This window comes from Myxocyprinus asiaticus, chromosome 25 (assembly GCF_019703515.2).
Source record: "Myxocyprinus asiaticus isolate MX2 ecotype Aquarium Trade chromosome 25, UBuf_Myxa_2, whole genome shotgun sequence".
Lineage (NCBI taxonomy): Eukaryota > Metazoa > Chordata > Actinopteri > Cypriniformes > Catostomidae > Myxocyprinus > Myxocyprinus asiaticus.
In genome coordinates, this window is record NC_059368.1 from 9,817,160 (window position 1) to 9,889,248 (window position 72,089).

The following is a 72,089-nucleotide window of genomic DNA, read 5'->3' on the forward strand; positions in this document are numbered from 1 at the left end:
AAGAATGTTCATTAACCAGTCAGTATGATATTACCTTATCTGAAGTAGTCCTACGATCTTCAAACGATGACTGGAGTGAATTCTTGTGGAGAGATTTATTTGGTAGTGTTTACAAAGGGTCATTCCAAGCTTTGGATTTATCATCGCACTGGGTTTTCTTACAGTATCTAATCGCAACCCAGTTAGTTTCTCTTCTTTCTCCTGGATGTACTTGTCCTGAAAGTGCCAAGAACAGTTACAAAAGCCGAATATTGATATCAGTAGCTGCTAAGAGACTCATATCTTTAGAGTTAAACAACATTAAAAAATACCTATGATTTTATCCATTAATAACTCCATCATGGGATCAGCCGTATTTGTTTGCATGAGGTGTCAAAATCAGTTGCGTATTTAATATCTTTTAGCTAGAACTAGGCCAGCCTTGAAAGGGGTAACAGTTGGCCTAAAGGCGACTGTCCTTGCTCCAAAAGGTTATTTGTGAATATTGTGTTTTTCTAAAGATGGTGTTGAGTCTTGTTATAAAGATAATGAATAGAAAATTTTAAATTCTTTCTATTTTGAGCCTTTTTTTAACATGTGTGCCAGTGTTAACTCTTTTCTAGTAGATTAATAATTTATTATGCTATATAAGTGGGCCTTTCTTTTCAATATAAATGTACATATTGATGGGGGAATCTTTGGAGAGGGGTAGGGATAGAGATGCATTATTATTTGTAGTGTGTGGCACTATAGTCTACTATGAGTCTACTCAATTTAGAACTTTTTGTTTTCTGTAGGCGACAGGAACCCAATCGTTAAAAGCTTTTTAAAATGGATAGTTCACCCAAAAATATAAATATCGTCATTATTTACAGTACTCACCCTATTGTTGTTCCTAACCCATATTACTTTTTTTTTCTTCCATGGAACAATGTGAGGGTGAGTAAATAATGACAGATTTTCAATTTTGGGTGAATTACCCCACAATTGTTCCCCAACAGTAAAGTTGGCAACACTCACTATTAACAGCCAAAGCTATTCAGGTTTGTTAAAGGGATAGTTTACCCAAAAAAACAAAACAAAAATGTATCATCATTTACTCACCCTCATGCCATCCCAGATGTGTATGACTTTCTTTTTTCCAGCAGAACACAAAAAAAAAAAAAAAAAAAAAGATTTTTAGAAGAATATCTCATCTCTATAGGTCCATGCAATGCAAGTGAATGGTGATCAGACATTTGTAGCTCCAAAAATCACATAAAGGAAACATAGAAGTAATCCATAAGACTCCATTGGTTAAATCCAAATCTTTTAAAGCGACATGACAGGTGTGGGTGAGAAACAGGTCAATGTTTAAGTCCTTTCTTAACTGTAAATCTTTACTTTCACATTCAGCCAACCTACTGGTTGGGGCTTGGCAACGGTGGAATTTGATAGTAAAAAAGTTCTTAAATATTGAACTGTTTCTCACCCACACCTAACATGATGTTTCAGAAGACATGGATGTAATCACTGGAGTCTTATGGATTACTTTTATGCCTCCTTTATGTAATTTTTGGACCTGAGTTCTGGTCACCATTCACTTGCATTGTGAGGACCAACAGAGCTGAAATATTCTTCTAAAAATCTTAATTTGTGTTCTGCAGAAGAAAGAAAGTCATACACATCTGGGATAGCATGAGGGTGAGTAAATGAGAGAATCTTCCTTTTTGGGTGAACTATCCCTTTAAGTCTCTGATTCAGCTGTACTGTATGACTTCTTTTGTAACCTGGGAAAAAAAAATTATAATTATCAGTTTCTCTGGATTTATTATTTATAGGTATGTGTTTGAGTAAAATGAAAAATGTTGTTTTATTCATTAAAGTACTGACAACATTTCTCCCAAATAAAAATATTGTCAGAGCATTTATTTGCAGAACTTGACAACTGGTCAAAAAAAAAGAAAAAAAAAAAAAGATGATGCTGAAGCACCCCCAGATCATCTCCGATCCTCCACCAAATTTCACAGTGGGTACAAGACACTGTGGCTTGAAGGTCTCTCCAGGTCACCGTCTAACCATTAGATGACTAGGTGTAGACCAGGGCAGATTCATCTTCATGAAGGACGTATGAATCAAGCCACGTACAAGGTTATTCTAAAGAAAAGCATTTTTACTTCCCGCTGCTCTGAAAATGTTCCCCAACTCGGAGGATTGGTTTTTCCAGCAGGACAATGCTCCATGCAACACAGCCACGTCAATCAAGTTGTGGATGGGGGATTACCGGATCAAGACCCTGTCATGGCCAGCCCAATCTCCAGACCTGAACCACATTGAAAACCTCTGGAATGTGATCAAGAGGAAGATGGATGGCCACAAGTATCAAACAAAGCCAAGCTGCTTGAATTTTTGCACCAGGAGTGGCATAAAGTCACCCAACAGCAATATGAAAGACTGGTGGAGAACATGCCAAGACGCATGAAAGCTGTGAACGAAAATCAGGGTTATTCCACCAAATATTGATTTCTGAACTCTTTCTTAGTGTAACGTCTGAAAGGAGGTCACGAGAGCTGGATCTAAGTGTAGCAAGTTTTTAATGATAAAAGAAAAAAATCAAAATACAAAACATGGTAAAACTAAGCAGTAAGATCAAAACGTAAACAAACAAGAACTAAACCGGACCATGAACTAGAGAATTACATACATAAACATAACTCAGAAGGACTGAACAGAAATCAGGGCATTATATACACAAGGGATAATGAGTTAATGAAACACAGGTGAGAACAATCAAGGACAGCTGGCAGTGATGAGGGCAGGGAATTATGGGAAGTGCAGTCCGGGAGGAACAGATGACGGGGAGAAACACAAAGCATGTGAATCGTGACACAAAGTTAAAACATTAGTATTGTGTTGTTTAAAAATGAATATGAACTTGTTTTCTTTTCATTATTCGAGGTCTGAAAACATGGCATCTTTTTTGTTATTTTGACCAGTTGTCATTTTCTGCAAATAAATGCTCTAAATGACAATATGTTTATTTGGAATTTGGGAGAAATGTTGTCAGTACTTTATAGAATAAAAATAAATATTTTACTCAAAACCATACCTATGAATAGTAAATAGAAACTGATAATTTTGCAGTGGTCTCTTAATTTTTTCCCAGAGCCATATATATATATATATATATATATATATATATATATATATATATATATATATATATATATATATATATATATACACACACACACGATTGTGTAATATTTTAGTCAATTAAGAGTACAGTATAAAAAAAATGCTTTATAGCATTTATATGTAGTATATAAAGCATTTTTTTTATATACTGCACTCTTAATTGACTAAAATATTTCACAATCGTATATATATGTTGGTTGGATGGTACATAAGCATGAAATGTCTTCATTTGGGTCAAACTACCATACCATGTACCTAAATAACACATTTTCCCTTCCTCTGCAGATAATGGATGATGAAATATGTATTTCTCCACTGTATATTACCTTCTCCTTTAAACTGATTCATAGTAAATGTGTGCAGAACCTGTCGGGTCGAGATATATCTGCGGTTTGATGTAGAATTTCCTGAGAGAAAGTGCCTGAAATGACATCCTGTTAACATTCCAATAAATGGCAATCTGCTCTCACCCTGAATGGCTGTACATAAACCGAGGGTCTAACTGAGCTGTGTTTAATGAAACCCCTTGTGAACTGAACTGGCAAAGCTAAGTGGCTTTGACAATTAATAAAGATATTTGAGCTGCACCACTCACCAGAACTCACTGGCAAATAATTCCCTCCAGTCCTTCATAATAATCTTTGTTTGTCTGAATCAGTATGGACTGATGGTTATTTGTGTGGTTAGTAATTAAACAAAAGTAATGAAATTATGAAAGGAAACTTGTTTGGGTGAATCTAACAAAACTGGCCCAGAATGGGCATATTTCATCTCAAAATCAATATAAAGAATAAGAAATTAGTCTATTTTTAGAACTATTATTTTCATGACAATTAGGCACAACCCATCCCCATTCTCATTACTGTAATGCACATAAATCTCATTTTAATTACTGTAATGCAAAGAAAAAAAATGGGAGTTATTAAAATTGTAAAGTATTTATGCATAGTGGTAGTATATATTTGTTTATGTACTTAATATTTGTTTTACTGATTTTAATTAATGCTGATTTAAATGCAAAAAATCATTGTAATAGAGTATTACAGTAATGAGAATCTAATCACCGTTGAGCATAATGTGAATTACAATATATATGTATATATGTAATAATAATAAAATAATAATGAAAACATCCGTTTCCGAGCACATTAAAGTAATGAGAAACGTATTTCTTGCATTACCGTAATTTTGGAGGAAAACATGCTTAATTATCATAGAAATAATGCAATGTTAACAACTGAATCCTTCATTTATTTTCATAACAAGTATATGTCCACATTCAATCAACACAAACAGTTTAAATTGCAGCAGAGGAGAGTTCATTCATTGAGTTAATTCTATGAAGGATTTGTCAGACTGATTAAAACCGATAACAGGTGTGTTGGTGAGTCGTTATGAGCGATTCATTAAAAGAACCAGTTCTTAAGAGTCCTTTGTTCATGAATCAGACTGCACTAGTCACACTTTATGTTTGGTTTGGAATGCAGACTGTGATCACAACACAATTAAGTTTATTCATTAAAGATTTTTTATTCTGATTCAGTTCGATAACTAGTGTGTTGGCGAGTCATTTTGAGTGATACATTAAAAGAACTAGCTTATAAGAGTCAATTATTTCTTAATTATTACTTATAACAATGCAATTGATTTTCCTTTTGACATCACAGAGGAAACATCTTCTAGACGTATTGCAGCTGAGCAAACAATGTAAATTCATTGATGTGGAGCCGATGCAAAAATGTCTGATAGGAGATGGCGCTTCTCAGAAAGTCGGCATAATATGGCCGATCATAGGGTACCGGATCTATCGGAAACATCATGCCGACTTTCCGTGTGATTATTTTGATCTCCTATCAGACATTTTTGCATCGGCTCCAGCATGTTTACCTTTCCCTGTCATGTGACCAGTGTCAGCAGGCTGGGTAACCCGGGTTTAGATCCTGCAATTAAACCAGGAAGTAATGAAGTTTGCATAATCACTGACGAGTGTGATTTAGAGGGTGTATTTTTCCCTTTAACATTACATTTTTACTCCATTGACGTTTAGGTTTGGGGTTTGAGTTGGGGGTTCAGTTTATAAAATATGCATTCATCTGCACTGTATTACAGCCTGTACAGCTGAAAACAACTCGCTTTACAACACACTTATGGCACCCCTCCGTGGACATTTCACCCGGAAAATGGAACTCACACCTGCCCATATGCCCACCAATAGTTACTGCTTTAGCCACTGGGGGCAGTGTTTCAGTAAGCACAAACCGATTTCAGCTAAAGAAAAGTCAACCTACTGTTTCTGATTTCACTGTGAGATCGGCCTGCGCAGACAGTGAACACAACACAATAGGAAGACTTGGTTTTGGCGTTTTGCAGTTTTTGACATATCACTTTTTGCTGTGGTGCTGGATATTCAGAAGCTGCTGAACAGAGGTGCAGGTAACATTAAATTGTCACAATGCAAAAAGTCTTTAAAGAAAATGTTTATGCAAAACACAGTTTTGTTTAGTTTTTTCTTGTGATTTTGGGGTTAAATGTGACATGGATATGTTTTCATGAGATTCACCCTTATAATTAAAAGATGAATTGTTTAAAAATACACAACTGCACAAACTCCTCAAAGATTATCCGATTTCAGCACATTGAGTCTTTTCATCTGTCTGACTGCTGAATAAGTGACTTTTAAGACATATGTAAATACATCTTTTATTCAAACATGGTGCTTGATTCAAACATGTTGAATTAACAGGGCAACGTTAAAGCAAAAATTTACTGACTCTTAATAAACATACAAGGTGCAGTCTAAAGCTTACGTGAGATTTACTCTGCATTAATTCATGTAAAACAAGATGTGATAGACACACACTCTGCGTTAATGTCAGATTTGACTATTATAAATAAGGAGCTGAAAGAGGCCTGAATGAAAATGAATATACTCAAAGTTCAGGAAATCGTGCATGATGCTTCTACCCGGGAATGTAAGTGATGTCACCATGATAATGCTCTAACCAAAACTGTAAATAAAAAATATGTATTCAGAAACTAGCTTAAATTCTTGTGAAGTATACCATATGGTCTGAATGGAATTACAAATCAATTTCATTTGATGATATTGTGATGTAATGTGTGGTGTGTGGTTAAATCGGTGTGGGGGATTTCCATTTCCCAGGATGTTCAGCGTAGGGCTGGAATGTGTTAAAGTAAGCAGTTAAGGTTAAATAATGTGTGTTTAGGAAGAAATTCAGTAAATAGGGATATGTTTTATGTTCTGTTATGCTGGGGTTGAAAAGGTGTGTTTTTACACTGGCGGCCAAACGTTTGGAATAATGTACAAGATGTACAAATGTTTAAGATTCATAACACTCTTTTCCAATTATCTCTTGTCCAATGTCTGTGTTTCTTTGCCCACTCTAACCTTTTCTTTTCATTTTTCTGTTTCAAAAGTGGCTTTTTCTTTGCAATTCTTCCCATAAGGCCAGCACCCCTGCGTCTTCTCTTTTCTGTTGTACATGAAACTGGTGTTGAGCGGGTAGAATTCAATGAAGCTGTCAGCTGAGGACATGTGAGGGTCTATTTCTCAAACTAGAGACTCTGATGTACTTATCCTCTTGTTTAGTTGAACATCTGGCCTTCCACATCTCTTTCTGTCCTTGTTAGAGCCAGTTGTCCTTTGTCTTTGAAGACTGTAGTGTACACCTTTGTATGAAATCTTCAGTTTTATGGCAATTTCAAGCATTGTATAGCCTTCATTCCTCAAAACAATGATTGACTGACGAGTTTCTAGAGAAAGCTGTTTCTTTTTTGCCATTTTTGACCTAATATTGACCTTAAGACATGTCTATTGCATACTGTGGCAACTCAAAAACAAACACAAAGACAATGTTAAACTTAATTTAACAAACTAAATAGCTTTCAGGAGTGTTTGATATAATGCCAAGTGATTTTCTAGTACCAAATTAGCAATTTAGCATGATTACTCAAGGAGGCCTGTCTAGATTTGATCAAAAATTAATTTTTCAAATAGTGATGGTGCTGTTTTTTTACATCAGTAATGTCCTGACTATACTTTGTGATCAGTTGAATGCCACTTTGGTGAATTAAAATATCAACTTCCTTCCAAAACAGCAAAATCTGTACATTATTCCAAACTTTTGGTTGCCAGTGCATTTTCGGGGCGTTACCATTATTTTCTGTGTAAAAATACTTTCTCCTATCCCGGCATAATATGCAGAGACAACTATGAGTAATCCATTGGTAGGCTGATTCTCCCAAAAAGTGTAAACACTAGCTCAGTAGAAAGGACACCTTTTCAGAAAACCTCTTTTAAAAAAAATGATGTGACTGTGGTGAAATTTTTGCAAAATAATACTACATGGCTACTCTCACATATCGCAGGTCAAAGGTGAAATGTCCACTGAGTGGCACTAAAAGTGAGTAAAATTTTCTAAGGTTTATAATTAATTTTGTAAGTTTAATGCTTTATAAAGTTTTACATCAACATTTACGTCTCTACTCTAAACCTAACTGATACTATCATAAAAAACAGCAACAATGTCATTTTGTGGTTATGACACTTTCGGCTCGCGTGTCAACTCACACATTGCATGCTCTTCAGGACTTGTATCTTGGTATTTTGCATTGCAACTGCAATGATCTATCAGTTGAGTTACTGTGCAATTTAATTGCGTTCGAAAAATGTATAAATGTTGTAGTAGGTTATGCAATGCCATGCACTACGGTTAAAGTTTTTTAATTTCATAGGATAGTATTTTGTGAGGAACAGGGCAAAAAGTAAGTGTTTATTAACTGATAATCTGTCATTTTCTTTGTGATTTGTGTGAAAGAGATAAAAAGTCATTGTTGTTGTATTGCCTCTAGTGTTAGTTTCACCAGGAAACTGCCGGAATTTGTACAAGGAGCCACACTAAAGTCATTTTGCAAAATATTTGGTATAGTAACCTATTTGACACCAGGTTGTTGAAAACAGTCATAGTTCTTGCAATTGCGTTTGCTGGTTCAGAAATTACACACTTCACATTTAAGCAGCTGCCCAGGTTGTTTCGAATGGTTCAGTGCTACATTTTCAAAAGCTAAGTTTAAAAAAAAAAAAAAAAAAAATTCTGATACTTTTAAAGAATGACTGTAAATATAATAAAACCAGTCATTGTAAATGACTATTTTTCTTCTTTGGTCTGTTAGAACACATCACCTTGTTTTGGTAATTTTCTGTTTCCTGTAATTTCTTATGTCATAGTAACACAGTAAATTGTGACTGTCTAGCAACAGACTGTAGCCTTGATTGTCAATGATGACTGTTTTCCGATTACTGTAAAAAGGAGCTGCTGTCAAATGTATACCGCAAGCCCGTAGTTTTTTCTTACTGCACCAGCAATGTGCTCCCAAATCACATGTTCCTGCTGCGTAATGCTTTTGTTTCTTTATAAACATTGATGGCATAACAGGCTATGTGCATTTGTTGTACAGCCATGCTGTAGGATTTAATATGTGAATAATTAGTTTAAGAATCTTGGCCATATTCGACCACCAAATAATGTAGGTAAATATATACAAGATAAATGACACCTGAGCAGATCAGAAATCTGATAAAAATTCTCCACCATTCAATATGTAATACAACAGGCTCATCGTATCTGCTAATAATTTCAAGGAATTTAGCTCAATAAGGGAATTAGCGATTGATTTGGAGAATATTAAAGAAGCAATGTCCATGTCTGATCAAAGTCTTCGGCCAGCGATAAGTTGATCAGAAGAGAGAGAGAGAGGGGTTGTCCAGGCTGGTCTTTTAACCCCTTCGGTTTGTTCACATCCCAAAGAGGCTCTAAGCCAATCAGAGGTGGCTTTCAGAGGGACTGTGGTCAAAGTGTCTTCCCTCAAGATGATTAATTCATGGCTTTTGTTCTGAGGTTTGTCAGTTTCCCACTCAAAATGTGAACATTTTAATCATGAATTTCAAAAGAAAATTATAACTGTAAATGACCCGAATATACTTCACACCATCATTCTAGAATTCAAGAGACAATCAATTACATACCAAACACTTTGTTATTAAATTACAGTTATAATTCCATTATTATGCATGATAAAACTTCCTACTAATTAGTTTGTTAGTTTTAAACATGGATAAAACATTACACATTATGAGAAACTTACTTGTCAGGGTTATCATCTGCATAAGATGCATTTGTACATTTTTTGTAAAATCCTACACACGACTGTATATTTAGATAGTAGTGAAATAAGAAAAGTCCAATGTCCATGTCAAATGTTCATGAATTAAGCTTCATGTGAGATGGTAAGCCAGAAACTTGCCTCATGATTAATATAATAATTTTAAGTGTAGATTTGGTTACATTGAAGAACAACGGAATGTCTTTGTTCTGAAATTCCCATGGCAACCATGGGGAAGTTTCTTCAGCAAATGGTCATATCAGTCTGATCAAAGAGGAGTGGGGTTTTGTTGTGCTTTGCTGGAGCCAGTCTGAATCTCTTTATAGCTCAGAAGAAAGTCAGAGTAGATTCTGAATTTAAGTCATTCTGTGTAGAATTTCTCTCAGCTCTCTTCTGCCTCCAAGGCACTACACATGTGGTGTGCTCTATGTGCTGACTACAATTCCCAAGTGGGAAGCTAATGATTACAGATCACATGTACGCACCCTAAGCAGTTATGTGGTTTCCTGAGCTACAGTAAATTTACAGTAAATTGCCGTTTGAACATATTGAACATATTTAACCACTGGAGTCGTGTGGATTACGTCTATGTTTCCTTTATGTGATTTTTGGAGCTACAAAGGTCTGATCACCATTCAATTGCATTGTATGGACCTACAGAGCTGAGATATTCTTCTACACATCTGGGATGGCAAGAGGATGAGTAAATGATGAGAGAATTTTCATTTTTGGGTGAACTATCCCTTTAATTAGTGTAAAAAAAAATTCAGTGTTAAAATGTATTCTTCTGTCCCATATTAAAGGAATAGTTCACCCAAAAACATAGAGCTTTTTATGATGTGCAGAAAATATTATGAGAGTGTTTTACCAGCACTCTCCAACCACCGTGCAAAAGAGGGATCAATTCTGCTTAAATATTTTAGAAGGATAAAACTAGCTTCCTATCACTAAGTTCTGTTCAAAGAATTCTTGGTGTTTTAAGGCACACAGGGTTGTGCTGTGTAGGGAGGTGACATATAGAGATGAAAGACTGGACTTTGCTAAAGAATGCTGCTGACACAGAAAGCATTTTCTGCACTATCTGAAAGCATAAGAGCTCACTTCTATGACCTTTTCTTTTTATTCCTGTCTGTCAAACAGCCTGTCTGGGCTCATTTGTTATTATGATTTTATTATGATGTGTAATACACTGCCTGTTCAAAACAAAAGTCGCCGTTTAGATTTTAATAAGCAATACTTAAGAGCCTATGATTGGATCATTATTGCAGTGATTAATATGTTTCAGCTGGCAAAAAGTATTTTAACCCTAACTGATGCAGCGTGTAGCTCCTCATTTCTTAAACAACCATGTCGGAAGACATATCCCGTGGTCGTGGAAAAGATGTTACTGTGTTCCAGAAGGGGCAAACTGGAATTGGGTTAAGAACTGTCCAACACATTATTAAAACCTGGAAGGATAGTAGTGAACCATCAGCTTCGCAGAAGAAATGAGGTCGGAATAAAATCTTGAATGATCGTGACTGGAGATCGCTAAAACGCTTGGTGAAGTCACATCGTAAAAAATCGACAGTAGAACTCATGGCTATGAGAACTTAGGATTGGGACTAAACAGCTGTGTGGCCACAAGAAAGCCACTTGTTAGTGAGGCTAATTGGAAAAAAGACTACTTCAATTTCTAGGGAGCATAAAGATTGGACTGTGGAGCAATGGGAAAAGGTCATGTGGTCTGATGAGTCCAGATTTACTCTATTCCAAAGCCATGGGCGTGTCAGGGTAAGAAGGGAATCGCATGAAGCTGGGGCTACTTCAATTGGTCAGGTCTACGCTCAGCAACATTACGCGGCAATAAAATGAAGTCAGCTGACTACCTGAATGTACTGAATGACCAGGTTATCCCATCAATGGATTTTTCTTCCCTGACGGCACTGGCATATTCCAGGAGGACAATGCCAATATTCATCAGGCTTAAACTGTAAAAGAGTGGTTTAAGAATAATTTTCACACATGAATTGGCCACCACAGAGTCCTGACCTTAACCCCATTCAAAGTCTTTGGGATGTGGTGGAGAAGACTTTATGGAGTGGTTCGACTCTCCCGTAATCAATACAAGATCTTGGCCAAAAATGTATGCAAATCTGGACAGAAATAAATGTTGTGACAATGCATAAGCTTGTCGAAACAATGCTACGACAAATGTGCACCATAATAAAAGCTAAAGGCAGTCCAACTAATACAGTCCATGCAACTTTTTTTGAGGGCCAGACATTGTATTTTATCTGGAATATTGTTGGGAGGTCTGTACAAAATATAATTTAGGGACTGGGTCTTCTAATTGTTATGGTTTCTCAGCACAAAGTTTCTCAAGTTTTCAGGAATACAGCCTTATAATTTGATAATTGATTATTATAATAACTTATTATGAGTAGTGCTTGCTTATACAGTACTTTTGGTTACGGTTATTAAACCTTTTTAAACATTGTAATTGTCTTGCACTGTTTGTGCTGCTGATATGAATGACACCTCAAATAAGGAGAGGTGTGCTATTACTATTCTTTTCAGACTAATAATTTTCATCTGAAAGGTGATAAAGTGGGCAAATAAATCCCATACTGAAGTGACCCAAGCCATATTCAGTGAACAGAATATAATATACACACTGGGCTCTTTTGACTTGAGCTAGTAAGCAACCCTCTAGCAACTACCAAGAACACCTTAACAGTTGCACAGCAACACCCTGGCAACCAAGTACCAAGAATACAGAATTGCGGTTGTGAGTTTTGAAACAAGAATTTCATTGACTTAGGGTAGGCTCTTTTGACTACCCCAGAACACCCTAGTAACCACCTTGAAATGCCCTAGCAACCATCCAGAACACCCAAGCAATTGCAAAGCGATGCGCTAAAAACATCCAAACACTAGCAACCTCGTAGCAACACCCTAGCAACCACCCATAATTCCCTAGCAATTGCATAGCAGTGCATTAAGACACTCAGTACACTAGCAACTGCATAGCAACACCCTAGCAACCACACATAATACCCACAGGAATCACATAGCAATGCATTAAAACCACTCTGAAGACTAGCAACACCCTAGCAACCACAAGAACACCCTAGCAATCACATATCAATGCAAATTGTCCATTGTTGCCAAAGGTTTGCTGGAGGTTCACCACTACTAGTGAAGAGCAAACTTCTGGCAAACATTTGCATCAAATCATATGGCAAGTTTGCAGCAAGTTTAGGTTTTTTGTAAGGGTAGCCATGCACTAAAAACACTCTGCGCACTAGTAACAACTGCATAGCAACACCCTAGCAACCACCTAGAACAACCTAGCAATTGCATAGCAATGCACTAAAAAACTTACAGAACACAAGCAATTCAATAGCAACACCCTAGCAATCGAATAGCAATGCACTAAAAACACTCCGAACACAGGCAACTGCATAGCAACACCCTAGCAATTGCATAGCAGTGTGCTTAAAAAATACTCTGAGCAATAGCAACTGCATAGAGACCCTAGCATTGTAGTGGGGAGTTTTGCATGGGCAAGTACCAGAGCATGTGAGCGGAGCGGAGCGAGTGCGGAGCGTTGAGCGGAGCGGTGATAATTCCACCTGAGTGGAGAGCGCCTTTTTGAAGATTCCGCTCCGCTCTCTAAGGCCGCTCAGTGCCGCTCAGTGCCGCTCGCTCAACCCAGAATGCGCTTCGTGATATTCTGGTTTGGGAATCTGCAAAATAAGCAATAGGCCTGAGGTTATGGAGCTCTAACATTGTTTTAGCGAAGTTGCAAACCTTATAACCTAAATAAATGCAAAGTATAAATCAAAGTAAAGAACGAGGAAATCAAAAGGGAGTGTGGAGAGACTGTGAGAATTAGCAAATATTCCTTTTGGAATCGTACGTGTCACAGTGCCAGAGAGACAAAGGATGTGCTACGCGATGGTAGTGAAGCAAAAGGTGAGCTAGACTACACTACTATTCGATAATAAATTAATAGATAAGTAATGTATCTTGTTGTTTTGCCATCATGTCAGTGCAGCTTCCAGCTAGATGCGAGCCCGGTTCTGGGGGGTTGCGAAAGTTAGAGTGCCCTCAGTTAAATATGTAAGATTAATAATACTGTATATTGGCAAAGCATTTTTCCTTGAATCGTGGCGAACACATACAAAAAATCCCTGCATCAAAACCAATAAACATGTGTGATCTTGCAGATCAGTGTGTCCTAATTTTAAGGCGCAGCATTCTGCTTTCATGCCTTTATTGTACAATTGAGCATATGATTGGTAAATATTTCCACTCTCGCAAAGAGAATTTCATTGTGGAATAATCTTACTTAATCGACCGCATGTTGCTTTCGATTTCTGCTTCAGGATAAAGTGGCTCATAACTGCTGGTCAGTTTCCCAAAGCCAAATCAACACCTTAACGAGAAGTGAAACATAAAAAAAATGATTCTAGATTAGTGGTTGCAGATAACATCTTCGACATCGCTTGTTGCATTTATGCGCAGAAAACAAATCAATAAATGATTGTACATTCAACGAAGGCAGTGTAATTTGTGAATTAAATTATTTTTATTTGTTTTAGGATCAATAAACATGATTTCATCGAATATATAGATTGGACAAAATCTCGCTTTATGCAGGACATATATTTTGTATTTGTTAAATCCATGGTTAAACCCTGCTGTACATATAAAGAGCGCATGCACAACACATGATCGTTTGATGCATATAAAGTCCAGATTCACATGCCGCCCCCCCCCCCCCCCGCCCCCCGCAAGATGCCGCACTGGGCAACTGCCCATGTCGCCCATGCCTAAATCCGCCACTGGTGCTAACAGAAAAATATTTGACTGATTACAAATGATAACGAAGGTCTGGTAGACCCAATTATCTAACAGCCAGTCCAAAATAAACAGCGAGATTTTATATACACAAGCACAACAATACAATCACATAATTTCAGATGTGTACATTACTAATCATTTGGTAATTTAACAAATGTCAGCCTATAGTCTATATTTCACCCAGAGGGGCACCTCAGCCCATGTGGGCAAAGGGGCAGTTGCTTGGGCCACTATGGCTACCCCCTTTGTACGTGTTTGGAACCGAGTATACTACAGAGAAATTTCATGTCGGAGCGGGATTTGAGCGAATGTTTTTTTACCGGTGAGCGGTACTTGAGCGGAGCGTCCGCTTGGGCCATGAGCGGCTAAGCGGAGCACACACGCATGGAGTGGGTTATTGAGCGGAGTGTCACACCGCACCACTTCGCTCCATGCTCTGGCAAGCACCACTAATATTTTCTTCAGAAAATGTAAAAGTCTAGTTTAAGTTTAACAAGTAACATTTAACCTTTTTTATCCAAGGCTGGTATAAACTTATCAGCCGTGCACTACTATATTGGTAAATATCAGAGATGCTGCCACAAAGAGGCAGGAAGCGGCTCTCTGCCCCAGTAACTCAAATGAGCCCCCATGCAGAACAGGGTTTTGTTGCTTACAACACATTCAAAGCACACTTCACAGTTATGTTGGGTGACCTTGTGACCTCTCTTTGATTATCATGGATATTAACAGATGGACATTTCTCAGAATTTTTTTAATTAGCCCCCTTAACAGATGGACCTTTTAGCGTGACTAATACCCATAAGTTATTACGCTATAATGTCACACTTTTATAAACTGCCTACACAACAATGCTTTTTTGTAAACCATGTTCTGTTAAAAAAAAGGTGTCTTTAAAAGCATTGCATGTTATTATTTAATTGACTGGATCTTATGCCATACATTCTTCCATAATGTGCCAGTTAATTCCATAATAAACAGAAAGAATGCACCTTACTAATATTACTAATGCATATCAGTAAAGACAGCAAAAGCCTGCAAAGCAAAATTAACTACAGGCTGTATGATCTACAGTGTTGGGTAAGTTACTCTAAAAAAGTAATTAATTACTAACTACTAATTACATCTTCTACAGTGTAATTAGATTACTGTACTAATTACTCTGTCTGAAAAGTAATTGCATTACTTATTACTAATTACTTTCTAAAACCCTTATCATCCTCGACCAGATAAAAAATACAAGGATAGACGTGAAACTGTTCGTTTAATTCTTTCAAATAAATCATATAAAATCAAATAAATTATTCATGAACTGGCCAAAGAATTTAAGGAGGCTGCATTAAAGTAGAAAACATACATTTTAACATTAGACGTTAAATTTTGATTTGAAATTCACTATTGTTTTATACAGAATTGTTCTGTAGTCTATGCAGTATTTAACACAATTACATCAGAAGTAACTGTAATTAAATTACTGAAAAATTAAGAGTAATCCCATACTTTACTTTTTCCAATGAAAAATTAATTTAATTACAGTAATTAATTACTTGATAATGCATTACACCCAACACTGATGCTCTATGAAGTATATTGTATAATTTGCATTATTAGTGGCAACAGCCATTTTCCATTTTCTTTTTGCATATAGATAAAGTGTAGAGCTTTCATTTTTGACCTTGCAAAGCTTAACAAAGCTGCTGTGAATGTGCAAATATCATCGGGACCCAGGGGCCTCTTTATCCTAGAGGAGATCAACAACGTGGGGTACAATGTTGATTTAGCATATACAACATGCCCTCTGTGACCTATTACTGGGTTAATTTACCTTTTACTCTTCCAAATTTCACACTCAGCATTTGATAATGTCGTTCTTTTCCTAAAATTACATAATAATTCATCACATACTAAACCAGTAATTTTACAGCCAGGGAAGCATGGGAGCAGAACAAATCATAGCTTGAAATTTCAAATTTGATCATAGCTTTAGCTCTACCTCCCTCTAGTGACTGGACATTGTTATTAGCCAGAGCCATCTGACAAGATGTGAGCATGCTATATTGTCACCATATTTATTTATTTTTCTGCAGACATGAATATTGTTCGGGTGTTGTTTGCCTGTCTTGTTTTACAAATTATTATTATTATTTTTTTTTTTAAACAGACTCTCAGCCAACCCAGGGACCCCCAAGATAATATAAAATAAGATGAAAACTATATTTTCTTAGTAAAACTTTATAACTTTAATTTAAAAAAAAACAAAAAAGAAAAGAAAAAAAACACACACATTATATGAATGTTACATTATATACAGGTGCATCGCAATAAAATAGAATGTCGTGGAAAAGTTCATTTATTTCAGTAATTCAACTCAAATTGTGAAACTCGTGTATTAAATAAATTCAATGCACACAGACTGAAGTAGTTTAAGTCTTTGGTTCTTTTAATTGTGATGATTTTGGCTCACATTTAACAAAAACCCACCAATTCACTATCTCAAAAAATTAGAATACATCATAAGACCAATAAAAAAAAACATTTTTAGTGAATTGTTGGCCTTCTGGAAGGTATGTTCATTTACTGTATATGTACTCAATACTTGGTAGGGGCTCCTTTTGCTTTAATTACTGCCTCAATTCGGCGTGGCATGGAGGTGATCAGTTTGTGGCACTGCTGAGGTGGTATGGAAGCCCAGGTTTCTTTGACAGTGGCCTTCAGCTCATCTGCATTTTTTGGTCTCTTGTTTCTCATTTTCCTCTTGATAATACCCCATAGATTCTCTATGGGGTTCAGGTCTGGTGAGTTTGCTGGCCAGTCAAGCACACCAACACCATGGTCATTTAACCAACTTTTGGTGCTTTTGGCAGTGTGGGCAGGTGCCAAATCCTGCTGGGAAATGAAATCAGCATCTTTAAAAAGCTGGTCAGCAGAAGGAAGCATGAAGTGCTCCAAAATTTCTTGGTAAACGGGTGCAGTGACTTTGGTTTTCAAAAAAACACAATGGACCAACACCAGCAGATGACATTGCACCCCAAATCATCACAGGCTGTGGAAACTTAACACTGGACTTCAAGCAACTTGGGCTATGAGCTTCTCCACCCTTCCTCCAGACTCTAGGACCTTGGTTTCTAAATGAAATACAAAACTTGCTCTCATCTGAAAAGAGGACTTTGGACCACTGGGCAACAGTCCAGTTCTTCTTCTCCTTAGCCCAGGTAAGACGCCTCTGACGTTGTCTTTGGTTCAGGAGTGGCTTATCAAGAGGAATATGACAACTGTAGCCAAATTCCTTGACATGTCTGTGTGTGGTGGCTCTTGATGCCTTGACCCCAGCCTCAGTCCATTCCTTATGAAGTTCACCCAAATTCTTGAATCGATTTTGCTTGACAATCATAAGGCTGCGGTTCTCTCGGTTGGTTGTGCATCTTTTTCTTCCACACTTTTTCCTTCCACTCAACTTTCTGTTAACATGCTTGGATACAGCACTCTGTGAACAGCCAGCTTCTTTGGCAATGAATGTTTGTGGCTTACCCTCCTTGTGAAGGGTGTCAGTGATTGTCTTCTGGACAACTGTCAGATCAGCAGTCTTCCCCATGATTGTGTAGCCTAGTGAACCAAACTGAGAGACCATTTTGAAGGCTCAGGAAACCTTTGCAGGTGTTTTGAGCTGATTAGCTGATTGGCATGTCACCATATTCTAATTTTTTGAGATAGTGAATTGGTGGGTTTTTGTTAAATGTGAGCCAAAATCATCACAATTAAAAGAACCAAAGACTTAAACTACTTCAGTCTGTGTGCACTGAATTTATTTAATACACGAGTTTCACAATTTGAGTTGAATTACTGAAATAAATGAACTTTTCCACGACATTCTAATTTATTGAGATGCAACTGTACATTATCATATCATTAGTTATTCATGTTCAGTCAAATAGTTAGAAATGTCGTTAACTTTTTTTAAGTAAATTCTAGATTAGATTTCTTCTCTGTCCACCCCTGCATTACCTTCATAGACTACCTTTTTTACTATTGAGTCTTGAGGTATTTTTATTTTATTTTATTTTATTTATTTATTTATTTATTTTGGATGATTTTAATGACATTTAGTTTTGACTTGTAATGACTTTTAGTAAAGACTTTTGGATCTCATGAATGGGTAAGTTCAAGTTAACCCAAGCAAACATCAAACTTTTATTCTTAAAGTTCTTGAGGCAAATCCCAGGTTTGCAGAAGACAACCAAAAATGATGATATATACTGTATATAGATAGTAGGGGTGTAAAAAGTACTCAGAAATTATACTTAAGTGACAGTATGGATTCTGAGTGAACATTTTACTCAAAAAAAGTATCTAGCCAAAAATATACTTGAGTGAAAGTAAAAAAGTATTCACATTAAATTGTACTTTAGTGTTTAAAAAGTAAAAAGTAACTTTTGTCCTAGATAGAATGAAATCAAGAAAGGAGATTGTGTGAGAGAGGATGTTGTTAAATTTTATTGGTTTGTTAAGTCACCTTTTTCTCTCTCTCTCTCTGATTTTCCCCCAGTGGCATTTGCAACCTGGTTAAAGAATCATGTTACAATAACTAAATTTTTGCAATATGATTTTTATGTGGCCTGTTGTACGTTAAATAGCAATTTCCCGGTGGAATGAACAATAGAGGCGCTGAAATAACAATGACTTTTATCCCCTTTCACTCAAATCACAAGTAAAATGGCAGATTATCAGTTTATGAACACTTACTTTAGCTCTGTTCCTCACACAATGCTGTCTTATGACATCTAAACACTTTTACCATAGCACATAACTTGTTTTAACGTTTGCATTACATAATCAGCTACATTTACAAACTTGTTCAAGTGTAATCAAATTGTGCAGTAGCTCAAATGATAGAATGTTGCACTTGTGATGTAAAGGATTGGGGTACAAGTCCTGAAGAGTACGTGAGTCGACACGTGAGCCGAAAGTGTCATAGAAGCACCACAAAATGATGTGGTTGTGTTTTTCATCTCACATTTGCATTTTATGACACTATCGGTTAGATTTATATTTCAGGTTTATGGAAGGGAGGCAGGTTTCGTTGATTTAAATCTCATTAGAACATTAACCTTAAAAACCTCATCTCTTTGGGAGAACATTTCAGAATCAGAAGGAGTTTTATTGCCAAGTATGCTTACACATACAAGGAATTTGTCTTGGTGACAGAAGCTTTTAGTGCACAAAAAAAAAAAAACAGCAACAAGACAGAGATAATAAAAAATAGAATAGAATAAAAAGCAAATAGAAAATATAAGTATATATAGAAATACACAAAAAGACAATCTATATATATATATATATATATATATATATATATATATATATATATATATATATATATATGTACACTTGACCACAGCCATATTTGTATTTGTACATGATACAGTATATATATATATATATATATATATATATATATATATATATATATATATATATATATATATATATATCATGTACAAATACAAATCTGTTATATACAGTGCAAGGGAATGTAATGGCAGACGAGTATGTGTTGGATAAATATAAATAGACTAAGATGTGTATTGCACATAATTATTGCTCAATGGGGCAGTTTTAACTGTTCATGAGATTGATAGCCTGAGGGAAAAAACTGTTCCTGTGCCTGACGGTTCTGGTGCTCAGAGCTCTGAAGCGTCGGCCAGAAGGCAACAGTTCAGAAAGGTAGTGGGCTGGGCTGGGTGAGTGGGGTCCAGAGTGATTTTTCCACTTTTCCTCAATCTGGAAGTGTGAAGGGAGGATAGGGGGCAAACAATTATTCGCTCAGCAGTCCGAACTGTTCTTTGTATTCTTCTGATGTCCGATTTGATAGCTGAACCAAACCAGACAGTTACTGAAGTGCAGAGGGCAGACTCAATGACCTCAACTGGTGAAGGAAGTATAACCTCTGCAGGGCCTTTTTCACAATGGAGTCAATGCGGTTCTCCCACTTCAGGTCCTGTGGAATGGTATCTGCCTATCTGTCAGAAAGCTGGTGACCCACTGATTTCACTCACTTTTAGCGCCACACAGTGGACATTTCACTGCTGAGACGTGTAATGAACCACATAATTTTATTTTGCAAAAATGTTGCCACAGTCACGCAGTGTTCGTTGCACGGGAGAAGGCACTCACGAATTGAGATGTCAGAGCATACAACACCTTGAGACATAGAGAAAGATAAAAATAAAAAAAATAAAATGAAGCTTTGAAGAAAGTCAGTAATGTTGCTGGTTTTGTGAATTGTTTTCTGAGGTTTGCTACCAAACCTTGCTGTTGAGCAGATGGAGGAATTCAATAAAATTCATAATTAATATTTACTCAGATTCCATTTAGTTATCATTATTATCATCGTTACCATTGCTGGTTTTATAGTTGTTATTATTATAATATTTTTGCCTTACAACAACAACAATAATAATTAAGCAAATAAGGAGCAGAAATCCATAGATATAATTTAATGGGTGGCTGTGGCTCAGGTGGTAGAGTGGGTTGTCCACTAATTGCAGGGTTAGTGGTTTGATTCCTGGCCCACATGACTCCACATGCTGAAGTGTCCTTGGGGGTTGACCCTAAGTTGCTCCTAATGGCAGGCTAGGCCTTGCATAGCAGCTCTGCTGTCATTGGTGTGTGAGTGTGTGTGTGTGTGAATGGGTGAATGAGACACAGTGTAAAGTGCTTTGTAGAACTGCTAAGGTTAAAAAAGGTGCTGCATAAGTGCAAACCATTTAAATATGAAGGCAAGTGTAGAAATTAATGACACGTACACATTTAATTACAAAAGCCTTTTGTTCTTATACTGTATATATTTGCAACGTGAATGATCATTTTTGACTTTATAACTGTCTAATCAAAGTAGCAGGCGTTAAGAATAAAGTTTAGGACAAAAAATGTCAGTGTTTCTCACTTCGTGCTCATAGTTTTGAATGAATACATCACATTCAGTCAGGCAGTCAAATATGATCTAGTCGCACAAATATTTCAGAGTATCCGAAGCTCAAATCAGGTAATAAATTCCACAACTGCAGATGGTCGGAAATCCACACAGCCGCCATGTGACACTCCATTTTTGAAATGACTGACCTCTGGTCTGTCATCTGTCGTTTGTCAGATGCAGTGATAAGGCAGCTTCAGTCCAGTAAGACGAAAGACAATGATCTGCAAAAATGAGTACTTTTCAGGTTTAAATAAAATTGTAAGGAGTAAAAGGTACTTTTTTCCCCTGTGGAAATGTAATTAAGTAAAAGTACAAGTATTCCATTTAAACTGCACTCGAGTAAAGTACAAATCCCAAAAAATAATACTTAAGTATAATACTTAAGTATTTTTACCCAATTACTTTACACCCCAGATAGATAGATAGATAGACAGATTCACAAATTCGCAGCTGAGTGTCATGCTACGTAGCTTTTAATTGGGAATACACAGTAAGAGTAAAAACTAAATGTAGTTCAGGATCTACTACGTAAAATCAAACTCTTTACGTAAAATCAACCTCTTACTGTGTATTCCCAATTAAAAGCTACGTAGCATGACGCTCAGCTGCGAATTTACTAGTCCTACTACGGCGAAGGGTTAATGCTTAATATTCATAAGCAAAGTTTTCACCATTGGAAGGTAACAAAAAACGTCAGTCCCATATCATTTATATTCATGACCCAGGCCTACAAGATTGGAAGGTTACAAGCAACGTCAGCACAATGTAATTAATATTCATAAGCCAAGCCTTGATAGTAGTAGGATTCGAAATTTCGCAGCCCGGCAAGCGCTTACAAAACTCACTTGCGTTTGTATACATGGTCAAAGTTTTGAAGTAACGTGACATCAGTGCCCATGTATATTTATTTTCGCTATTCGCCATTTTATTTGCGATACTGTGGATTACATTTTAAGATTTGTGGATGGTGACTCTGAGTCAAACAAGAAAAGCTCCAGCAATAACGGACTTATTTACCTCATATGTGCACCCGGAAGTGGTGTAATAGTTAATGTCTCTGTGTTTAGTTTGGGAGTTTGAAGCAGGACTGTGTTTGTTTTAGCACTAATGGGAAGTTGACCGATCGGGAATGGAAGATGACTCTTCCGTGACTGTGAATGTCACCGCGCAAAAAATGCCCGGTTATATCGGACGCGACGGGGAATCTGTCCATGTGTCCAGCGGGACGCGGAGCACAGATTTCGACCGGGATGTCCGTAGCAGCAGCAGGGCAATTGTGCCATCATCATCATTATCCTCGAGGGATGTTTTGGAATTTCATAAATACAAGCACGAGCCCGGGAATTATAAAGAAAATAGGGAAACCATTCGAGCAGTGGATATTTTGAGAAGGAATTTTGGATCCCCTGTCAGTGATCCAGAAGATCCTCTGGAGAAATTAGAAAAAGGAATTGAGATCAAACTGGATGACTTGGATCATGATGAAAGAAAAGAAAGTCCCAAACAAGACATGGAAAGCAACTCAGGGTTGGGAGAAACTGAACTTTGTGATCCAGATGGGAACCTTAATATTGATTATAATATTGATTTCAAGAGAGCTGAAGATATCAGCCAATCAAAAGAGCATGTTTACTGCACTGTGTACTGTATTGCCAATGATAATTATAGGATACCTGTCGAGAAAACATCTGATAACGAGACGACATCACCCTCATCATCATCGTCATCTTCAGATGCGCCAAATCAATCAGAATCGGACCATGATCCCTACCCAGAGCCATATACAGTCACCGACCTTGGGGTGTCTGAGACGAACAGCTCTTATAATACTGACAGCAGTTCATCTGTTGTGTTAACATGTCGAATTTGCCTCGATTGCAAACATATCATGCCGCTACACTGTTGCATGATGCCAGTTTGTGAGGAGTGCCTGAAAAGATACATCAGCTCACAGGTATCCACACCTGTCCTGTCTCGACTCACACTTTCCTTGTTTTCAGGGATTTTCGTTTATTTGTGTATTCAACCACCACATCTAAAGTGGATTGATGCAAACCTAATATGCCTCTATATGCTGGCAAATATTGTATTGGGTTTGACAAAGTTGACCTTGTGCTGCTTTTGTGTTACGAGAACAACAACCTCTTCTTGAAGCTGGGAAACACCTCAAGTGTACCTGGAGATCTTCTCCATGGGGTTTCCTATCTCAGATTTCCCTTAAAAACAGTGCTGTGGTGGTACCATGGTACAGTGATTGTATCAGATGGAAATACTGTGGTGCTTTGACATATACCGTGGTACTGAATGATTGCAATATTCATGTACTGTGGTATTTACATGATATTCCAGAAAAACATGGTAGCACCATGTTGCATGGTGGTTTGAAGTAGGCCTACCCATGTATAGTATGCTCCTATTATATTTGTTTTTCTTAATGGCATACTTCAGTTTCAATATAAGTTCAGTCTCAATCGACAGCATTTGTGGATTGATGTTGATTACCACAAAAATAATTTCGACATCAGAAATTTAGGTTATAGTGAGGAACTTGCAATGGAAGTGAATAGGGCCCATTTTTATAGGGTTTAAAGGCAGAAATGTGAAGCTTGCAATTTTATAAAAGCACTATAGTTAAAACTTGTGTATTATTTGAGCTGTAAAGTTGTTTACATCTGCATATTTTACAGTCGTTTAAGAATTTACAGCATTACATCGTCATGGCAACAGAGTTGTAAAATTGGATATAACTTATGCAGAAAAGGTTAGTAAGCAATATTATCATGCTAAAATCATGTTGTAAACATGCATATTGTGGCTATACTTTTATAACAGTGAGTATTTTAACGTTTCAGGATTGGCACCATTCTCTTCCATTGTAAGTGCCTTAGTGTAACCTAGATTTTATGCTTTTTTTTCCTTTTCTTTTCTTTTAAGAAAAATGAAAAAAGGAGGTACAAGTCTTTGTAGTAATCAACATTATGCCACAAATACTGTCGATTGAGCTTAACTTGTTTTGAACCCAGAATATCACTTTAAATGTTTATCTTCTAATTATAGCACCCTCTCTCTGTTTGTTAATGGAGAGGTTCTCCATTGTGTCGTGAAAATGTTCTCGACCTAACCCCTTGTTTAGAGAAGTGATGAATTTCCTGTGGTCTGCTATGGCTGGCCCATGTGACCATCATAGACTGAGGTGGAAATGTTAGTGTTAGTAATTTTAGCACTCCTTTTGCCACAAAGCAAAGACTCTTGTTGTGTAAGACTGTACAGTCATGTTGGTGTGATATAAAAATCTATGGCCGCTTCTAAGTTGGTTCCTCAAAGGTGTTTGACAAACCAACATGTCTGGTGTTTAAATCAACTATACGAGCACTTTGTCGAAACAGTGTGTAATCTTTTCATTCCTTATTTAAATACTTTCTCCTATCCCAGTTTAACAATAAGTAACCCATTTTTAGGTTGATTCATTGGCATATTGGCCTAACCAATGGCGTGTGTCTGATCTCACTGTGAATTCGGTGACTGAAATCAGTCTGTTCTTACTGAAATTTGAACCACTGCCCCCAGTGGATGAAGCTGGAAGTGTCGATGAAGGTTAGGCATGTGTAAGCTCCAGTTTCCAGGTGAAATGTCCACACTGACATCTATCACACTGCCAAAAGCGAGTTGAAAAGGGAGATGTTTTTAGTAGAGATGTCCCGATACTCGTTCTCAAAAAAATGGGTACCGGTACAGTTTAATAATCACACTAGGATGTAATGTGATTTTAATTTGTGTGCTGAATGTTTACGGAGTGACATTTGTACATCAGATGGTATCGGTTTTTGGTAATGGAGCATTTTATAAGCACGAGTACAAGCACATGACCATGGTATTGGACCTGATTCCGATACCAGTATCTGTATTGGGATATCCCTAGTTTTTAGTTGTAAATGATGTAATTCAGTCAACAGGAATGCATGTTTTATTAACCACATGCCCTAAACCTAACCATCATTGGAGTAAAAATGTAATCTTAGAGGGGAAATTAAACCTCAGAATATTGCTCATCATTGATTTTGTGAACACAATTACTTCCTGGTTTCCATGTGAACATTCGGTTAGCATCATGTTGAGTTTTTCAGTTTGTCTGGTGCAGAATTTACACACTTCAAGTCTACAAGGGTGTAATAATCTGTATTTTTACACCAAATTGAACACTTTTATCTCAGGTAATAGGGAAAGGATGCATAAAAGGCCTTTCTGCCCAATGGCAGTGTGTCGTTTCCATGCACAGGTAGGAAAAAGTTGTGCTGTAATTGATTGTTTAATCACTGAGCTCAGCCTCTCTGTTCCCTAATTACATTACATGGCTGTTCACTGGAAGGTCTGTGTGCAGTCTGCGGGCAACATACAAACAATTTGCCCTTCTAGAGGGATTTTGTGGGTGTAATCGAGTAACTCTGGCTTGCCTGTTGCAGCTTTCCTCCCAAATCAGATTTATGCCTCTATGAATGATCTTGGGGGCGGGCAGGGGGGTCAGACAGAGGTTGATGTGATAATGATATCCTCCTTTTGAGTTGTTTGCCTTAAGTTATTACTCTAGTTTTGTTGTTTGATGCCATGTGTGCCTTTTTTATTCCCAAGAAGTTCTTGTTAAGTATAGTAGCCTGTAAAACCATCTTTTCCTCCTCTGTGTTCTGGACTTGCATAATTATGATTATGATAGTGATAGCTGAGCTACAATTGCTACTATCTAGGTCTGTTAGTTTGACTTGGCAAAAAAACATACTGGCAAAATTTCAGTCAGACTGAAGCGTCTACATGACATGTTAAAAAGACTGAAATCGAACTTGTAAAGCGCATGTGCTAAAAAACAAAAACACGTAAAGCGCATGTGCTAAAAAAAAGACTCTTTGGTAGGGCTGAAACGATTAGTCAGTGTTATCAACAACGTCGACAATAAAAAATTGTTGACAAAAATTTTCATTGTCGAATAGTTGTTTGATGTCATTTAACGTAACATGAGATCATACAAAACTCTAATGAAGACGCATGAGAGTAGCACTGCAGCTCGCGTCTGACTGAGGAGAGGAAGAAAACACAGCTCACAGTCCAGATGCACTCTAAATTTTCACAGCTTCAGGTGATGTAGATCGCAAAGTATGAGGGAATTATAAAAAAATACCAAATAAGTAAGTATAGAAGCACTCTCGTTGTGGAATAAGCGGAGCCGGAGCTACCGCTCCGCTGAAGCAAAACTTGCATGTCAAGCGTCTTTAAAGGAAACACCCCGGCGTTACATCTTTAATTCAGTTATATTTAATGCATTATAGCTTTATTAAAGTTCAAATAATAAGGAAGCAGGTCATGTTAATAACTACAACTCCAAAACTGGTATTTCTCTGTGTGGTCAGCACAGAGAAATGCACTCTTCAATGAACTCTTCAATGAGTTGCGCAAAATGTCCCGATCTAAGGGGGAGAGATTGAAACTGCACCCAGCTGAAGCACACTCTGGCGCGGGGACACTCCTCCCTCGAGCGCGCGCGCTTGCTGCAGCTAGATTATAACATGATGGCTCGCGACTTATTGTATCATAATACAGTACATGTGTCCCTGTGCATTTCTTATCATGAAGAAAATTGGCAATATGCAGCTTTATTAATACAAGAGAATTTTTTTTTTATTTTTTTTTGTGAGTTAAAGATGGATTGAAGTGAACAAAAAGTTGAGAGAGGGCAGTCTTCCCCCATTATACACTGCAACAAACAGGGTTGGAAGGGTTACTTTTTAAATGTATTTCACAGAATACATGCTGTAAAATGTAATTTGTAACGTATTCCATTAGATTACTCAAGGTCAGTAACGTATTCTAAATACTTTGGATTAATTCTTCAGCACTGGTAGATTTTTTTCACTTGTTTTGACTATAAAAACTCTGCCAGTACAGTAAGACAAAATACACGTGTTAAAAATGCATTCTCATGCAGTGTTATTTCTAAAACAAGATTAATCAAATTGATCTTGTTTTAAGGATATTTAGATATTTTTACAGGAAAACAATATAAAAATTATCAAGAATACGATTTTTGCCCTAATATCAAAGGTCTTACTAGAAAAAAAGAAATTATGATCCAACATGAATTTTTTTTATTTTTTTTTATCCCCTTTTCTCCCAATTTGGAATTCCCACTACTTAGTAGGTCCTTGTGGTGGCATGGTTACTCACCTCAATCCGGGTGGCGGAGGACAAGTCTCAGTTGCCTCCGCTTCTGAGACAGTTAATCCGCGCATCTTATCACGTGGCTCGCTGTGCATGACACCGCGGAGACTCCGCATGTGGAGGCTCATGCTACTCTCCGTGATCCACGCACAACTTACCACGCGCCCCATTGAGAGCGTGAACCACTAATTGTGACCACAAGGAGGTTACCCTATGTGACTCTACCCTCCCTAGCAACCGGGTCAATTTAGTTGCTTAGGAGACCTGGCTTAGAGGGGAAGCTCGCGACTCCAGGGGTGGTAGTCAGCATCAATACTCGCTGAGCTACCCAGGCCCCCAACATGAATTTTCTTGATAAAAAAATATGATTGTGCCTGGTAACTTGCATGTAAAATGGCTAGAAATAGCATTTTAGCTTAGCATAAAGCTGACAATTTACACAAGGTTTATTTCTGTTTCTTCTGCTCCAAACTTACTTCAAACTTACTTCTCTGTCTGCTCGTATGAATGTAACACATCATAAGAAAGTGTTTCACCGCTGTTCAAATGCACTTTGGATCGCATCATTTATATGTATAAATGTTTCCCATCTGAAAGGACTAAATATTAAATGAAACAAATGACAATAAAATGCAAAGTTAAATACGTAATCCTGTTACATGTATTCCGTTACTCCCCAACCCTGGCAACAAAATATTGTTTTTGTTTTGGCTTGTTTTCCAATATAAATATCTAAAACTCCTTTAAAACAACATACATTTTCTTTAGCAGCTATACTGCAGAAGAAAAAAATGTTATCTGAGAATGTTGAATATAATATTAAAAATACAAATATTTAAAAATATCTAAAAATCCTTTAAAAAAATTCACCTGAGAAGCAGCATATAAGATATTTAGACTTGCTTTTAGAGAATAGATCTTGAATATAAGTATATTTTGTCTTTACTGCACTCACAGAAGTATAACCAAGTGAAAAAACACACTTATATACAAAATACACTTATATTTGTCTCTTCAAGTCTAAATATCTTAAATGTTGCTTCTCAAGTACATTTTAAATGGAACACAAGACAAAAACACTTGATAACAATAGGATTTTTGCAGTGAAGTTTTTACTGAATTAAACTTAATAAAAAGTATTTTTTCCTTTTAATTCAGTGAATGTCATTTAGAGGTATTTTGAAAAGATGATTTTGTCCTCTTTATTGTTAGCAAGCACGTTTAATACAACCTTTTAAGTCGGGGCACAAGCTGAATAGTCTGTTAAGAGCTAATGATTAATCATTGCAATAATCGCTGAATAGTCAAATAATCGTTCCAATAACAGTTAGATTAGTCGATTATCAAAATAATCAACAAAAAAAAAAAAATAATGTAGCCCATTTTTAGAATTTATGCATTCTAATTTCATAATAAAATTTCATCAAATTGAATTGTGTAATGTTTTACAAAATTAAACTAATAAATCTTAGTCTAAAAATATTTATATATTATAATATTTTTTATTTATTTTTTTTTTGTTAATGATTACTCAATTCAATTTAATAGAATTTTGCTATGAATTTGAAATGTGTAAATCTTAAAATATCTTTTTTTTTTTTTTTTTTTTGGAGTGTTAAAGCAAGGGTTCCCAAACATTTCTTTTTTGTCACTCAAACCCCTTTGACCTAAGCGATTTACTTGAGGTACCCCCTGATATTTTAAGTAATGTTAACCTTTCAAAATATAATTAATTTTACATCTTTGCACTTTATTTTTGTCTTGATTGTTATATTTTAATGAGCCTTTATTACATTTATTTTACTTTTCTTATAATATGTATCCATTTTAGTCCCAACCAGAGATTGCACTTATTAGTCACAGTAGTAAAATTTACAGGAAAAAAAAAAACGTGTAAATGGTCTATATTTATCTGTCATTTCTGTTTCCCTAAAAAAAAAATTATAAACACGTCATTCCATTTGTGAATGTAAATTTGATACTTTGATATGATATAGCCAATAGTTACATTTTCAATCATTAAAAATGACTTTTCGCTGAAGTAAAAAAGCCAGGGCTGAAACCATTAAAACATGCACTCAGGGGACATGTCCCTCTTCCTTCTAGAAATATTTTTAAGAAATTTAGTATTATATACACCGATCAGCCACAACATTAAAACCACCTGCCTAATATTGTGTAGGTCCTCCTCATGCCACCAAAACAGCTCCAACCCGCATCTCAGAATAGCATTCTGAGATGTTATTCTTCTCACCACAATTGTACAGAGCGGTTATCTGAGTTACCGTAGGCTTTGTCAGTTCGAACCAGTCTGGCCATTCTCTGTTGACCTCTCTCATCAACAAAGCATTTCCATCCACATAAATGCCCCCCACTGGATGTTTTTTTTTTTTGTTGTTTTTGGCACCATTCAGAGTAAATTCTAGAGACTGTTGTGTGTAGGGCTGAAACGATTAGTCGACGTTATCGATAACGTCGACAATAAATAATTGTCAAGAAGAAATTTAGTTGTCGAATAGTCGTTTGATATCATTTAATGCAACATGAGATAATTTGAAACATTGCACCTCAGCTCACGCTTGATTGAGGAGAAGAAGAAAACACAGCTCACAGTCCAGATGCATTCCATACTTTCCAAACAGCTTAAGGTGATGTAGATCGCAAAGGATAAGGGAATTATAATACAAAAATACAAAATAAGTAAATACAGAAGCATGACGTGACCTTGCATTCCACTTGAGCAAAACTTGCCTGTCAGAGTGTCTAAAAAGGAAACACCTTGGCATTGTATCTTTAATGCTTCCTTTATTAAAGTTCAAATAATAAGGAAGTGGGTTGTATAAATAAGCACAAACTCCGAAACTGGCATTTCTCTGTGCAGTCAGAGCCGCGTAAAAAACAGGGCGAGGTGAGTTTCAAACTTCCCCCGGCTGATACACTGTCTCGCGCGGAGACGCTCATCACTGGCGCACGCTTGCTGCAGCTAGATTATAACATGATGGCTCGTGACGTAGTGAATCATAATATATGTGTCACGGTGTGTACCTTATCATGAAGAAATCGGTGATACGCAGTTCTATTAAGAAGAGAGAGTTTGTTATTTTGTGATTTAAAGATGGATCGAAATCAAGTGAACAAAAAGGTGAGAGGGTTTAGTCTTAGCCTATTATACAATGCAAAAAAAATATTTTTGATTGGTCTTTTTTGGTTTATATATAAATATCTAAAACTCCTTACGTACATTTATTTTATAAATATAAATATACTGAAGAAGAAAAAAATTTAATCGGAGAATGTTGAATATAATATTTAAATATTTTAAAATATCTAAAAATACTTAAACGATACATTTACCTGAGAAGCAATATAAAAAATATTTAGACTTGCTTTCAGAGTATGTATCTTGAATATGTATAAGTATATTTTGTCTTTACTGCACTGGCAGAAGTATGAAAAAATACACTTATATACAAAATACACTTATATTCAAGATACTTATATGTATCTTGTTTTAAAGATTTTTAGATCATTTTAAATGGAAAAAAAGATAAAACACTTGATAACAATATGATTGTTTTGCAGTAATTATTTTAACGAATTAAACAATATAAATCCAAGTATTTTGTTTTACTTATAAATTCAGTGAATGTCATTTAGAGGTATTTTTAAAAGATGATTTTGTCCTCTTTTATTGTTAGTAAGCACGTTAAATACAACCTTTTAAGCCGAGGTACAAGCTGAATAGTCGGTTAAGAGCTAATGATTAATCATTGCAATAATCGCCCTAATAGCCGAATAATCGTTGTAATAATCGTAAGATTAGTCGATTATCAAAATAATAGTTAGTTGCAGCCCTAGTTGTGTGTGAAAATCCCAGGTAATCAGCAGTTACAGAAATACTCAAATCAGCCGTCTGGCACCAACAAACATCCTTGTGATTATCTAATCAGCCAATCATGTGTCAGCAGTGCAGTGCATAAAATCATGCAGATATAGGTCAGGAGCTTTCTGTCCTGGCAGAGACTGCGCTCTACACTTTGGAGAAGCATGCCCACACACACAAGGCGAAATCTTTCTTTCAAACATCTAGATGGAGCACAGCTGAATGTAACAGAACACAGGGTCTTCAAAACTATTTTCAGCTTAACACAGCGTTTTAAAAACACGATGATTATGGCGTCACGGAAACCACGGTTTGCAGATATTCAGTTCAGAACAGTGCTGCGCACTTACTAAGCTTATTATGGTAACCTGAAGGAAGAACAGAGACACAGGTTCTGAGCTTTGTTCCATTGAATTGACCAGCGAGTCTTCACATAATGACAAAATATTATGCATTTTATTTTGATTTTGCCCTCTTTTGTACTTATTGTAACTACATTATAACAGGCTATGCTAATGAATAGACGTTGGAACAACGAGACACAATGCAGCAGCCAAAGACGTATGACATATATGTACATACTGTATTTGTACATGTCTATGTGCCCCCACCCCCACCGAGTACTCGATGAGTAATTAATTCAAGTACTCGAGTAGACAAAATTACCAAAATGCCAATCCCTAATTTAAATAGCTAATATTTAACTTCACAGAGCCAGTGTTTCTCACTTCAAGCCTTTTGTATTGTGCTTGGCAAATGGGGCTGCTAATCTAATTGTCAGGTGCCTATGGCAAGGGCGTTTTGATGCATTCTTTGGAGTAACATTTCAGAATACAGGCATGTCTTGGATCCATTAGTGGCTTACTTGTCATGTTCAAAGAGACAGTGATGGTCATAATATAGTGTCACTGCACTGCCATCAAGTTTTTAAGAAAGATAATTATTATAGATGTGTTATGGTGACATTTGGCATAATCATATTCAGTGTTTTATTAGATGTTCGCCTTGCTTTTGGAATGAGTACTGTGCAGAGGGTTGTGCCCTGCCATTCATTAGTGAATTGAGAATTGTTTTTTAAAATTCCAACTCGAATAAGGTAGGAAACAGGGTGGATTGACTTTTTTTCTTTCTTTTCTTTCGTGCTGTTTACAGAGCCTAAGGCTGTCACAGAGAAGGGTGGGATTTCGCACAACACTTACTTCAGTTTCAAGCATTGTATTAAAAAATCTGCTTACAGCACCTTTAATCTCTGCCCTCGCATTATAAAAAGCGCTGATGCGCAATACTTGTTGAAATGTCAAGATGTTTGCTTTTAACTTTTACCTTTGATTTACATGTTGCAATAGATCTGCTGTAGACTTGGTCTTACATAGGGAATCAGCTCATGAGGTGCTTTGTTAAGAGTTTCATTCACTGGCCTTTAACAAGCTTGCAGAACTATGGATACTTTACATGGTGGTACTATGTTTATTACGATTATACGTTTACAGCTAGTTTTGCATGTTAACTGGATCCTAATGTAAAAGAGATGGATGAGCTTTAGATTAATGTGGTACAGTGCTGAGATAAGGTGATGCTAGAAATCTGTTGAGAAAATCAGAAACGTTTGATTATATTTTTTATGAGTGCACAATTTATCTCCTCAGGTGGTTTATGCTTGATCGGATAACTGGTTTCACTGGTTCACTCTGCTCACGTGTTGTCATGTAAGGAAAGGTTGTGCATGGAATGTAGTTTCCTCACAAGTCGTCTAAGGATAGGAAGTTAAACTGTACCTGTGGTGAGTGCAGTTGTGTTAATAATAGACACACTGAGAGATTTGAGTGATGTCACTTTAGTTACAGGACTAGTTCACCCCCCAAAAAATGGAAATTCTGTCATTATCTGATGTGATTCTTCTGGATTAATCCGGAAGTCCGTATTTGTTTTTTTTTTTTTCGACCAAAAAATGTTACCCAATCAAGTGTGTAAATCCGTAAAAATAAAATAAAAGGAAGGGGCAGGGGGTGTTCACATTTCATCGGGGTAGGGCATTCTTGATAAGCACTTTTAACCCAAATAAGTGTAATTCAGCCTTCCCTCGGATGACACCACTGCTGCTTCTGCGTCATGCACATACTAAAAATACAGATTCCATCAGTACTTCATGTTGTATTTGAATTATGAAGAGGGGTTTGCACTCCTAACATGAAATATCAATTGTTATTTTCACATTAATGTGGAAAAACCACCATGACAATTGTAAAAGTGGCACTTACAGTACATGCTGAGGGAAAACCATCCAAAACGCTTTAAGATCTGCAGATTTTAACCTCTGGAATTGTTTGCTGCAGTCTTTGCTAGGTAGATTTTCTTGCTTTTTTGTACTTTGACAATCACATGTTGCCAAGCTCCAAAAATCTCCTCATGTTGTCATGGCTGTCAAGCACCAAATAGGATAAAAACCTTGCTTATTATTAGTGATGCCCCGATACCACTTTTTCTCTTCCGATTCCGATACCTGGAATCTCAGTATCGGCCGATCCCGATCCGTTACCAGTGCTGTTTTTTTCATAACCAGTTTAGAACATCAACATGTGATACAAACTGGGGGTACTCTTTTATATCCAAAGAAACACAAACCTTTAACAAAACATTATTTTAATATAAATGTACTGTATAGCCTATTAAGATAAGCTTTATTGTTAACTAGTCTACTGGATAATGTAGCAGCAAAATTTATAGTAATTCCTGTCAAAGTCTTCAGTAGAATAGAAGCCAGTTTTCTTTGCACAATTTTTCTTTTTTTAGATATCAGTGTACTTTTCATTCTCACAGTTATTTTTTGGCACCTTGTCAACTTTAATATTGTTGTAATTTGTAAACAAATAATAATGATAATAATAATTAATTATTATTATTGGTATTATTATTGACTTTTAGAATTTTTATAATACAAAAGTATATATAGTAGATTTAGTAATATATTTCAGTCATGCACCTTTAACTTTAAAACCATCTGGGTTTTATTTTGAAGGTCGGAACACTCCATGAAGTCCTGTAAGTGTCTGTATGCAGGCTAGTTCACAGTAGTTTAATTCACTTCTTATTCAAAATCTGGTGAAATGCTCCTCCGGTGCCATTCTCAATGCATGTTATAAGGGAACCAAACTATAGAGCATCCATCTGAGATGTTGTTCGCATGGAGCGCTCGTTCACATATTACGCACTGCTCTGAGAGCTGAAAATAGCCGGGAGCGCATCACCAGCCTGCGTGAGTGAGCATGCTTATGTATGTGTGTCAACAGAGCCGTGCCATTCATGCACTGTTGCTGTGCATGCATAGCTTATTACAAGGGCGTAGTGGCCGTGGGGGACGTGTGGGACACGTCCCCTGCACTCTTTAAAAAGGTGATTTGGTCCCCCACATTTTTTCAAGCTAAACTCATACCGAGTCCAAGTGGTGAATTTGTATACAATATTCTTTGCGTTTTGTTACTTTGGGCTGATTGAGCAACTGTCCATCCAATTACAGGTGAGTTTCATGAGCCAAAACATCCCTTACGTAATAGGCCACCAGTCAGTCAGTCTAATCAACGTGGTTCCGTCCAAGTTGCTTTCAACAATGCTCATTTATCCATGTTTTTTTTTTTTTAGTTTTTTTTTTTTTTTATCAGCATTGATTTTGATCTAAATTAATAATAATCTAGAGATGAGGAACACACAAATGGGAATTATTTATTGGCATATAGTTCTTGATTGGCAGCATTACATGAAATGCACTGCAGAAAAAAACACAAAGGGCAATCCTTCTATTAAGCACACATTGTAAATGGAGTTTATATCATCACCTGAGTCTTCATTAAGTTATTCTTTTTACATTATGTTTGTGAAGTAAAAGTTTGATTGGTACTTTTTTGCCAATTTAAGCAGATAACTAGATCTGTGTTAAATATGTAAAGCTATTTTTAATATCAGCTCATGTGATGGTGTGCAGTCAACTGTAGGAAAAAAGTCAATGTATACTGTAGACATGCTTTTTTATACATGAAAACGTACTGACGTTATTGAAACTCATAATTATTTTAAGACTATTGTTGTCTTCTGAAAAAATTCGTGCTCATCTTTTGTTCTTATAATGCTTAAAACCTCTACTGAAGTCTCTTTGTAGGTCTGTAGACACACATTTTAAAGGATTAAAATTTTCTTATGATTTTTGATTCAGTGACTAACTCATATCACACAAGATGCTCGTTTGTCACTACCTTCTGGCATCACCAGAAATAGTCACTGAACGAATCATTAAATGGATTTGAACGAATGTTGGTGAACGTAGTCAAAACACTCGAGCCACTTGGATAAATTTCAATCCCACAATGCACAAGCACATGGTAAAAAAAAATAAAGTTGTGCACATACACAATTGATAAGTTAATATATTCTTGAAATATTCTGGCTTTATTTTGTAACAGTTTGTCTTCAATTTGTTTATGAATTAGCCCAATTCACTTCCATTATAAGGGCGAGTGGAAATTATTTATTGTGGTAATCAACATTATGCCACAAATGCTGCAGATTGAGTTTAACTTGTATAGAACCGGGGATATTTCTTTAAGGTTATTTTTCTTACCCCATTGGCGAGTAGTTATTTCATGTTTAAGCATAAAGCTCGCTAAATTTTGTTAGGTGACTCTGAAAACAATACATAGTATCTTACGGCATTTTGTTTCTCATGTTGTTGGAACAACATGAGGGCGATTAAATAATGACAGCCTTTTCTTTTTGGGGTGAACTTTTCTCACACCAATCTGGATACAGTCATACTTTTGACTGAAGGTTTACTTTAATAAATTGGAATTATGTTTAACAGACGTGTGGCTGGCCTCGAAGAGCATATTCTGTGCTCAATTTCTCATCCATCAAAAATATATCTACCCAAAAAGGCAGCCCGCCTCGACGGGTGCCGGCCAGCCAGGAAATTTGTCAAAGTTAATGCACGATGCCGGCATGTGACATGTCAGGCTGAAAAGCAGACTTTTCGTTCATATGGAGAGAATTTTTTACAGCCTGTGGTGGGTGCTGAGTGATGTTATTGTGCAGGGTGTGTAGTCGGCCCATTAGCAGCAGGCTGACAGGTGTAAAGAGGAACAGTGGGTGACCCTGGGGGAGTGCTAGCACCGCTATTACCAATCAGCATCATGTGCCCAGGTAAGGGCTCTCAAGGGAGTGCCAGATCTCATTAGGATGCCAAACTAACTCCAGGTTCACAGAATCTCACACGCTGTGAGCACAAGATGCCACATGTTCGGGATGAGTTCAGGAGCCCTTTCCCTCCACATGAGCATTGTAAGTGCTGTTTACCAAGACCATCATTTTAAATTGCATTAATCAAGTGAATGTGCGTCATTTTAAGATGACTCAAGCAGCTCTCCCAAACTGGTACAGGCCTTTTACTGCAGAAGCTGAGGTTAAGAGTGTAATTTATTTTTTAGGTAAAATATGTTTTTCTATTCCTACTTAAATAAGGAAACAACTATAGACATTTGTTGGTTGATTCCCCTGAAAACTGTAATCACTGTAGCTCTATACCTTTACTATCCCTTTAAAGTGAGGCACTATTAGGGCTGAATGATTTGGACAAAAAAATGTGATTGCGATTATTTCTGACAAATATTGTGATTGCTATCTGAATTGTACTACAGTGCCATGTCAAAATAAAAAATCTACAATTTTCGGAATAAAGTCATTTAAGTCATAATATATTGAGAAAAGTAAAAATTACAAAAATAAAGTCGTATCATTATAAAATTAAAGTCATAATATTATAAAAATAAGTCAAAGGAAAGTAACATCAAACAGATGTGGTGGACAACAGCAAAGTGGAGCTTTTACATACAGTAAACACCACTAACCAGGAAGATAATGTTAGCTGTTCAACTTTGTTGCCTATTTATTTATTCAATTAAATCGCAGCACTTGTGGTTTGATAGTCGCACTACATCATTTCGCAATTTCAATTTTATCTCGATTAATCGTTCAGCCCTATGCACTATCCACTGCCATTGTATGGAAATCAAGGATCACAACATTCTTTAAAATGTCTCGTTTTGTTTTCTGTAGAAGAAGGAAAATAATATGGATTTGAAACGACATGAGGGTGAGTGATGACATAATTTTCATTTTTGGGTGAACTATCCCTTTACTGCTCTTGCTTGATATCCTTACATAAACGTACAAGAGACGAGAGTAGATTAGTTCTGAATGCAAGTGCTTGGTAATCCTGCCTACCCAGTGAGAGCCAAAAGGAGCTGGGTGGGGAACCAGATGCAGGAGAGGATGTAATCCTCTCGCAGGGGTGGTGCCACACCAGGTCCTGATAGTAGATATAGTTTTCAACAGTTATAGCTCACAGTCCCGCAGCTATAGGGCTACACCAAAGCCCGCTTTTATGTGAACAATGGGAATGAAATGGATCTCACTGATTCACGAGATCCCTTAATTCCCTCTAGGAGACTGGGAAACGTCATTGTACGCAAATCCATTTTTCAACAAATCATATCGCATTCAACGGTTATGAGCCCCCAGGGTTCCTTTCCTACCTGCTGAAGTCTTTCCAACCACATATTGCTTTAAAGGGGTAGTTCACCCAAAAATGAAAATTCTGTCTTCATTTATCTACCCTCATGTTGTTTTATTTATTTCTTCCATAGAACACTAAAGAGATTTTAGTCAGAAAGTTAAGGACTGACAGCCTCAGTCACCATTCACTTTCATTGCATCTTTTTTTTTTTCTCTCTCCACACAATCGAAGTGAATGGTGACTTAATCTGTCATCCTGCTTAACATTTCCTTTTGTGTTCCATAAAAGAAAGAAAGGGTTTGGAATGACATGAGGGTGAGTAGATAATGACAGAATTTAAATTTTTGGGTGAACCGTCCCTTTAACCCTGTGATTGTTTGAATTGGGTGACGTGATCGTTGACATGGTAGTACCTTGGGGAAGGCACTTCTTGTACAGTGGCTATTTGTGTATACATCATTTGGTCTTCCTGCTGATTATGTCCTCTCTTGTGATCACTGATTAAAACCCATATTTTCCGAGAACGCTAAACCACTCTGTCCACGTCAATGTACTGGTAACCCAACATTTAATGCTTAAGTAAAGGATTAAACCCATTTTCAAACTGAGTGGATTACATATTTAACAGCTATACAGTCATTCAGTTCGACTTTCAACACCATCATCCCAGCTATTCTCTGGACTAAATTAAACCAACTCTCTGTTCCCACCTCTTATCTGTCAGTGGATCTCCAGCTTTCTGACAGACAGGCAACAGTTAGTGAGACTGGGGAAATTCACTTTCAGCGCCTGTATGATCAGCACTGGTGCTCCCCAGGGATGTGTGCTGTCCCCACTACTGTTCTCCCTGTACACAAATGACTGCACTGCCAAGGACCCCTCTGTCAAGCTCCTGAAGTTTGCAGACGACACTACTGTCATCGGCCTCATCCAGGATGACGATGAGTCTGCATACAGAAGGGAGGTTGGACAGCTGGCTGTCTGGTGCCGTCAAAACAACCTGGAGCTGAACACGTTCAAAACGGTGAAGATGATAGTGGACTTTAGGAGGAACACCCCAACATTAACCCTGCACACCATTCTGAATAGCACTGTGGCAACAGTGGAGTCATTCAGGTTCCTGGGCACTACCATATCACAGGACCTGAAGTGGGAGACCCATATTGACTCCAGTGTGAAAAAGGCCCAGCAGAGGTTGTGCTTCTTTTGCCAGTTGAGGAAGTTCAACCTGCCACAGGCAACGCTGATACAGTTCTACTCAGCAGTCATTGAGTCTGTCCTCTGCACATCAGTAACTGTCTGGTTTGGTTCAGCTATGAAATCGGACATCAGAAGACTTCAAAAGACAGTTCGGTCTGCTGAGCAGATTATTGGTTGCCCCCTGCCCTCCCTTCAAGAACTGTACACTTCCAGAGTGGGGAAAAGGGCTGGAAAAATCACTCTGGACTCCACTCACCCAGCCCACTACCTCTTTGAACTGTTGCCTTCTGGCCGGCGCTACATAGCACTGAGCACCAGAACCGTCAGGCACAAGAACAGTTTTTTCCTCAGGCTATCCATCTCATGAACAGTTAGAACTGCCCCACTGAACAATAATTATGTGCAATACACATCTTAGTCTATTTATATTTATCCAACATATCCTACGTCATCTGCCATTACATTCCCTTACACTGTGTATATAACAGATTTGTATTTGTACATACGTTTGTATATATATATATATACACAGTGGTGTGAAAAAGTGTTTGCCCCCTTCCTGATTTCTTATTTTTTTGCATGTTTGTCACACTTAAATGTTTCAGATCATCAAACAAGTTTAAATATTAGTCAAAGATAACACAAGTAAACACAAAATGCAGTTTTTAAATGAAGGTTGTTGTTATTAAGGGAAAACAAAATCCAAACCTACATGGCCCTGTGTGAAAAAGTGATTGCCCCCTAAACCTAATAACTGGTTGGGCCACCCTTAGCAGCAACAACTGCAATCAAGCATTTGCGATAACTTGCAATGAGTCTTTTACAGCGCTGTGGAGGAATTTTGGCCCACTCATCTTTGCAGAATTGTTGTAATTCAGCCACATTGGAGGGTTTTCGAGCATGAACTGCCTTTTTAAGGTCATGCCACAGCATCTCAATAGGATTCAGGTCAGGACTCTGACTAGGCCACTCCAAAGTCTTCATTTAGTTTTTCTTCAGCCATTCAGAGGTGGACTTGCTGGTGTGTTTTGGATCATTGTCCTGCTGCAGAACCCAAGTTCGCTTCAGCTTGAGGTCACGAACAGATGGCCGGACATTCTCCTTCAGGATTTTTTGGTAGACAGCAGAATTCATGGTTCCATTTATCACAGCAAGTCTTCCAGGTCCTGAAGCAGCAAAACAGCCCCAGACCATCACACTACCACCACCATATTTTACTGTTGGTATGATGTTCTTTTTCTGAAATGCGGTGTTACTTTTACGCCAGATGTAATGGGACACACACCTTCCAAAAAGTTCAACTTTTGTCTCGTCAGTCCACAGAGTATTTTCCCAAAAGTCTTGGGGATCATAAAGATGTTTTCTGGCAAAAATGAGATGAGTCTTAATGTTCTTTTTGCTCAGCAATGGTTTTCGTCTTGGAACTCTGCCATGCAGGCCATTTTTGCCCAGTCTCTTTCTTATGGTGGAGTCATGAACACTGACCTTAACTGAGGCAAGTGAGGCCTGCAGTTCTTTGGATGTTGTTGTGGGGTCTTTTGTGACCTCTTGGATGAGTCGTCGCTGCGCTCTTGGGGTAATTTTGGTCGGCCGGCCACTCCTGGGAAGGTTCACCACTGTTCCATGTTTTTGCCGTTTGTGGATAATGGCTCTCACTGTGGTTCTCTGGAGTCCCAAAGCTTTAGAAATGGCTTTATAACCTTTTCCAGACTGATAGATCTCAATTACTTTCTTTCTCATTTGTTCCTGAATTTCTATGGATCTCGGCATGATGTCTAGCTTTTGAAGATCTTTTGGTCTACTTCACTTTGTCAGGCAGGTCCTATTTAAGTGATTTCTTGATTGAGAACAGGTGTGGCAGTAATCAGGCCTGGGTGTGGCTAGAGAAATTGAACTCAGGTGTGATAAACCACAGTTAAGTTATGTTTTAACAGGTGGGGCAAACACTTTTTCACACAGGGCCATGTAGGTTTGGATTTTGTTTTCCCTTAATAATAACAACCTTCATTTAAAAACTGCATTTTGTGTTTACTTGTGTTATCTTTGACTAATATTTAAACTTGTTTGATGATCTGAAACATTTAAGTGTGACAAACATGCAAAAAAATAAGAAATCAGGAAGGGGGCAAACACTTTTTCACACCACTGTATATACAGTACTTTGCAAAAGTCTTAGGCACATTAGATGTTTCACACAAACATTTGTCTTACGATGGTTTTTTATATCTTCAGCTTTAGTATGTCAATAGGAAATATACATTTTAGACTCCCAAACGTTCCTTTTGCAAATAGAATAGAAGAACAGGGAGCCCTGCAACAGATGTCATGGCCCACAGAACCCCCCCCCACTGAACATCGAGTCAGTCTGGGATTACATGAAGAGAAAGAAGCAATTAAGACAGCCAAAATTGATAGAAGGACTGTAGTGAATTCTCCAAGAATCTTTGAACATCCTATCTGCCAACAACCAAGAAAAACTGTGTCCAGGGGTACCTAGGAGAATTGGTGCTGTTTTGAAGGCATATGTGGTCACACATGTAGCATATGTAGTTTTTTTATGTTTACTGGACTTTGTATGACATTAATTGATAAATGAAAACTATTTATGGCATTATTTTTGAAGACATCCTCACTATGCAACATGTTTCACAAGTGCCTAAAACTTTTGCACAGTACTGTGTGTATATATATATATATATATATATATATATGCAAACAGCAGCCCCTTGTCCCCGCCCATGCTATTGAAGATGGCAGTGGAAGATGACCCTGAAGCCTTCCTGAACACGTTTGAGCATACCGCTGAAATCTGGGGCTGGCCGCATGCTCAGTGGGCGGCCCGGCTCATCCCTCTGCTGTCTGGGGAAGCCCAGCTTGCAGCACAACACCTGCCAGCGGTTAATCTCCTGGACTATGGCGACCTGAAGAAGACCATCCTGCAGCGGGTCGGCTGGAGCCCAGAGTGGGAACTGTAGTCTGGATCCATGACGCACCACAGGCTGCCCCCGATTGGGCTGGAGGGTACAGGATACTTGTAAGAATCAAGGGGAGTACACACCAAGCCTTGGTGGACACAGGTTGTAACTAGACCACTATCCACCAATGCTTGGTTCAACACGAGGCTTTGGGCACAACTAAAAGTGTGAGGGTGAAATGTGTACATGGGGATATTCACAACTACCCTGTGGTTCGGACTCAAGATGGCGCCGAGTATGGCTGCTGCGTTGCGAGCTCCGACACAACATAGCAATGGTTTGTTTGTTTTGTTTACAATTCTTATGTTTTTTGTCTTGGATGTTGTCTGCCTTATTGTCTACGACAGACAAACACTTTTGGACATTGGCTCAGCGATCTCACACCGTAAACCGGACTTCACATTCCTCAATGCCGACCCGCTGTTTACAAACACGCAAGCGGAGCCCTTTGTCTGGGCAGCACGGCCGCGGAAACGCAGGAGGAAAAGGGGAAACAGAGCCGGCGTTCTCATCAGAGTAAGACGCCGCGCAAATCGACCCCCGCTACCCACTATTCTACTGGCAAATGTTCAGTCTCTGGATAAAAAGCTCTGCGAGCTGAAAGCGCGGATCTCTTTCCAACGAGAGACGAGGGACTGCTGCGTTATCTGCCTTACGGAAACTTGGATGTCTGCGGAGATTCCAGACTCAGCCATTGAACCCGCGGGGTTCTCCATGCTCCGAGCGGACAGAGCGAAAGACCTCTCAGGTAAAACTAGAGGAGGTGGTGTATGTTTTATGATCAACAAATCCTGGTGTGATCAGAGGAACGTACATTCCATCAAGTCTTTCTGTTCTCCTGATCTGGAATTTCTTATGCTTCTGTGTCGACCATTCTGGCTACCGAGGGAATTCACAGCGGTCATTATCACAGCTGTGTACATTCCCCCACAAGCCGACACAGACCGGGCACTCAAGGAACTGTATGGGAGTATAAGTGAGCAGGAAACCGCGCACCCTGAGGCCGCGTTCATTGTGACCGGGGACTTTAATAAAGCCAGTTTAAAATCAGTCGCACCAAAATATCACCAGCACATTAGTTTCAACACACGAGGGGACCGGGTTTTGGACCATTGCTACTCTCCGTTCCGGGATGGCTACAAATCCCTCCCCCGCCCACCATTTGGCAAATCGGACCACTCTTCCATTCTGCTTCTGCCCGCTTACAGGCAGAAACTGAAACAGGAAGCACCCACCCTCAGAACGATCCAGTGCTGGTCGGACCAATCAGACTCTACGCTACAAGACTGTTTTGATCGCACGGACTGGGAGATGTTCCGGTCCGCCTCTGATGACGACATCGAGCTTTATGCTGATAGCGTAATGTGTTTCATCAGAACGTGTGTAGAGGAAGTGATTCCGACCAGAACTGTGCGAATCTATCCGAATCAGAAGCCGTGGATCAACAGCGATGTTCGCGCGGCACTTAATGTGCGGACCTCCGCTTTTAATTCCGGGAACGCGGAGGAGCATAAACAAGCCAGTTATGCCCTCCGAAAAACTATCAAAACAGCAAAACGCCAGTACAGGAGTAAGATTGAGGGACAGTTTAACACCACCAACTCTAGAAGCATGTGGCAGGGAATTAACATCATCACGGACTTTAAAGGGAATAAAAACTCCGCCATGAACACCGCTGCCTCTCTACCGGATGAGCTAAATACTTTTTATGCTCGTTTCGAGGGAAATAACACCGCCCTCGCGGAGAGAGCTCTCGCGGCCGAAGCTACAGAGGTTAGTTCACTCTCCGTCTCTGTAGCGGATGTAACCCGATCCTTCCGACGGGTGAATATCCGCAAAGCCGCGGGTCCAGACGGCATTCCGGGCCGCGTCATCAGAGCGTGCGCGAACCAGCTGGCTGGTGTTTTTACGGACATTTTCAACCTTTCCCTCTCTTTGTCTGTAGTCCCCACATGCTTTAAAACATCCGCCATTGTGCCTGTTCCAAAACAATCGAAAATAACTTGTTTAAATGACTGGCGTCCTGTTGCTCTGACCCCCATCATCAGCAAATGTTTTGAGAGACTAATCAGAGATTACATCTGCTCTGTATTACCACTCAATCTTGACCCGCTGCAGTTTGCTTACCGCAACAACCGCTCCACTGATGATGCCATTGCATCTACAATACACACTGCTCTCTCCCACCTGGAAAAAAAGAACACTTATGTGAGAATGCTGTTTGTAGACTACAGCTCAGCATTCAACACCATAGTGCCCTCCAAGCTAGATGAGAAACTCCGGGCTCTGGGCTTAAACAGCTCGCTGTGCAGCTGGATCCTGGACTTCCTGTCAAGCAGACGCCAGGTGGTTAGAATAGGCAGCAACATCTCCTCATCACTGACCCTCAACACTGGAGCCCCACAGGGCTGTGTTCTCAGCCCACTACTGTATTCCCTGTACACACATGACTGTGTGGCAACACATAACTCCAATGCCATCATTAAGTTTGCTGATGTTACAACGGTTGTAGGTCTGATCACTGACAATGATGAAACAGCCTACAGAGAGGAGGTGCACACTCTGACACACTGGTGTCAGGAGCACAACCTCTCCCTCAACGTCAGTAAGACAAAGGAGCTTGTGGTGGACTTCAGAAGAAAAGACAGAGAACACAGTCCAATCACCATCAATGGAGCACCAGTGGAGAGAGTCAGCAGCTTCAAGTTCCTGGGTGTCCACATCACTGAGGAACTCACATGGTCCATCCACACTGAAGTCGTTGTGAAGAAGGCTCATCAGCACCTTTTCTTCCTGAGACGGCTGAGGAAGTTTGGAATGAACCGCCACATCCTCACACGGTTCTACACCTGCACTGTAGAGAGCATCCTGACTGGCTGTATCTCCGCCTGGTACGGCAATAGCACTGCCCACAACCGCAAAGCACTGCAAAGGGTGGTGCGAACTGCCAAACACATCATCGGAGGTGAGCTTCCCTCCCTCCAGGAAATATATACAAGGCGGTGTGTGAAAAAAGCTCGGAGGATCATCAGAGACTCCAGCCACCCGAGCCATGGGCTGTTCTCACTGCTACCATCAGGTAGGCGGTATCGCAGCATCAGGACCCGCACCAGCCGACTCCATGATAGCTTCTTCCCCCAAGCAATCAGACTAATGAACTCTTGATCTCCCACGATTAAAATACATCAGCCCTGCACTTTATTACTCTTATATCTCACACCGGACTGTCATAAATTATATTACTGTCATTATATTATGTCTCTCTTAACAACTGACTATCAACCGACAGCCTGAATGTCAATACAGTACAATACTGTACATTCTATATATATACTTTTTTCATATATATTTTAATTTTTATTGAATAATGTGTATCTATATAGTATCTATATAGTAAAAAAAAAACAAAAAAACAAAAACAGCATATTGTATACTGTACAGTGTATGTTATTATTTGTATATTGTTGAGTGTAATTGTGTATAACAGATGTTTAAATTGTGTTGTGTTAATTTGATGTTTTAAGTTGTGTAATTATGTATAACAGATGTTTAAATTGTGTTGTGTTAATTTGATGTTTTAAGTTGAGTGTAATTATGTATAACAGATGTTTAAATTGTGTTGTGTTAATTTGATGTTATTGTAAATTGGTATATGTCTCATCACTGTCACGACTGCTATGTTGATCGGAACTGCACCCAAGAATTTCACACACCATTGCACTTGTGTATATGGCTGTGTGACAATAAAGTGATTTGATTTGATTTGATTTGATTTTGATTTGGTGACCCGCAGGTGGTGTGCGGTTTGCCGCGAATTTCAGCTGGTGAATCCACCGGCCACCCCAAAAGCGCCATTGCGCTCACGATTCGTAAGTTCGTGCACGAGGATGCTAGAAATTGGGACAAATGACTCGATTCCCTGTTATTCACAGTATGAGAGGTCCCGCAAGCCTCCACTGGGCTATCCCCATTCGAGCTGCTGTATGGGCGGCGCCCGCACGCCGTGCTTGATGTCATATGCAAAGCTTGGGAGGAGGGACCTTTGAACAGTAAGAATAAAATTCAGTACGTTCTTGATCTTAGAGCAAAACTCCACACCTTGGGGCAACTAACACAGGAGAATTTGCTCCAAGCTCAAGAACGACAGAGCCGACTGTATAACAGGGGAACTCGGCTAAGGGAATTTGCACCAGGAGATAAGGTACTCATACTCCCTACATCGAGCTCCAAAATTACTTTCAAGGACCCTTTGAGGTCACACGATGAGTGGGGGGAACTCGATTATGAGGTAAAGCAAACCGATAGAGGGGGCACACGTCAAATTTATCACCTCAACCTCCTGAAATTGTGGAGGGAGGTGGCCCCGGTGACATTGGCTACGGTAGTTCCGGAGAGGGCGGAGCTCGGGCCAGAGGTAAACACAAAACACAATCACGTCACGCCGGTCACTTGTGGAGACCACCTCTCACTGTGCCAACTCGCAGAGCTTGCCAAACTACAACAAGAATTCGCGGATGTGTTTTCCCCTCTACTGGGTCGCATGAACCTCATCCAACACCACATTGAGACCGAGCTGGGGGTGGTGGTACATACCCATCCCTACCAATTTCCCGAACATAAAAAAAATAGTTCGGGAAGAATTGGATGCAATGCTCCATATGGGAGTAATAGAGGAATCCAGCCCTTTAAATTCAAGGTGGTCCACAGACCGGGAGCACAAATGGCTGTCGCCTACTTCCTGTCCAGAAATGGGGGGAGTGGTAGGCAGTCCGGATGTCTCCCCAGCCTGAGTCAGGCGGTGGGGATATGTGGCAGCGGGGGCGTGGTCGAGCGTCCATCGGGAGAGAGAGAGCGGTATGGGTGCATACACCTGAGCGAAATTATGACTAACACCTGTCTCTAATTGTAGTGAGATTGGGAAGATCGGCATAAAAGGACCATGACAGCGGCAGATCGAGAGAGAGAGACTGGGTCGAGAGCCTTACTGTGAAGCTGATGTGTTATTGTGAAGCTGATTAGTTAGTGTGAAGCTGATGTGTTATTGTGAAGCTGTAAACCAGAGAAGTGGTCAATTAAAAGTTCCCTACCTGTGTTTGAAGAATCCAGTTCCCAGTGTCCTTCCTTGTTACAGTCCCCCTCGTGCCGCAAAAACTGTGCCAACCCGCATCTCAGAATAGCATTCTGAGATGATATTCTTCTCACCACAATTGTACAGAGCAGTTATCTGAGTTACTGTAGACTTTGTCAGTTCGAACCAGCCTGGCCATTCTCTGTTGACCTCTCTCATCAACAAGGCATTTCCGTCCACAGAACTACCGCTCACTGGATATTTTTTGTTTTTAGCACCATTTGGAGTAAATTCTAGAGACTGTTGTGTGTGAAAATCCCAGGAGATCAGCAGTTACAGAAATACTCAAACCAGCCCGTCTGGCACCAACAATCATCCATGCGATTATCTAATCAGCCAATCGTGTGGCAGCAGTGCAGTGCATAAAATCATGCATATATGGGTCAGGAGTTTCAGTTAATGTTCACAACTATCATAATGGGGAAAAATGTGATCTCAGTGATTTGAAGCGTGGCATGATTGTTGGTGCCAGATGTATATATAGAGTATATGTACTGTACTGTATGGTGTGTATATATATATATACTATATATATATACAGTATATATATATATATATATATATATATATATATATATATATATATTTACTTTATATTTTTTGTCTTATTGTGTATTTCCATATATACTTATATTTTCTATTCGCTTTTTATTTTTATTCTATTTTTTATTATCTCTATCTTGTTGTATTGTTTGTGCACTTGAAGCTTCTGTCACCAAGACAAATTCATTGTATGTGTAAGCATACTTGGCAATAAAGCTCATTCTGATTCTTAGGCCTAATGCAGCATTAATGTTTGGTTGACCAACACTGCATGTTAGTCATGTAAATTTTAAGGGGTAGCTCATCCAAAAATGACAATGCTGCCATCATTTATTCACCCTTATGTTATTCCAAACCCGTATGACATTCTTTCTTCTGTGGAACACAGAAGGGGACGTCAGGTACAATTTTAGCCTCGGTCACCATTCACTTTCATTGCATCTTTATTTTCTCCATACAATGAAAGTGAATGGTGAGACTTTCTCCTTTTGTGTTCCAAGAAAGAAAGAAAGTCATACTGGTTTGGAACAACATGAGTGTGAATAAATGTTGACAGAAGTTTCGTTTTTGTGTGAACATACCTTTTAGTCCACATGGTGATTTTCTTTCTTTTTAGGTTGAAGTGGGCCGGGCACACTTGGTTTGTCCCATCCCGGAGTGCAGTGGTTATTTGAAGGAGAGTTTGGTGATTTTACATCTGACCAGTGAGGATCTGGCAAGATACAAGTACTTTCTGGAGCTCAGCAGACTGGACTTCAGCACTAAACCCTGCCCTCAGTGCAACCTGTTTACGTCACTGAAGAGACACAGCCAGCAGACATCCACCAAGACTGAACATAAGTATAAGGTCAGACACGATAAATGTAAATATCAAATTGTCACTTTGCCAAAAATTAATAGTGCAGAATTATTTGTCTAAACTGTATTAATAGAGAAATTCAATAGTGCGCAACAACCTGGTTCCAGAATTAAAATTCCCATACATTTTTCCATAGGGGAACAGATTTTTTTATTGTAACATAAACAAACCACTGATTCTTGAGATAAGGGACAAAACATGTCCTACATAAAAAAATAAATAAAAAAAATCCTGTTTTTGTTAAAAATCAAGAACTTCATGATAATAAAAATATTGAAAAGGTTCAATGCATGCTCTATAATTGGAAGCACATGTAACTTAACCTGTTCTCAGCAAGAGGTCACAATGTTAAACTGTCAAACAAAGTGATTAATGATGCAACAAATTCATAAATATAAATATCAAATGAAATCTAGGGATCTGTAAGATATCAAACAATACATGAAGTAAACTTTAAATTATATTTTCCATACAAAAATGCCTATCAGATTTGTGTCCTCACTTTGCATCACCTTTTTTTATTATCCTGAATAAGTCAGAATATGTCATGGTCAGCTAGATCTCTGAAGCCCCATACACACATGCAGCGACTTTACCGCTTGATGTCACTGATCTCTGTACTGTGAAGTCTCTAGTGGGTGTTTCTACTGCTGTCGCTTTAATGTTATTGGTGGACTGCACGTCTGGCCATGTCTTTTGAAAATCTGATCACAGATAATGATGAGGAATTTGCCAGTGAAACTAAGACATCACTCTACTTTGACAAAGATTCAGTTTTCTTGTCCCTAAAAATGCATATTCTGTAGGGGTGTGTGTTTTTCTGTTACTTGTGTCGCTGGAAGTCGCCAGCTCTCATTGAAAATGAATGAGAACTGGTCGCTTTGTCGCTGGAAGTTGCTGCGTGTGTGTACGGGGCATAAGTACCCCTTTTCCACTTCCTGCTCATGGTGGATGCAACAGTAGTACATGTGGTCTAGTAAGTTTATATTTTTTTATATTTTACACAAACAATGTTTAAGTCTCTGCGGTCACAGCTTCAGCATGTCTACTCCGTCATTCGCTTTATGATAATTTCTGTTAAGAATTGTAAAATAATTTTGGTTTAGGTTATAGAGGCAGCTTTAACTGAGGAAAAAAAAAAAAAAAGAAATGTCTCCAATGTACAACAAATGGTTAAGATGGAAAAATATTACATTTTGTCAACAAATTTTCAGAATAGTAAATTTTACAGAAAAATATTTATCACTTAACTCCTTTACTGAACACCATAATTAGATAATTAAAGACTTTACACTCTTATTGGATGGATCAAATTAAAATAGCACGCTTGTGAATCCTGAAGAGAATGATCTACCAATCAGAGAATCACTGAAAACAAGCTCTGCTGCAACCGCCCACTTCAATGTCGCACTGCGAATTGCGCAATCGAGTCAGTCTCTCTACACTCTCAAAGTACTTATATATTTATATGTATAATATTTTGCAATTAACATAAAATATATTGCCTCTATACTCATAATCAACAACTTTTAAATCAATTGTTTCATATATTTCCATTGCTTTTAATCTGATTGCTTTATACGCAGTGCTTCATGGGATTGTAGTTCATTCTCTTATTAAAGACGTTAAATAAACAGTTTTGTACGTTCCTCTTTTTGTCCGATTTTCAAATACTTTTCTGCTTAATTTAAAAGTTTGTAATGTTGTGATTCACCTTAGAGCTGCTTTGTTTTGTTCATAACTTAGAACTGTTTGATGAAGACTGTTATTACTGTGTAAATCCTTGGCAAAGATACTTTGGGAAACAAGATGGCTAAAAAAGTGGGCAGTCAGTGTTGTGCTCTATATTCAAGAAGGATCACCTTGAGGAAAAGACTGTGTCAGTTCCATTTTCAAATATTTCTTGACAGATTCAGTGCACAGAGTGCCAGTTTGTCTGGTGTTTTAAATGCCACGCGCCATGGCACGAAGGCCTGAAGTGTCGAGACTATAGAAAAGGAGACAAACTGTTGCGTCACTGGGCCAGCGTCATCGAACATGGCCAGAGGAACGCTCAGAAGTGCCCACGCTGCAAGGTAAGGACTGTTCTCTAGAAAAATGTGCAGTTAAAGGGATAGTTCACCCAAAAATGCAAAATGTGTCATCATTTACTCTCTCACGTTGTTCTTTGTGGAACACAAAAGAGGATGTTAGCTTCGGTCAAAATTCACTTTCATTGTTTGTTTTTTTTTCCATACAATGAAAGTGAATCTTGACTGAGAAGGAAAATTGTACCTAACATTTCCTTATGTGTTCTACAGTAGAAAGAAGGTCATATGGGTTTGGAACAACATGAGTGTGAATAAATGATGACAGAATTTTGAGTGAACTATCCCTCTTAATGCTTCAGATTTAAGTCAGAGTTTCAGAGTAAAAACAGAATGTTCCCACTGCAATCTGAGATAGTAAAGAAGGAATGTGTTTATTGTCTGTTTTATTTTTCCTTTCCTCCTGTCTAACTCTAATTACGATCTTTGGAAACACAGCATTCCAGGAAGTCATAAGGCTGGGCTCTAGGCAAAGTGATTCTGAATTAAATTTTACATGAGGCTGAAAGCTCTTTCCATCCTACAGCTATGATTTTTAGAGATCCATGTTCCTACCACTGACAATTGTCATGCAGTGAGTAAGCAGCCAGACTGCTAGAGCTGTACAAGGTGTTTCTCTTTTACATCTAGACATGTGCATTCATGGTGCTATTTACGACAAATCGAAGCTTAAGCGTTTGGCATAGTGCACATACCTGAGCCAGATACCTGAGGGCTTAGTAAAGATCTTTCAGTTGAAAGCCTTCCCTTTTACAATGCAGCTTCTCAACCCATAATGCTAGGAAGTGCATTATCTGTTCTAGGAATCGCAGTGCAGTCATTGTAAATTATTATAATTTTGTGAGCTGTAGACTTAGCTGACCCAGATTTAAGAAAATCCACCCAACAAGCATTAAAAAAAAAAATAACTCCTTTTCAGGTATTAACTTTTGATGAATATATTTTACCCTTTTCTTTTTGTAATTGATTTAATTGTTTTTATTTTTTCATTTATTTGGACTTTTGTGCCATTCTTGTTGTTTTCTTGTTTTTTACATTATTTTTTTCTAAATGTGTTATACTCTTATAGACCTGTGAAGCGCTTTGAGCTGCATTTTATGTATGAAAGTTGATGTACAAATAAAATATATTATGTTAATTATTTTTATGTGAGCTTAACAAAGCCAACATTCTGTTTTAAACTTTTTATAATTATTAGTCTGAGACCAAACTTATTAATTGGTCTTTTTGGGTCTTTTGGGGTCTGATGTGTTTTTTGGGGGGTGTGATGAAGTCTAATGGGATTTGATGTGGTCTCTAGAGGTTCTAATGAGGTCTGATGTGTTTTCTTGTGGGCCTGTTGCAGTCTGAAGGGATCTGATGTGGTTTATTGGGGTCTGAGAAGGTCTAACACAGTCTACATCAGGCGAGTCTGTTTACATGGCACGACGCAGCGACTTGAGGCAGTCTACATTGGATGCATCAACACAGACATTCTGAACTGTTTAATTTGTGTAGTAGTGCCAGCGAGTGCAGCACAAAATGGAACGGGACACCCGTTTATTATCGCACGATGGATGTACCGCAACAGACGCTTCCAGTGTAGACAGCATCATTGATTATAATGGGCTCTATGGCTTTTGACACGACACACCACTCGTGTCTGGTGTAGACAGGGTGTAATGGAGTTTGATTTGGTCTAATGGGATCTGATGTGGTCTCTATGGGTTCTGATGAGGTCTTATGTGTTTTCTTGTGGGCCTGATGTGGTCTTATGTGGTCTGTTGTAGTCAGCAGGGGTCTGATTTTGTTTCTTGGGGGTCTAAAGAGGTCTTATGGGTTCTGATGTGGTCTCTAGGGGTTCTGATGAGGTCTGATGTGATTTTGTGTGGGCCTGATGTGGACTAATGGGATCTGTTGTGGTATAAAGGGGTTTGATGAGGTCTAATGGGATCTGATGTGGTCTCTAAGGGTTCTGATGAGGTCTGCTGTCTTTTCTTGTGGGTCTGATGTGGTCTAATGGTGTTTGAAGTGGTTTCTTGGTTTTTTCTTATGGAGTTTGATGTGGTCTAATGGGATCTGATGTGGTCTCTAGGTGTTCTGATGAGGTCTGATGTGTTTTATTGTGGGTCTGATGTAGTCTAATGAGGTCTGATGTGGTCTGTAGTGGTTCTGATGAGGTCAGTGGTGGTCTTTGAGTTTTTATCATTCTGTCTGACTGGAAGGCTTGGAACCTTATAACTTCAAGCTTTTAAAACTATTTCAAACTTTCAGGCTAGGCTTTGTCAAGCTAACATCAAATTTTGTCTATTTTATCTAGTTATTATTATTACTTTATCCCAGCTCTGATGAGAAATGTAACCAATAAATAAAATATAAAAAGCTTAATGCTTAATCAAGTGCATCTTTGTGGTATGATTATTGATTACTCATTGTCAAATTGTTTCCTTTCTTTACCCACAGATCCATATTCAGAGAACTGAGGGCTGTGATCACATGACCTGCACACAGTGCAACACTAATTTTTGTTACCGTTGTGGGGAAAAATATAGGCACCTGCGCTTCTTTGGGGACCACACCTCCAACCTGAGTGTGTTTGGCTGCAAGTACCGCTACTTGCCTGAGAAACCCCACCTGCGGCGGCTGGTCCGAGGCTCTGTTTGTAGTGAGTATGCATGACCAGAGAACAAAACATGATTTGTTTTAGTTCATTTGGAATACTATTGGGTTACATTGAAAACATAGCTTGAGCTAACGTGGGTAAGCTATCTTGTCCATTTGTTATTATAATGTGCTTTGGGTACTCTTATGATTTGCTTGTTTCCAATACAGTATATAGAGTAGAGGTACCTTTTGCAAATGTTGATTATTTAAAGGTAAAGGGGTGGAATATCTGAACCTCTAGCATAACTACAGTAAATGGATTGCAATAGTTTTCAAACAGGTTTCTCTCCTGTCAAATTTAAGTCTCACAAGTAAGACTGAAAAAATATTGGTAAAAATGATTAATATTCGATGCATCGTGATCTTCAATTTAAAGGGGTCATAAAATGGAAAATCAAATTTTCCTTGATATTTAGACATATAAGAGGTAAATGTACTATAAAATCATACTGTAAATTTCAGAACTCAAAGCTTCCTCCCCAGTCTAAAAAGAGCATTTATATTTCCCACTCCACTGAAATGTCTCATTTTCAAAACTGTGTGTTCATGACATCACAAGACATTGCTCAGTTGTATTTACACACCCCACAACATGTGTCATCGCACTCTTGGCCTCGCCCACAGGTATTCGGTTCGTATCGTAAACAGAGAGGGAGAGAGAGAGACAGGCCTAGTGTGACCAACTATTCCTGAACACCAAAGGGGACCCTTCTGGACTACTTTGAAGTTTTTTGTGCATATAACATGCATTACACAGACGTCTTTGACAGTTGTCATGTTTATCGTGCCGCTTTTAAAAGATGCGGTGTCAGTTACAACTCAGAAAAGAGACTCCTTTCAGCATCATTCAGCTGCTCTGAGTCTTGCTGTTCTTGCGCCCATCTGCGCTACTTTTAATTGTTGGTGTATGTTAACAAGCACTAGCTGGATGTATTTTTGAGTAAACCGTTTAATTAATGAATATTTCAAATGTCATGACTGTTTGGTAGTTATGGTGTTAATGTGCTGAGTGAACAGTTTAAAATATTCTGAAGCAATGTGTTGGATGTATGTTATGTGTAAACCCTGAAATTTAGTTTTATAATGTTATGGAGAGCTTGTTTATTCTCTTCCGATTGAGTTTCAAATATGGCTGAATTTGAGGGGCTAAATGATGTTAGCCAATCAGAACAGTGGGCGTTTACATTTAAGTTTAAAGAGACACTGTGGCCAAAACTGAGGGTTTCAGTCTGAGGGCCAGAGACAGGGTGGAAAATTATAATTCATTACTATGACTGTTTTCCTGCAAAAAAACCTCAGGGAACATAATAAAATTATTTTTTAAAAAAATTGAATTTCATGACCCCTTTAACGATCCCAGTATTGACTCTTAAATCCCAATGTGGATCTTTCACTCCATGCAGCAACCCTATATAATTCAAGCAAACCACTCACGGATGCAGCCAAATTTCACGCTATTAAAACGTTACTGCAAAGAAAATGTCTATGATTAGCCACTGGCTGGGAAATTTTCAGATTGAGTAGTATATTAGCGAAGAAGTTCAGCACCAAGATCCTTTCACTGCATGATGAGAGTTAAAGTTTGGTTTGATTTGTTCTGTGTAATGTGTGTCCAAAGAAGAGATCCATACAATCCATTTATCATTAAGTAATGTCTCTTAATAAACTTTCTGTTTTTTATAGTCAGCTGTTGATCAAAAACAACAAAGAATTAAACATTTAATTCTAATTACACTGCACAGATGCAGTAAAGAAACTGTACACTGCTGAATATCAGTGCAGGAAACATTGGTGTACAGGCACAACTGTAGTGTATAACTGTATATATAAATCTTTATATTTGTATAGAGCAACATAACCTCTTCATTTTTCCAGTGTAGACATTTTAGCTCACTTTTGTGTTTAAGCCTTGGTAAGACACAACCAGATCAAATGAAAGAACCATGTAGACAATTCCAAACCCTGCTAGATTACAACCTCCTGATAACAGCAGTTAGTATGACCACAGATACATGACCGCCTCTATGATCTGCCTTTAGTTTGCAAATCTCTCCAGCACTAATGCATATCCCTTACATGAGCTGGAGTTTGTGTGATGTCCTTTAGAGCAGTGCAGTGAACCGTAGTATGATACTTAACCATCCATACAACACAGACACAAGGGTTTGGTACAAAGGTCATAGAGTTCACTTTACTGACTCACTGAAAAAAAAACAAATATTCTCCATCCATTTCCCCTTAATCCTGCAATAGATAAGAATTCTAAATTTGTTTGTTTTAGTGAGGCTGAATGCTTTGCTTTTGTTTTCTCCACAGTGAGTAAAGTGCTGGTGGCTCCAGCGGTCATTGTTCTTGTTGTGATCGTTGGAGCTCTGGCGCTTGTCATAGGTAAGGATTTTTGAACACTTTCTGAGTGAATCTCACCAAAGCCTGTCAAGAACATGTCTGGGTCATATTTCACCTCAAAATCAATAATATGAAATAATGTTTTGCACAAACAATGAAGCCTATGTTTAATAGGACATTTGCGATTTTCAGTTACACATTGCGAAAAAATCGTATTCTAATTATCAAAATGGAAAATAATAATTATAATTCTAACATTTTTATTATTTATAAATTCAAAGTATTTCTAGGCCATGTTAGTATTTGTTGTAAAATAAAAGAAAATTGTGCTTCTGATCACAGAAAAGTAATAGCACTGCTCTCCTCAACAAACAAATTCTTAATTGGGTTGTGCTTAAAGGAATGTTCCGGGTTCAATAAAAGTTAAGCATTTTTGGCATAATGTTGTTTACCACAAAAATGTATTTCGACTCATTCCTCCTTTTCATTAAAAAAAACCCCAAAAAAAAACAAAAATCGAGGTTAGATTGCAAGTGAATGTGGCCAATTTTTGGGGGGTTTAAACAGAATATAAAAGCTCTTGCATTAATTCTTCTGTTAAAACTTGTGTATTATTTGAGCTGCAAATTTGTTTAAATGGTCATTGTTGACATTACATCGTCATGGTAACAAAGTTGTGAAATTGGCTATAATGTTACACAGAAAAGTTTGTAAGTGATTTTATCACACTAAAATCATGTTTACACACATATTGTTTTTGTCTTGTGGCTAAACCTTATTTTATCGCTCAAAAATTGGCCCCCATTCACTTCAATTGAAAGTGCCTCACTGGAACCTCGATTTTTGCTTTTTTAAAGAAAAGACATTATGCCACAGATGCTGTCGATTGAGCTTAACTTGTATTGAACCCGGAACATTCCTTAAATTATCATGAATATAACGTCACAATGCATACAATTTTAATGGTCCTAAAATAGGCTTAATTTATCTTCAGGCAAAATACAATTTTAAGTTTAAGGTGAAATATGGCCTGTACATGTTCTTGACTGCTTTCATTGTGGGTTATATCTGTTTTCTTACATTTAAAATATTCTCTAAAGCATTTTTGGCATACATTACCTATATGGTTATGACTTAAGTATTTTGTTATGTTGTTTTCAATCTCTTGCCCCTGGTGTGACTGAGCTATCCTGTATTGCAACTGATCTCTTCACAGGCCTGTTTGCATTGCCTATCTACTACATCTGTAAGAGGAGAAGGAAGCGCTCACAGGGGTCGGGCCGCTGGATGTGCTGAGTCAGCCTCTATCATCCTGCTCAGGATCTGGACACACAAACACACCACAAAAATAGCCTTGGGTGCCAAAAGGATACTTGCCACCTAGATACAATACAACAGTCACAATGTGAGGTTTTCCTGCTAACTGCACCCTGTGAAAATCCTCAATTGCACCCTCTCCTCCACAAATATCTGGGGATAAACATGGTGTCTTTGGCATCATGTTCAAAGTCTAAATGGGAAGATTCTGTTTTGGAATGTTTTTATGACCCCAAAACTGATTTGAATTCAGTTCATTTTAAAAAATGGAACTATACACTCTATATGCTCTCTTCCAAAACTGACTGACTGGTTTAAGCTGTTGTATTTTAGCAGTAAAGCGGCTCACTAGGTTCTGAAACAGAGTTTGAAGTACTGCAGGATGTGTTATATAATGGAGCTACAAACCATGAATATTTTTGTCCTTTTATGTATTTATGACATGCATCAGATGTTATAATCTGCAAGCATTTAGTGCTCGATGTTGGTGAGTCGATTATGGTGATGATGAATTACTGTCTGTCTCTCTCTACTCCCCTTTATCTGTGTGCTATGCCAACATCCGCAGGAATTTGCATGATCAACAAAACACGTTTCTGTCTGCTGCACTGTTGAAAACTAATGGCCCAGAATTAAACCGTAGCTCCATGCCAAGACACAGGCCATCTGTCACGAAAATCAATATGGTGTCATGCAAAGTATTCAAGCCCTCACTTTTATCAGGACTGATAGACACCCTCAAAACTAAAACTATAAACCAAACCCAAAATACTGTATATCTATGTGATGCATACTGCATGCATTAGGCATTAATCCTGATGAACTGCTGATTTCATCACATTTTTGTACTGTATATTGTTCTTAGATATGTTTCTCTAATATGAGGTTCATTGGATGGATACTTTGACATTCATTTGTAGTATTTTTTTTTTTAGCTTTGCACACAAAGACGTAGCCACAGGGCGGCACTTTATTAACGCTGCAAAAATAATTTTCATAATCTTTATTTTTGTTTTGTTTTATATCTAAAAAGGCTTAAAACAAAATACATTTATTTGAGAGGCAAATTTACTTAAGATATTAAGACTTGTTTTCAGAGAATATACTGTATATTGAATGTTTATTTTTCTTAACCCATTGGCAATTTGTTTCTTGTTTTAAGCATAAATCTAACATAATCTAGTGAGGTTTATATTTAAAAATCAAGACTATTTGACTAAAAAATATTTACCAATGCGGTTGGAATTTTTTTTTTTTTTAATTATATACATTATTAATATTGTTATCTATTTTTTTTTCTGGAAAAGCAGGACAAAAATACAGATTGAGAAAATCAGTGTTTTGCAGTACATTTAGTGACATGTTCAAAACTATAATTTCCCAAAAGGCATCCCTGCTCTTATATTGCACAGTGTTATAGATTTATATCCACTGCAATCCATTGCCAACACATATAGAATGGTGAAGTACAACCATGACCATCAGAAATATAGTTACTCGACTCGAGTACGTGAAGTGAATTGTAAACAAAAGGCAACCCCTTAAGCTTGTTTATTTGATTTAAGCTAGTCATTTAATTCTCAAACAAAGGATGGTCTGGAGTAAAGCCAGGAAGCACAGGGGAAAAGCACTGCCAGAAAGGACGTAATCATAGCAAGTATGCAGGCTGTCCACAATATTAAGAATATGAATATTAAGGCATGGAGCAACCGGCTGGTCTAATACTCATTTGGGACGTGCATTGGGAAAATCATTTTCTTAATCAATATTTTTATTGTTAACCAGTTAAAGTGTCAAAAAATCCTTAAAACAAGATTCAAAATTACATAAGATATTAAGTTGGGAATTTATCTTGATTTAAGTTTATTTTTCTTTATATTTTTTTTTTTTTTTATTTATTTTTTTTTTGTATACATTTAACAAAATTTGAGTTTTGTGCTTAAAACAAACAAAAAAGTATTTGCCAATGGGGTAAGAAAATTTAACTTAATTATATGTCTTATTATCTTGCTTCTCAAATTATTGTATCTTGTTTTAAAGATGTTTAGATATTTTTAATGGAAAATAATACTAAAATACTGATTAAGAATTTGTTTGTTGTTGTTTGTTTTTTATTTTTTTGCAGTGTGAGAGGCAAAGTCCAGCTCTGATTATAAGTGATTGCCAATTATTATCATTTCAAAGTGGTTATGAATTGGGTTTTTGAGACAATCAATTATTAAAATGCACTCAGGCTGGTTGTGAATGCCATTGTTATTCTCCGGGAGAATTTCATCACATCTCTACTGCTACAGTATGTCACTCCTGTGCAGATAATACAATTGTCTGTACATACTGTATATTGAGAAAAAGTAAAGAAAACATAAATACAATGAACCATTTTCTTAATCAGTATTTATGTCTTGTTTTCCAGTAAAAATATCTTAACATCCCTAAAACAAGTTCAGTTGACTAGAGAAGCAGTAATTGCATTGTTTTCAGAGAGTGAATTGGGTATAGGAATCTTGAAGTATTTTCCCTTTTGTTTTATAACCTGTTTTAAGCATAATACAAATAACAAATTTAGTGAGGTTTATGCTTAAAACAATTTGTCAGTGTGGTAAGAAATAAACTCAAGATATATTCTCTGAAAACTAGTTCAGATCTGCTTCACAATTACATTTTTTGTTTAACGTTTTTTTTTTTTTTTTTTACTGCACAGAAATACTGATTAAGAACAAAGGATTTCGCCATCTGGGTCAGAATGTTAGCTTATAAACTTTGGAAATATCAGAACTGCTTTTTCAACTTGCTAACATTATTAGTTGAATGCCTCGACAGTGCCAATGTGATTGTTTTAATTATTGTTTTTGTTAACAGATGGTGCCTTTTACAAATGGGATTACACATACTCAGAGGAACTGTATGAGCAAGTTCCTTCTGTATAGTTTGAGAGCACACTGCTGTGATCGATATCCAAAGACATGTAATATTTTATTCCCTACATACATATACTTTAGTATGTGTCTGAGCCTTATAGCACAACACCTGTGTCACATGTCATTTTGTTTCATAAAAAATGCACATTGTATGGATTTTATTTCCATTGTTACATTGCTTCTGCACTTTATTTTCAGTTAAAGAGTCAATACAAGCCTGCAGACAGCAAACATGTGTCTTTATCATATTTCATTAAGAATTAAAAGGAGCTGCCAACAATTTGATTTCCATTGCTTTTAATTGGTTGTGGTGCTAAAGCAAGGAAAATCACTATTAATATTGCTCATACTTTGAATTTGATTTGAATAAACCCCTAACCCTAAGTATTAAACTTGAGTTTGTAACTCGTCCCACAACTGATTTTGCAACAGACTTGAAAGAAAGATGATTTATTTTTATTTTTGCCCGGTGGATGATAAAATGGCCATAAAATCCCTTTTACATTGAAGGAGGGATCCGAGCCATAGTTTGAAACCAGAATATCAGAGACTTGGGGGTGGGCTTTTTTAACTGAGCTGGGTGGAAACCACATAGACACGTCCTAGCAACTGCATAGCAATGCGCGTAAAACCACTTAAAACACATGAGCAACCACATAGCAACACCCTGGCATCATGGTGGTGACTTGCACAGGTAAGGTCCACACGCATTTTCTTCAGAATATGTAAACAATAAAGTTGCTTTACCATGCTACAAATACTGTTTCAGTTATTATTTCAAATATATTCATTCAGATATAATAATCATAATATAAGGTCATAATTATGATGCCCTGCAAAGTTGACATTTGGAGGAAGCATGTTGAATTTATCTCCAAATAAAGCAATGCAGTGACGAGATGACTACAGGACGTGACCTATATCTTATACAAGGAAGTGTGCAGTGGTCACAGCTACTGTAAACTAAAGGTTACTGGTCCTGTTTGCATGATGAGCGAGATGAATTATGCTAGTCTGACCATGCAGACTCAAGTAAATTAACTATTGTCTCTCTTTCACTTCTACAGAGCTTTGTCGACCCTCTCATTTTGTGGTCTGGGTGCTGTGCCTTCAGCTGTCAGCTGATTTTGAGTCAGCTGAACTAGCAGCTGTTACTGGGACTGTGTATAGAAACGTCATTCAAATGGTCTAATGGCAGGCCACCAGTATTTAAATACTGAAAAATACGGTGGAGTCTATAAGTCTGAGACCACTAGTGAAAATGCTTCTATTTTGCATTGTTATACAGTACTGTGCAAAAGTCTTAGGCACATACTATGTTTCACAAAAACATTTGTCTTAAAATGGTTATTTATATCTTCAGTTTTAGTGTGTCAATGGGAAATATACATTTTAGACAAACATTTGCAAATAGATTAGAATAAAATAGAAGAACAGGGAGCCCTGCAACAGATGGCATGGCCCCCACAGTGCCCACCACTGTACTTCGAGTCAGTCTGGGATTACATGAAGAGACAGAAGTAATTGAGACAGCCTAAATATATAGAAGAATTGTGGCATATTGTCCAAGAAGCTTGGAACATCCTATCTGCCAAAAAACATGAACAAATGTGTCCAGGTGTACCTAGGAGAATTGGTGCTGTTTTGAATGCAAAGGTGGTCAAACCGAATATTGATTTAGCTTTTTTTTTTTTTTTTATGTTTACTGGACTTTGTATGACGTTTGTATGACATTAATTGATCAATGAAAACTATTTATTGCATTATTTTTGAAGAAATCCTCACTATGCAACATTTTTCACAAGTGCATAAAACTTTTGCACAGTTCTGTATATTGTTACATATACATTGTTATACACAAATTATATTAGAAGCATAATTTAAGTGACATTATTAGACTTTTATTATTTGGTATGTTACCCTTTTGCACCAATGACAACATGCATTTTTTTCTCCAGGTTTAAAATGGATTTCGAATTCCAGAATTTTCAATGTGATCTCAGACTTTTGAACGCCATTGTGTTTATTTCCCTGGGGGTTTGAACCCACAAACTTTTGGTTATTTGCCCAAGTCTTGAACCACTATGCCATAGACGGCAACAATATATGGCTATATATATATATTGCCATATATTGTTGCCGTTTTTTTATTTTTATATATATTTTTTCTTTTTTTTTTTTTTGTCCATAGTGAAGATCACCATCTGCACATGATGGCTGACAATACTGACCCTATGTGTGAACCAACAGCAGCTATGAGAGATTACAACCTGTGTGCATCACGAGTCACAGTTTCCTCATTTCCTTGTTTGTTCCTCCCTGCTGGTAGTCTCTGATAATGCATATTACAGTCAAATGAATTTCCTTCCTAAGCACTTTGTTTGAGGTGTTTGCTGGCCAAAGAGCTGTTTCCTGGGGTCAGCTAACTAACAGACATCCTAATGACAACATCTACTCTACTGTTCCACTAGAGTAACAGGCTTTAATCGCTGATGCTAAATGATATATCTTCAACGTCTCAGCTTATAGCTGATGTGTGTAATGTTTTCAAAGTTAAAATTATTTCTTGTATCCCATCTTAATATGCAGTTAACTATAAATAAACCATTTGTAGGTTGACTTTACCTAAAAGTGTAACACTATGGGTTTACATTCACATATTTCTATGCAAATTTTGGATATCGCATAAAAAAAATAAAAAAAACATCAGTATCATCACATAGCATCAGACACATGATCGGTTATATTGATCTGGTTATTCTGAAATGCCAAACACAAAGCCTGTCATCAAAATTATTGGCTACTATTTCTTCCCAGAAATGTCTGACACACTTTCGCTTCCAGACATAAGGCATCTGCGTCTGCACGCTAGCAAACAAAGTTCGTCAGGGCATTTTGTCTGCGCTCTCTAAACCCCAAGTAATCCATTGCATTTAATAATAAAGCCACTGCGGCTTCAACTTCAATTTTCATTTCTATTTTGCACCACTTTTCCCAGAAGTGACGGTTTTGTTTCTTTTAAACACATGGGATGGAAACACTGCTTTACTGTAAAAAATTGCTGTAAATTTATGGCCAAATTCCTACAGCAATCTACTGTGATTCTTAAATACAGTAGTTTACTGTTAAAAATGTTGCATTCTGGGAGATCAAGAGCAGGCTCACTGTAAAGTGACTAGTTTTACGGTAAACAGCTGTTCTATGCAAGGCATTAGGGGAAAATGAACATTTAATATCATGATATCATCTTGGTGAAAGCTATAGTGACATTTTGAAATGTATATTTTAAATACTGTAACTTAGACTACAACAAAAACAACGTCAAAATAAACCAGTAAATAGTAAAAAATCGAAGTAATTTCTTCATGCCGCAGTGCATGCTGGGAACATAGCTGTTAATTTCAATAACAGTACATAGTATGTAATTTGACAGCTTTATGCTGCTAAATTACATTTGTATACTGTAGCGGTAAAAACAGTATCTAGCTGTTAATTTCAGCAACAGCAAGACACCGTTAATTTTACAGTAACATGCTGGCAACCCTGCTGCCAGTTCTTTACTGTTTTTTGATGAGAAAATCTTTAAGAGTGTACGCTGTGTTTTTGCAATATTCTGATTTTGTGCATGAATTAAATTTGTAACTTGGATGGAAAAATGGCTACCATAGCACTGTTTGAGCAGCACGTCCAACCTGACACATCAACATTTGCTCGACCAATGTTGTGTGTTTGGGGCAGGATTTTCTTTGTGTACGACCGATGGAAGATGATGGGAGTTTTTTGGAATCTGTTTGAAAACAGTGATTGCTTTTGCATCCGTTTGGCAATGCTAGTGGCATTGAAATTACATTCTTCAGCTTAAGATAAAGTTAGACTTATAGGTGTAATGTAGCTATAGTTCCTTACTACATGCAAGCCTGAAAGGCCTGTTTAAGAGCTTGGAAACGACCACCTTCTGTACCAACTAGACCGCTGATACCGCTGTCAACACAATACTTCCATTAATTGGCTCTATCACTCCACTCTCTCCTCTCCACTAATAGCTGGTGTGTGGTGAGCATACTGGCGCACTATGGCTGCTGTCGCATCATCCAGGTGGATGCTGCACACTGGTGGTTGTTGAGGAGAGTCCTCTGTTCACTGTGTAAAGCGCTTTGAGTGGAGTGTCAGAAAAGCGCTATATAAATGTAACGTTCATTCATTCACACTTGTTAAGCCATGCACTATAAAACTAAATTAGCAGGTATGGTGAGTAATATGATTTTGGAATATGTGACTAGCTCCAATATGTCACATAGAAAGACCTGTATCATTTCTGAAGTAGGAAATGACTCTCTGTGAGTATGTGACAAGAAGCATTTAATGCAAAGTGTATACATTACAATTTTTTTTATATTTCTTCCTCAAAGTATCCTTTATGAGTACGACTCTTATTAGTGGTGCATGCATTATTTATTATTATTATTATTATTATTATTATTATTATTATTATTATTATTATTAGAGTAACAATGTTGTGGGTGTGTTTTGTGACCAGAGACAGAGATATGCGTAACGCAAAAAAAAAAAAAAAAAAAAATTTAAAAAAAAAAAAAAGAGAGAGCTTGAGGTGGATCTTTTTTCCTTTTTTTCCATTAAGGCATGCGCATAAATCACGTCTCCTTCCATTCCTCCTACACTAATGAGAACACACGAGTATATATTGTTTACAGCTGCATTGGTGTAGTGAAAGCTAGTTTAAATACTCCTGCTTCAGATCAGTGTGAGAGCTGAATCCAAGGTGGCCAGAACACTTATCTCTGAAAAGATACATTAGCGAAAGGAAAGCGAATCTTTATGAAACAACCCGGCTTTGAAAATGGGCTCATTATTTATTCAGCACACGGTTAAATTGACTGCCATCTGGTGGTCAATAAATGAAGCGCACATTATAAGCCGCTGTGGCTAACAACGTTTTGAAGCAATATAAATTATCAACGCTTTTATGCTGGTTTCGTGTTTTATGCTTATGATTGCGTGCTTATGTATGTGACTATAATGTGTTCACGCTTGTGCTTAGATTTGCGCTTCTTTCTCACTACTTTATCGATCCATCTTACCATTGCGTTTGCCAGCCCATTCGGTTTGTCCTCGTCTCACCAGGAGATGGCGCCGTTGTTTGCAACTACGAGTTTTTGCTCTCAGGTAAACTTGTTACTCGTGTTAAGTATGGATTTATTTGCCAAACTGTCATTTAGACCTTCCTCCTAGAGATGTCTTGACAGCCGTAGACTTTAGTCTTCGGAGCAAGGACGCGTTCGGTGTGAACGACCATCTAGACTATTTTATAAAAAAAAAAAAAAAAAAAAAAAAACAATTATATATATATATATGTGTGTGTGTGTTATTATTTATTCTAAAATGTATTTTCACACTAGCAAATTAACCACTCAAATATATAATGCTTAGAACCTCTTTCATTGGTCTATGACAAAAGCCCCTCCCATGTGGGCGGTGCTTTGATAGCAGATCTTGTTTGTGCGGTGCGCGTCACGCTTGAGTTGGATGGGATTTTTCTCTGAACTGTGCGGTTATCTGTAAGTGAGTGTGCTGGACCTTCATATGGACAGTACCGCTGATATGGAGTCCAGACAACAGGGTGAGCTTCCCCTCAGATCACTTTCATGTCTTATGTTCTGTGAAAAAAAAAAAAAAAAATGCATAGAAATATCTTTAAATATCTATGTAAATATATTTTCACTTTTATTCTGTAACCCTCAAATAACTTGCAGATTTGAGTTAAAGAGGGGTAGTATATTGCATGCTGGTGTTAGTGTTAATAGTTAATAGATCTGAACAGATAATAAGACAGCAAACAATATTAACATTTAATGAAGAAAAAAAAAAAAAAACATATACTCCGAGTCAAATTCATAGCGTCTTATAAGCTCCTTTTGGACTTAATTGTAACGTGGTGGTCAACTTTAGTCAGGGACATGTGATTAACGTTTTCCAGTGATCTGTTGCCAAAAAACACGTAAACAAATGTGGGGTACTAAATTAGGTTTTATCTGGAGAACCACGTGACCTTCCGTTTTCATTCCCCACGTGACTGTCTCGAGCTAATAATTGAAATCTTGTAACCAGATACTGGTGTTTTAAATACAAAATTTAGTGTATAATATAGGCTAGTATAGTGTTGGTTGAAAGTAATTTTTAACTATTAAATTCAAAGTCAATGTTGCTCTGCACACACTGTATTTAATATAATATTGTATTTAGGTACAGAACTGTACAGTACTGTAAAGTGTAGTACAGTAACATGTGTTGTTTGCAATTTTATAGTATAGAATAGTAAATTACACAAACTTATAAAAAATAAACAACATTTATTATTTATATTGCACAAACCCAAGGGTGCTTCACAAATTTGCATAACTAGTTAAATATTATAGTTAAGTGTAGTATAATATAGTACAATAAATTATAGAATATTATGGTATTTTGAATCAATATGTGAACACTAGAAGTGAAGTAAATGCAGCTTTGCATTCATTGTGTGACTTTGTGCATTTAACCTACTTCAAATTTTTTTTGCGTTTGTTTTGCAAATCATACTTCACAGAGCTGTACTCTTGCGTACTGACTCCTGAAGCAGTAGACTGGGGTAAGAGCTCGCTGTGTGATATGTTGAGATTGAATGTGACAAATCAAATCTCTATGGGGTTGATCTCTCATCCCCACCTCTGCATTGACGCATTGTGAGCTTGTTTAGCCATTCAGAAATATTTTCCCTAGGTGACTTGTAGATGGATATAGACAGCCATGTCCTCACATTGACCTGCTTTCCTCAGCTTTAAAGCCTTTTGCACAATCAAAACTTGTAAACATTTTACACTGGTTACTGGTTATTTGACATGCAAACCCTTTGTTGTGCCAGTGGCTTTCTTCAAATGCATGCAATTTAAGGGCTGCTTGAATGAAACATATAAAAACATTTGAGTTTGATGTGATTTTCTGTGTCTTTGTGAATAATCTTTGGTCCTGTATATTACGAGGGATTAATTTCATTCTTCATTGTTGCATGCAGACTGGTGAATTGATGATTGCATTTGTCTCTGTGATGTGAGTGCACTTTTGTCAGATGTGGTACTCTGACTTGACATTGTGTGAACGAATCAACTCATGTAATGTTCTCATTCTTTTTTGCTAAACAACAGAAGAGAGAGGAAACCTCCATGCAGGTAGGTCTCAGAAACATCTAATTCCATATGAAGGATCTTAGCTGTTGAGTTTTAAAAACAACACCGTTCCATGCTTTGCATGGTCACCATCTGGGATTTCCTGCCAGTTACTGAATACTCTGCCCTGTCTCTATGCAACAGTCAGCCGAATTAAATCCAGTCAGATTATCACAAAGGAGAAATTCATCGTATTACTATAGCAAGGCCAGAAATTACGCAACGCTGCATTGAAAGTGTGCCCTTAAAATTCTGGATACATTAGTTGTTTTTTGCATTATATAAAATTATTTTTTTAGTAGGAATGCATATTTTATTAACCATAGTCCAAAACCCCAACCCTAAACCTAACCATCAGTGGAGAGAAAATCCTAAAGGGAAAATACAACCTCTGACAACCTCTCAACACACCATCAGTCACACAAAAGGAAAAGGTATACACTAGTGTTGTCACGATACCAACATTTCAGTAGTCGGTACCAGTACTAGGAAAAATTCATGGTTCTTGATACCAATTTCAATACCACAGCAAAAATATGCTAATATGGTAATGTGATATTGAACACACTTTTTTAGCCTTTTTAAAGTTACATTTCAATGTCAGTAATAAATTAAAAGATATGCATGTGTCTTTTAAATGTTTCTGGTATTTTGTTCATCTTATAGTCAGAATATCCTCTTCTTCAAATTGAAGTCTTTCTCTGAAGACAGTGAAGTGATTCTTTGTGAGTCTTGTTGTGTCATCAAGAAGGAACATGAGGACATTGAGAGAGCTGGACAGAAGAGTAGCGCATAGTCCAGTGAGCTTGAAGAAGCTGAACTGTTGGGCACACTGCCCTAAAGGGACACTTAGCTGCTCAGATTACAAACCGAATGCTTTGACACAGCTCTGACTCGCTTACCCAGACAGCAGAATGTGATAAAGATGAACTCTGATTGGCCCACTTGACAGGGACAGAGTAGACCAGAAAATAAAATGTTGATTGATGACATAAACACTAAGATCAAGTTGTGGAAGAGTTTCTTTGTGATTATCACTAATTATTGTGTGGTTTTGTCTTCTGGGTCAAAATAGTTAAGCAGTCTGAGGCATTTTATTCTGGTCACAGTCTTTTCTGGAGGCGTGGGTTCGAATCCCACTTCTGACAAGCAACACCAAGTAAATGGGTTTGAAGGAATCAGTGTTATTTACTTCTCAGCTGAAGATCTTTATGAAAATTATGAAGAATTTAAACACAGTTACACATCACAAGTGGACGTTATAAAAATATGATCAATAAAAACACATTTCACCAATGATCACTACAAAATCATGAATAATTGTAATACATTTAAGTAAAGGATTGTATGTTCTTGGCATGTCTGCAAGCAAATCCATCAAAGAAGTGGTTTGGGTGGTATTCACACTTTTCTGATGTTTCTATGTTGGGGAGGGATTCAGTTTTTTTAGATATTAAAACTGATCAATCATTATTGATATGCTTTGTATTAATCCATCTTACTTTTAATTATGTAATTATTTAAGATGTAATTATTTTTATAGATATGTTATGGCCAGTGTGGGAAAATGACCCGGGGGGGGGGGGGGTTAAATGTCTTTAGATAAATGAAGACTGCCGAAAATATTTCTCACGAATAAACAATTATCATAAACAGCTGATTTTGTGGATTTCTAAAATTGTTTCTTTGAAGTGTGCTTTAAATTGGTGTAAGAGCTACAGGGGGAGTGACTGTCACTTTACTCACAGCTGATTGGTCCAGTATCTGTATGAGAACATAACCTTCCCCTGATCTGGTTAGCCGTTTAGCATATGTTACTGTGGGGATGCACCTCGATGAAAACCTATCCACCTTAGTTGGTACCGCGAAATCAGAGTTCGCTCAAACTAAGTTTTAAACTTGCATAGCTAGCCGCATAATCCTGCTTTGTGACATAGGCCACAGGTTCCCAAAAGCTTAGCCAAGGTGGTCTACCAGCTCCAGCTTTATATAGCCAAGCTGGACAATCTGTCTTGTTAGTAGACCTGCTTATTAAACACCTAAACCAGCTTGGACCAGCTAATGTCCAGTAAGAAACCTTGTAAAACCTGCAATCATCTGAAGCTAGTTTTACCTGGATTATTCAGCTGGAAACTCAGTTGATCTTATAATTGGCATTAAAAAGCAGGGTTTGTTTTTTTTTCAGAAATGCACTGAAATGCGTTATCATTTCAGATGGTCTCAGTTTGAATTTTAGATGACTCAGCATTTCATCAGTGGTGTTGGATGAACAAATTCAGTATCACACTTTTCCCATTAATAAACCTTCAGCAAAGGTTTAGCACTGAGTCTGTAGACAGTAGAAAAGCAATGGAGAGCAAAGGGTATTATTTTACATATTTAAGATGAATTTGATCCTCTGCACTTCCTCTTATTTGAGCCACAGACCCTTAAATAGATTTAGGGAATTAGATTCATGGGATAATTGGGAGGTTGATGCAAGGCATCAGGAAAGTTGCTTAGCAACCTTAACAAAGGGGCTGTGGAACTGTGAGATAATGGCTTTTTATAAAGCAACTTTTCTTATGAGTTATAAAAGATCCAACCCTCAGTTTTAATCTATATAAAGGAAAATCATATTTATCTCCTTTAAGTAAATCAAGTCTTGTAATACTGCTTAACTATACTTACATGTATGCATTGAACATGTGTTGATGATATTAGAGGTCAGCAAAGTCAGTAATTTAACATCCTTAAATTAAGCTTAGTGGGTTTTTTTCTTTGGGGGGGGTGTTATCTCTGAAATTGTACCATTTCAATTCCAAAACATTAGAAAATGTAATGCACTAAAAATATATTATTGCTATATCAGAATACTGTAGATCTTTTTATAGCCCTTTGCAGAAATTTCATTCCAGTATACAATAAGTCTGATGCCAGTGGGAAACCAATGAACCATCTTGCTTTAGTTTAAAGCAAGTATGGTATTTTGTACAAGCCAATGAATGGTGTAACTAAAGAATCCAGATCTTATTCTTGAGCACTTACATCAGCCACAACATTAAAACCACTGACATCTGACACTGACAGAGTGCCCATGCTGACTCCTGTCCACCGCCGAAAGCACCTACAATGGGCATGTGAGTGTCAGAACTGGACCTGGAAGAAGGTGGCCTGGTCTGATGAATCACATTTTCTTTAAAGTCATGTGGATGGCTGGGTGCGTGTGCGTCAATTACCTGGGGAAGAAATGGCAGCTGGATGCACTATGGGAAGAAGTCAGGCCGGCAGAGGCAGTGTGATGCTCTGGACAATGTTCTGCTGGGAAACCTTGGGTCCTGGCATTCATGTGGATGTTACTTTGGCAGGTACCACCTACCTAAAGATTGTTGCAGACCACGTACACCCCTTCATGGCAACGGAATTCCCTGATGGCAGTGGCCTCTTTAAGCAGGATAATGCGCCCTGCCACACCGCAAAAATGGTCCAGGAATGGCTTGAGGAACATAACAAAGAGTTCATGGTGTTGACTTGGCCTCCAAATTCCCCAGATCTCAATCCGATTGAGCATCTATGGGATGTGCTGGACCAACAAGTCCGATCCATGGAGACCCCACCTTGCAACTTACAGGACTTAAAGGATGCTGCTAACATCTTGGTGCCAGATACCACAGGACACCTTCAGAGGTTTTGTGGAGTCCATGCCTCGACGGGTTAGATCTGTTTTGGCAGCACGAGGGGGACCTACACGATATTAGGCAGGTAGTTTTAATGTTGTGGCTGATTGCAAATGTGAACAGACAGCTCTGCTTGGCTTCACTGCTCACTGATTTCATTTGCCACTGAAAGTGTATCACAGGTTTCATGCCACAACACTTTAATCAGGTTCTGATATAATGACTGACCAGTCCTCCAAGATGTGACTCTTGTTTCCCTTTGAACAAAAACAACCTCAACACTTACTTAGATTACTGGAGCCATGTCAAGGGCATTAGTATTTGAAACTGCTGTTTCTGGCATTGGACCTTCATTTTCTTGTCATTGCAAGATTTAGTGTTCTTTTTACTTTCACTTTAAGCATGTTGAGTGTTTTGACTTAACCTCTCTAGTTTCATGCTTTTGAAGAACATTGTTTTGAATTAATTGAAAAACAAATGTTTCTGTATCATTATAAAAAAAATGCATTTGTCAAACTATTTTATGGGGTCTTTAAAATGCCAAAATGATACTATAGCACATGGTGGTTTATTGGGTGAGTGATTTTGCAGAGGAAACTGGGATTTTAGAGAACTGGTTTGAGGTTTCAGCAACAGCAGTAGTAATCAAACCACATTCCTAATTTCACATCCTCTTGTATTACTGAAATTGAAATCTTGTGCATAACGGAACACTGTCGAATTGATCAACACTGCCCTCTGTACCAATGTTTCAGTCATTTATAAGAGGTATTTTTCATTTAAATCAACCCAATGTGTCCTTAAGACATGCTTCTGCGAGTTACTGGTTGAACAAAGAGATCCCATGTCAAGGCTTCAAGGTTACCAGGAATGTTTGTAAATGAATAATCCAATTTGTTTGGAACTTGAATGTGATTCATCATTAGACACTACTATACCTGTTGCATTTGTGTGATCAAGCTGCCTATAGATTGGAAGGTTTTGTCCAGGCCTCATGTTGTCAGTCTCTCTGCTTTTTTTGTGTACAGCCGATAATTAAATGTGCACAAATACACCTCCATTCAGGGGTGAGGCGACATAGTTATGGTTAGTGATGGATAAACATGTTTGCAGTTATCAAGGCTTCACTACACTCAAATATATATATATATATATATATAGTATATGTATATGTATATGTATATGTATATATATGTATATGTATATATATATATATGTATATGTATATATATATATATATATATATATATATATATATATATATATGTATATGTATATATATATATATATATATATATATATATATATGTATATGTATATATATATATATATATATGTATATATATATATATGTATATGTGTATATATATATATATATATATATATAT

General features: G+C 37.6%; 3 protein-coding genes across 5 annotated transcripts in view; all 3 read left to right on the plus strand.

Annotated features, from left to right (window-relative positions):
* LOC127416076 (sodium/potassium-transporting ATPase subunit beta-1-interacting protein 2-like) overlaps positions 1-1,119 on the plus strand; it is a 271,196-nt gene extending 270,077 nt beyond the window's left edge. Inside the window, exon 7 of the mRNA XM_051655196.1 lies at positions 1-1,119. This exon is cut by the window's left edge and continues 475 nt beyond it. The gene's annotated coding sequence lies outside the window, so the exon portion shown is untranslated.
* Positions 1,120-22,031: 20,912 nt separating this feature from the next.
* Positions 22,032-56,944, plus strand: LOC127416051 (E3 ubiquitin-protein ligase RNF217-like). The gene is made up of 6 exons (XM_051655160.1): positions 22,032-23,117; positions 48,272-48,502; positions 50,425-50,589; positions 53,044-53,245; positions 55,561-55,632; positions 56,807-56,944. Exons 1-6 carry the CDS (start codon positions 22,293-22,295, stop codon positions 56,884-56,886), a joined length of 1,575 nt encoding a protein of 524 aa, XP_051511120.1. The 5' UTR covers positions 22,032-22,292; the 3' UTR covers positions 56,887-56,944.
* An 8,391-nt stretch (positions 56,945-65,335) lies between these two features.
* The window catches only part of LOC127416074 (tumor protein D53-like), a 26,536-nt gene continuing 19,782 nt past the window's right edge, over positions 65,336-72,089 (plus strand). The window contains exons 1-3 of one of the 3 annotated variants that reach the window (XM_051655193.1): positions 65,373-65,463; positions 66,430-66,471; positions 67,025-67,048. In XM_051655193.1, the coding sequence (XP_051511153.1) occupies positions 65,427-65,463; positions 66,430-66,471; positions 67,025-67,048 (103 nt within the window). In that variant the 5' untranslated portion in view covers positions 65,373-65,426. Of the gene's footprint in view, positions 65,464-66,429; positions 66,472-67,024; positions 67,049-72,089 lie in introns of all 3 variants that reach the window. The other 2 variants (XM_051655194.1, XM_051655195.1) reach the window with 2 other exon arrangements.

Bases quoted from the DNA above. Each gene is read 5' to 3' on its own strand.
- LOC127416051 (XM_051655160.1), top strand. From the start codon at position 22,293: ATGGAAGATGACTCTTCCGTGACTGTGAATGTCACCGCGCAAAAAATG. The intron at 48,503-50,424 runs GTCAGACACGAT...ATTTCTTGACAG, and splicing joins AGACTGAACATAAGTATAAG to ATTCAGTGCACAGAGTGCCA. The intron at 53,246-55,560 runs GTGAGTATGCAT...TTTTCTCCACAG, and splicing joins GGTCCGAGGCTCTGTTTGTA to TGAGTAAAGTGCTGGTGGCT.